At 46.0% G+C, this 71159-nt stretch overlaps 3 protein-coding genes across 4 annotated transcripts in view; 2 read left to right on the top strand and 1 right to left on the bottom strand.

Annotated features, from left to right (window-relative positions):
• Window positions 1-7843: 7843 nt before the first annotated feature.
• TNFSF10 (TNF superfamily member 10) lies at window positions 7844-32152 on the top strand. 2 transcript variants are annotated; one of them, XM_077929772.1, is made up of 6 exons: window positions 19301-19446; window positions 19705-20013; window positions 23986-24129; window positions 26005-26050; window positions 28171-28275; window positions 29786-32152. In XM_077929772.1, the coding sequence occupies exons 1-6, from the start codon at window positions 19435-19437 to the stop codon at window positions 30241-30243; spliced, it is 1074 nt and encodes a 357-aa protein (XP_077785898.1). In that variant the 5' UTR covers window positions 19301-19434; the 3' UTR covers window positions 30244-32152. The 2 variants fall into 2 exon arrangements, with proteins under 2 accessions (XP_028587414.2, XP_077785898.1); XM_028731581.2 differs by lacking the exons at window positions 19301-19446; window positions 19705-20013 and adding an exon at window positions 7844-8113.
• A 15949-nt stretch (window positions 32153-48101) lies between these two features.
• On the top strand, window positions 48102-58672 carry GHSR (growth hormone secretagogue receptor). Its single transcript, XM_028731579.2, has 2 exons — window positions 48102-48977; window positions 57143-58672. The coding sequence occupies exons 1-2, from the start codon at window positions 48212-48214 to the stop codon at window positions 57448-57450; spliced, it is 1074 nt and encodes a 357-aa protein (XP_028587412.2). The 5' UTR covers window positions 48102-48211; the 3' UTR covers window positions 57451-58672.
• A 4729-nt stretch (window positions 58673-63401) lies between these two features.
• FNDC3B (fibronectin type III domain containing 3B) overlaps window positions 63402-71159 on the bottom strand; it is a 263394-nt gene continuing 255636 nt past the window's right edge. The window contains exon 26 of the mRNA XM_028731578.2: window positions 63402-67951. Coding sequence (XP_028587411.2) covers window positions 67640-67951 — 312 coding nt within the window. The 3' untranslated portion in view covers window positions 63402-67639. The remainder of the gene's footprint in view (window positions 67952-71159) is intronic.

A 71159-nucleotide genomic window follows, 5' to 3' on the forward strand; every position in this document is an offset into this window, starting at 1 on the left:
CTCTGCCTCCAAGCTACAGGCTCAACCAGGGCCGTTTTAAGAATATCCAGTGCCATGGTGCAAAGATCCCTCCGGCGCCCCCCCCCCTCGTTTCCCAGAGTTGTCAACCTTTTCCCAAGCCTCTGTGGGCATTGCTGTTCTCCCGCAGAGGCTTGGGAAGGAAGCTGCATGCCCACCAGCAATATGGTTGACAGGGCACAGCTGGCGGGCAGGCAGGGAAAGGGGAGGCCGCCGGCAAAGCCACACAGCTCTCCCACTCGCTGGGGCGCCCCTGAGAGGCCAGGGCCCTGGCGCAACGCACCAGCAAGCCTAATAGGAAAGACGACTCTGGGCCCAGCCATGACCAAACGAAACATTATTGCAGGTGTTTTGATTTTACGAGGGGCACAGCAGCTACCTCTCTATTGCCACCCAATATCATGGGTGTTGGGGTCTTATTTCAGGGTGTTGGGGTGGAGACTTCAGTTCCAAAGAGCATGAAATGTTATCATAGAATTACAGAACTGTAGAGTTGGAAAGACTCTTAGGATCATCTAGTCCAACCCCCTGCATGCAGGAATATGCAGCTGCCCCATACAGGGATTGAACCCGCAGCCTTGGCGTTATCAGCACCACACTCTAATCAAGTTGTGCAGGTTGTTCAAAGGAGGGGCGCTGGTGATAGTGGAAAAGCCCTGGGTTTCTGTTTCTGACTCAACATCTTTGTTTCACTTTTGTTTCCAGTTATCTTGGCCACGCAAAAAGTTTCATTTTTCTAGAAATAGGCTGGGGATTCATAAAGTGGTTGGATTAAAAAAAAAACCACACGGCGATGCAAAAGATTTGGATCGTAAAAGCTGCAGGAGGAAATGATTAAGAATAGGAGCCACAAAGGAGGGAAGTCCAGGAGATTCTTTGGAATCCTGTTTCTATGTTGTGTGTTGTTTCTATGTTGTGTGTTGGATATGTGATTGTAAAACTTTGATCTGAAAACCAAATAAACACACACACACACACACAGAGAGAGAGAGAGAGAGAGAGAGAGAGAGAGAGAGAGAGATTTGTTTATTTGGTTTTCAGATCAAAGTTTTGCAATATATATACTATTATCCTCTGCAGAATTAGAAAGTGGTGCGGAACTCCAGACCAGATGGAGGGGTCTGGAGGGCCACATTCACTCTCCAGGACTGAGGTTCCTCACCGGTGCTCTGCAAACATATCAAGGAGCAAGTCCCTTTGGACTCAACAGGACCTACTTCTGAGTCAGCATGCAAAGGCCTGCTCTGAGAACAAATAAATAATATTTGGTAGTATTTTGGATTTACTATGTTCTGTGTTGAGTATTTGGTGTGTACTGAACATCCTTGCATCCAAGTTTCCTCCATTATTATTACTACTACTACTACTTTGTGATGGCAAACCTACACAATCACAAGGGCCACAGATGCTAGATCAGAATAGGCAAAATACCAAGTACAGTGGTACCTCAGGGTACAGATGCTTCAGGTTACGGATGCTTCAGGTTACAGACTCTGCTTACCCAGAAATAGTACTTCGGGTTAAGAACTTTGCTTCAGGATGAGAACAGAAATTGTGCTCTAGCGGTGCAGTGGCAGCGTGAGGCCCCATTAGCTAAAGTGGTGCTTCAGGTTAAGAACAGTTTCAGGTTAAGAATGGACCTCCAGAACAAATTAAGTTCTTAACCCGAGGTACCACTGTAGCCTTTTCTGAGCTCCACCCTTGCAAAACCTGTGTTTCTGTCTTCTTACTGACTTCAGTCCGGAATAACTTCAAGCTGAAAGTAAATGAGCAAAAAAAAAAAAAAAAAAAAAAAAAAAAATTAATTTAATTTTTAAACACCTTTTGAGTGAGTCATGTTCACTACATGAGTAGTGTTCAGTAATCAATTTAAATTTTAAAGCTAAATTTTGATCTAGGAGTTTCACAAGGCTTGCAACAGCGTAGGAGGTGGCTTCACATTTACTTTTCCTCTTGCTGCGGGGAACACTCTCTTTGGGGGATGTTCTTAGGGGTGCTGCAAGATGATAATGGTAGGACAGCTTTTGCATCTTGCTTATTCATTATGAGTGACTGGGTGTGTGTGTGAGGTGAAATCAAGAGCTTGGTGTGGGTGGGCAAAAGAGGGGAACAGAACTCCACCCCCCACAATCTATGCCATTCCACACACCAAAAAAAACCCTGTGTTATTTCAGCTATCTGCTTGTTTTCCTGAATTGAAGGTACTTCCAGTCTTGAACCTCTGCTGGGAGGAAAATGGCTTAACACAAGGGGAAGAAGGAAGCTGAAAATCTCTGTTAAGCCAGTCTGAAAGCAACACCTAAGATTACACCTATTGTGTCACAGCAATATGCCAACACCTTATCTCCCGAACTCATTGCCTGCTTCCCCCTGCTGCTAACTGCTCACCAACAGAGTTACATTAAACAGTGCGTTCCTATACATTTTAAGCAAGTCCCGGTGAGTTCCATGGACCTATTCCCAGGTAACTGTCCATAGTAGGGGCAGGGGGGACCTTGTGTTGAGGGCCGCATTCACTTGGAGTTAATCTGTTGGAGGCCGCAATCTGATGTGTGTGTGGACAGGAACAGATCCCCTTTTTCTAACCTGAAGGAATCATTTCATTTCACTTTTAATTTGTATGCAGTCATACCTCGGGATGAATACGCTTCAGGTTAAGCATTTTCGGGTTGCACTCCGCAGCGACCCGGAAGTAATGGAGCACGTTACTTCCAGGTTTCGCCGCTCATGCATGCGGAGACGCTCAAAATGATGTCACGCGCATGCGCGGAAGTGGCGAAACACGACCCGCACACGCGCAGTCATGTAGTCACGTGTTACGTTCGCTTCAGGATGCAAACGGGGCCCCGGAACGGATCCCGTTCGCATCCAGAGGTACCACTGTACTGCCTTTCTATATTACTATACACAAGGCGTTTTACAAGCTGAAGAAACAAACAAAATAGACAGCAGAGAGCACATACCTAATAACCATCTGCTCCAGTACAAAAAAAAAAGTCAGAATAAAAGCATGATGTTAAAATAAACAACATATCAAATACTTCAGAAAGAACTTTCTGGCAGTGAGAGATGTTTGGCAGTGGAACAGTCTCCCTCAGGAGGTTGCGGACTCTCCTTTCTTGGGGGTTTTTAAGCAGAGGTTGGATGGACATCTATCGTGTATGATCTAGTTAAGATCCCTGCATTTCAGGGGGTTGGACTAGGGTCCCCTTAAACTATTCAAGTCTAGGATTCTAGGGTTCTAATAAAGCAATATTTAACAATCTATTAGAACACAATAGTAAACAGTAAAATTTAGTATTACCAGCAAATAATAATTAAACAGTTTACACTTAACAATCACAATAAAGAATTGCTAAACTATAATCAATAGAAATAAAGGCAAGTCACAATGCACAAAATACTACAAAACATGCAAAACCATGTAAAAGGATCAAATTGAGAAACAAAGAGTGGTGGAATTGCAACAAAAAATTGGGAAATGATATATAATGAAATGAAGAAAAAACACACGTTTAAAATAACCTTTGTTAAAAATCCAGAAGCTTTTTTATTAGGAATTATAGGTACCGAGATTCCAAAAGACCAGAGGAAACTGTTCGTGTCTGCTACAACGGCCGCTCGGATGTTACTAGCCCAGAGATGGAAGGAAGAGACAGCCCCGACCAGAGAAGAATGGCAGATCAAGTTGATGGACTATGCTGAAATGGCAAAATTAACTGGGAAGCTCAGGAATCAAGAAGACAAGAAATTTAAAAAAGAATGGGGAATGTTTATAATGTATATATACAAAATCATTGTAAACAGGTCAAAACATTAGCAGGATTTTAAATACACTTGTAATGTAACAGAATGGATAGATAACTTAGGAAGATGAAAAATTGGGCATATATTGATATGCAGTTGAAAATATAATCAAAAGGATCAATGGAACGGATGGGGGAAAGTCAGGAGATTCAGAGCAATATCGATTTTTGGATTTTGTACTTTTTATGTCTTTTTATTTTCTTTCTTTTTCTCTTTTTGAAAATCAAATAAAAAGATTATAAAAAGCGAAACAAAGACACACAATTTACAAAAAAAATATTTAAAAATATCCCTGAACTCCTTGAATCATGCTGTCTTCCAGCCAGCTGCAAACTGCCAATTGTTGCAGAAACATCTGCTACTTTGGCCATGAAGCACTAAGCACCTCAGAGACCCTTACATTGTTGGAGGACTTAAAGCATGGGTAAGCAAACTAAGGCCCGGGCGCCTTCTAAATCTGGCCCGTGGACAGTCCAGGAATCAGCGTGTTTTTACATGAGTAGAATGCGTGCTTTTATTTAAAATGCATCTCTGGGTTATTTGTGGGGCATAGGAATTCATTCATTATCTTTTTCCAAAATATAGTCAGGCCCCCGACAAGGTCTGAGGGACAGTGAACCGGCCCCCTGCTGAAAAAGTTTGCTGACCCCTGAAAAGGTTTCCAAACTACACCCTAAGCCAGTGACGTGTCTTTATCTAACTTTTACGGACAACTCTACATCAGATCTGGAGGAACTTAGGTAGAGCCTTAGTATCCATTTCATATCTGGCAATGGGGGAAAAATATTGGCCACAGATCTTCGATTGCATTGGATACAACAAAAAACATTTCCAGGGTTTATTGGACCCCACACCTTCTTTTTAGGAAAACTTTAACTAGCATTGACAAATGTTGGTGTCACAGGAGTTGGTTCTGTGCTAGAGTCACAGTCTTTTGGTCAGAAGTCATCTGCTGGATAAATATTGTTTCTGATACCTGTTTGAGATTTACAGATGTTAATGTTCTACTGGATTATGTACCAATCCTCTGGAACCTGGCAGAGGGACCATTTAACTGGCTTCCAAGGGCACTCATGGTGGCCAAACGTCTAACACTTCAATCCTAGAAAGAGAAATCTAACCCATCTGATGGTACAATGGACATTGAGATTCATGATGGCCTCAACAGATAGGAGAATTTAGGGATAACCAACTGCACAAAGGTGAGATGGGGGACACCTGGTTAGCCGGTAGTACGTGTGGAAAGGATCTAGGGGTCTTAGTAGACCACCAGCCGAAGATGAGTCAACAGTGTGACACAGCAGCAAAAAAACACAAAAAAACCCCACACCTAATCTTATTCTAGGTTGCATCAACAGAAATCTAGTGTCCAGTTCAAAGAAAGTAAAAGTGCCGCTCTATTCTGCCTTGATCAGACCCTATCTGGAATACTGTGTCCAGTTCTGGGCATCACAATTTAAGAAGGATATTGACAAGCTGGAATGTGTGCAGAGAGGCTGACCAAGATGATCAAGGATCTGGAAAAGAAAGCCTTATGAGGAATGGTTGAAGGAGCATTGTATATTTAGCCTGGAAAAACGGACACCAAGAGGACATATGGTAAAGGTAAAGGTAAAGACTTTGACGTGCTTTCGAACTGCTAGGTTGGCAGGAGAAGGACCAAACAATGGGAGCTCACTCCATCGCGGGGATTCGAACCACCGACCTTCTGATCAGCAAGCCCTAGGCTCTGTGGTTTAACCCACAGCGCCACCCGCATCCTAGGACATATGTTAGCCATCTTCAAATATATAAAAGGCTGTCACATGGAAGAAGGAGCAAGCTTGATTCCTCCTGCACTGCAGGGTAGGACTCAAACCAATCAATTCAAGTTACAGGAAAGGAAATTCCAACTAAACACCAAGAAAAACTCTCTGACAGTAAGAGCTGTTCAGCAGCGGAATGGTCTTCCTCAGGAGGTGGTGGACTCTCCTTCTTTGGAGGTCTTTAAGCAGAGGTTGAGTGGCCATCTGTCATGGATGATCTAGTTAATATTTCAGCATTGCAGGGGGTTGGACTAGATGACCCTTATAGAGCCCCTTCCAACTCTATAATTCTACTTCTGAGTAAACAGTTTTAGGATCACACTTTGATAGTTCCTTAGCCCAGGGATGAGGAACTTTTTCCAGCCTCAGCACCACATTGCCTTGGGGCCAGCAGCCGTAGTTGGTGGAACGAGGATGGCCAGTTTTATGTGCACAGCCCTATGTTATCTTCTGTCCAGACATGCAAGAGATATTATCAGAGTTCAATAGCACATCCCAGACAGACAAAACCACTCAGGAGCCAGTGCAGAGCCAATGAAGGATGTGACCATTGTGTGGTCTGGGAAAAGTTCCTAGGGTCAGGGTCTGATGTTTCTTCTCCATAGGACAGCCCCATAGCGACCCATTTCTACTTGAAAACAACTGCAAATATTTGTGGAATTATTCCCTTTAAAACCACACCGCAAACCCACATTAAAGCACCATTTTCAAGGTTTCGTCTGCTTGCACATACAAGTCGGCCTTTTGCAAACAGCTGTATTAAGTCTGTTGGAGCGAAATCAGAAAAGATATGTTTAATGGCATGAGCTTCCTTGGGCTAGAGTCTGCTTAGTCAGATGCAGGAATCCATAAAAACGAAAATGTTTGTTATGGGACAGTGGAGGTGTCAGGGGACTAGGGGAGAGGAAATGTTTTGAAAGTTCAGATATTCAGGAACCAGTGAGATGAGTTAGAATAGATAAACCAAAGTATCCATTTTCAAACAGTTCTCTGTTTCTTCTTGAAAACGTAGCTGGGGTTCATTTTTTAAAGCTATTTTTTAATTAAAGCTTAAAAAAAAAAAGAAAAAACAATATACAGAAATCAACTTCAAATATCAAGCATTTTTCTTAACATAAAGATGAAAATAAGACTTCTGATTCTCCATCTATCAGCGTTTAAAAACTTATGCAAAACTCTTCCTCCATAAGAACATCCGACTCTTCTTTCCACAAACCAACCTTCTTTCAATCTTCAAACCCAGCTATCACAAACTCCTTTTCCTTTTTTGTGTGCAAAAAGTCCATAAGGGCTTTGCAATCATTAATAAATGTCAATCATTGATTTAGAGAAAATTAAATTAAACACTGCAATCATTAATAAATGCCAATCATTGATTTTCTCTAATTAAACACTGTTACGTTGTGGGTGAACATATCAGACGACACAGCGATTCTTCAAACAGCTCTTGTTTATTCAGAGGCCAGAAAAGAACTGAACAGCGGTTCGAATCCCTGTGACGGGGTGAGCTCCTGTTGCTCGGTCCCTGCTCCTGCCAACCTAGCAGTTCGAAAGCAAAGTGCAAGTAGATAAATAGGTACCACTCCAGCGGGAAGGTAAACGGTGTTTCCGTGCGCTGCTCTGGTCCGCCAGAAGCAGCTTAGTCATGCTGGCCACGTGACCCGGAAGCTGTATGCAAGCTCCCTCGGCCAATAAAGCGAGATGAGCGCCGCAACCCCAGAGTCGGCTGCGACTGGACCTAATGGTCAGGGGTCCCTTTACCTTTACCTAGTCCAATGCTCTAACCACTACACCTACACTACACTGGTCGCTGCCAGGAGATCACATGGGGTAGCCCCTCTTACCATGGGAACTCCCTGTCCCTGACCATGTTCCACACTGGCTAGACACCCCAAGGTGCCACAGATCTCTGTTTGGACCCCTCCTGTTTATACTTTGCACCCCTGAACTCAGTACCACGCTGACGGGGCACCCTTTGTGGGCCGAAAGCATCCCCAACTGCTTTTGCAAGGGATGATTTGCAAAGCACAAAAGAGCGCAGCAGCCCGTTCCGGAGCGTTAGCAATAAATCCGCCTTGCTGCTTGCAGATTTCTATTCCTTCCTCCTCCTCTCTCGTTTCTTTCAAAAGCCCTGAAAAGCTCCTATGGCCAGGGAGGAACAGCAGGAGGAGTAGGAGGAGACATAAAAGAGTTTCAACTGCGGGAAGTGGCTCCGCCTTCATTTAAAGAGAGGAGTAGGAGAGGCTGTTGAGCACAGCCGCCGTCCTGTCCGCCTCTGCCCCCCAGCCCGCCCCACCGAGAGAGACACGCAAGCGGATGCTCGGGGCGCCGCGCGCTCCCCTTTGTCTCCAGCGAGCATCATGCTGGCTTCCAGCGGCCCCAGCACCGGCCAGACCTGCGGCCTGGTGCTCATCTTGTCGCTGCTCCTGCAGTCCATATGCGTGGCTATTACCTTCCTTTATTTCTCCAACGAGCTGCAACAGGTCAGTGGAAAATTCGCGCGTGGGGGGGATCCGTGTTGGGGTTTTTTTTTTCCCTCGGCCGCAGGCGGGCGGATCCTTGCAGCTTCCTCGCAGTGCATGCCTATGTGTATATTTAGATAGATTGCAGAGGTCTCCTCGGGAGTAAATCCCGTTGAGTTCACTGGGGCATAGCTCCCAGGGAGTGCATGCTTTAAAAAATAAATGCATGGTTTTTCCCTTCTCCATTTTGCAGCGTTGCCTTTACGCTCCCACGCGAGTTGCAACACGTTGGGCTTGTTTCTCCGGATTAAGGGCCGGATAGCTCCCGCGCCCCAACTTGCCTGCCTTTCTTCCCCTCCCTTAGTTCTTTGTTCGTAAAGCAAAAGGAAAGTTCTGCCATTAGGCGGAGAGGCGTGGTTAATTCGAGGGATCCCAACGATCCTCACTAGGCTTACTTTTAAGTAAAACTCCTAGGAAGGGAGAGGATAATAAAAACGGGAAAATACTTCAATTGCGCGTTTGTTTTGACTTCTTCAAACTCATTTAACCGTTTGTTTTCTTTGCCGGACAAAGAAACCGGGGGAATTTTAGCATTCAACGGGTGCCATTTACTTGAAAAGAAAAGTCTGGCAGAGGTTAAGCCTATTTGCCTTAAAGTAAGTGCCACTGATTTCGGTGGGGCTTACTTGCAAGTAAAAGTGCATGGGGCGGAGTGCTCGTTTTGCAGCCCTGAGCGCGCGCGCTTATTTCCGAGGAAACGGAAATTGCACGTCTGCAACTCGATGCAACTTAACTCTCAAGTAATCCTGCATTGAGGCTATAATGCTTCCGGCAGGATCAGGATCCCAGTGCTCTGCGAGCAAGTTCCTCGCGAGCAAGTTGCATTGGTCGCACCGGGACTTGTTTCCGAGGAAACGGGGCAAGGGATTTGAATGCGAGGTACATTACAAAAACTCCAAATTAAAAAGTATGTGTGGCGCTCCAGCTCCGACTCCTTCCAACTCCACCCAGCTTGGCCAATGGCCAGGAATTTGGGCAACATCTGGAGCAGGGGTGGGTGGGGAACCTGTGGCCTTCCAGATGTTGTTTGACTCCAACCCCCAGCAACCCACCTCTATACTGGCCCATGGTCAAAGGATGCTGGGAATTGTAGTCCAGCATATTACGGATATCTCAAACCTTCCCCACTCCTGGCAGAAGGTCTGCATAATCAATAACGCTGCATCCCCATCATGCTATCATTCTGTGTCAGTAGTTTGTTGTTCTTTTCATTGTGTGGGTTTTGCGCATTCCGGACACGCAGTTCCCTCCCATAATCCTGGCCGTCGGCCACTTTGGAGCTGCAGGAAAAGTTTCTGCAGTTCGATTCTGCCTGTTGTGAAAACTCTGACAAAAATGGCAAAGGGGGGGAAAAAACACTGCTCACTTTTGGGCAAGGGGCGTCCGACAGCTGGAGTCTTTGTTCTTGCCAGAATGGATGACCCCCAGATGGCGAAGTGAAAAAGATAAAAGTGAGGCTCTTCTACCTTAAACCATCAATGGTGAACCAGATGTTTTGGCACTCCAGCCTTTATCATCCCTCACCATTGGTTATGCTGGCTGTAGCTAAAGCCCTAACCCTGTGGCACAGCACAAATGTTCCTTCCTCCCCAGGTTCTTCCTGCTGTTGAAAATGTGCTTTCAAACACTGCAAGGGGCAAATGGTTTGATGTGTAAGAGACTTAAATGGCTCCATAATCCCCTCATAAAACAGAAAGGCTTTGAAGCTCTTTCCCAAACCTAGAGTGCTTTTGTTTTCAAATAGTGGCTTAACTCAACTGGCATTCCAAGCTGTGACCAACAAGTCCCCCTGTTTTTGTTTTGCTTCCTTCTGTTAAAAAAATAAAGAAAAAAAATGGTCATAAAATTTTTGAGCTGGCATAAACAAAAGGCTACTTGGAAAAGAGAAGTCTTTGATTGCTTAATTCCTTCTGTATCTCGGTTTATCTTTCCAAAGGAGATAAAGAGTTCTGTTTGCAGGATAACATCTGCATTTGACTCTGGAAATTACAAGTTGTTTTGATGAGCGTTTTTTTCTGAGATAGTCCATGGGATGGCAGCCTGCTTTGTGCATTCCTTATCAAATAGCCCAGGTTGTAACAGTACCCACAACCAACTTTGGTGGCAAGATCCGTGGAAGTCTGCCTCCTCCCCTTTCCTTAAGGAAGCAAAAATGCCCATAACAAAAAGAGGGTTTTCGATCTGGGTGCAGGACAACAGTTGTATTTCTCTTTGTTTTGTTTTTTCTTCTAAAGTAATTTTCCAACAAACAGACAAACACAAATAACAGCAAACATTAGGCAAGAAATAACCGAGGATCTTCCCAGATTGATAGCACATTCCAAAAATAAGGCTGCACGGTTTCTTACATTCTGAACTGGACAAGATTTTGCATATATGTGTGTGTGTCTCATTTTCGTTACATAAAAAACAATGCAATAAAAATCTCTTTTAGTGGTTGTAATAAAAAGAAATAAAATTGCCAAGCATCTCTCATTTGTAAAACGTCCGAGTATTACAAGCTCGTGTTCCAGTTGTAGCAACATTGCCACCAAGTTATATTTCCATCATGGAGATACAGCGAAAGAACTTCTTGTCTGTTCATGCAAATCCAGCCCAGCTGTCAGGACTCCTGAGCAAAGGTGGATTCTGGTAATACTCACAGAAATTTAAGAGTAATCTTGTGTGCAGTTGTGTACAGTCCAGAAGAGTTGTTTAGGAATGAATAAATAAATATCTGGATTACCTGCATTGTCATGGTGCGGGAGACATAGAAGAACTTTGATTTCCACACCTGTGCTCTTCATACACAAGAGTTCTCGTATTGGTACAGAAGAAGGTAGAACAACCTCTTGTGACCCCAAAGAGGGGCATTCACACGTCCACTTGCATTTTTCTGTTCTCTCCACTTCCGTGAACCAAAGTGCCCTTCTCATTAGGAAGAGTCATTCAGATACAGTGGTGCCTCGCAAGACGAAATTAATTCGTTCCGCAAGTTTTTTCTTCTTGCGAGTTTTTCGTCTTGCGAAGCAAGGTTTTCCATAGGAATGCATTGAAAATCAATTAATGCGTTCCTATGGAAACCGCCTTCAGACCAGGTCCGGGGACAGTCTGTCCCCCGACCTCTTCTGAAGGCTGGGGGGGGGGGGACAAGGGCTTTTCTTCCCACCCCCAGCATTTTAAAAAACCCCGGGACAGCGGAGGACTTCTCCGCTGTCCGGGGCGATCTTAAAATGCTGGCGGGCGGCATTTTAAAATCGCCCCGGGACAGCGGAGGACTTCTCCGCTGTCCGGGGCGATTTAAAAGCCCCTGGGAAGGCAGGCAGGGGGGACAAAGACTTTTGCCCCCCGCCAGCCTTCAGAAGAGGTCCTGGAGTGCTCCCGTTGCTTGCGGAGAGTTGCCAGCATGCCGAAGCCTGCGTGCGCTGAGATCAGCGCGCCCAGGCTTCGCGGACCTCTCCGCAAGCAGCGGGAGCGCTCCCGCTGCTTGCGGGGAGTTGCCAGCATGCCGAAGCCTGCGCGCGCTGAGATCAGGGGGGAGCAAAGACTTTTGCCCCCCGCCGGCCTTCAGAAGAGGTCCAGGACCTCTTCTGAAGGCCGGCGGGGGGGGGGGGAGTCTTTGCTCCCCCCGCCTGCCTTCAAAAGCCGTCCGGGATAGCGGGAAGCGCTTCCCTGCTATCCCGGACTGCTTTTAAAATGCTGGCGGTGGGGAGCAAAGCCTTTCGGCCCCCGCCGGCCTTCCTGGACCTCTTCTGAAGGCCGGAGGGGGGGGAAAGGCTTTGCTCCCCACCGCTAGCATTTAAAAGAGGTCCCTGGAGGTTTCCCTATGGGCTTTCTTCTTGCGAAGCAAGCCCATAGGGAAATTCGTCTTGCGAAGCAACTCGCAAACGGAAAACCCTTTCGTCTTGCGGGTTTTCCGTCTTGCGAGGCATTCGTCTTGCGGGGCACCACTGTACATCTTTACTGAATGAATAGCTGGGTAGACTCTTGCAGAGATGATTGTGGGGCAGGGAGAAGCCTGTTTTCCTTCAACACCTGATAAACTACAACTCGCATCAACCCTGATCAATTACCCTGCTGTCTAGGGAGGGTGGAAGCCTTTGGGAGTTCCAACCTGGCCTACCTGACAGGGTGGTTGTGAAGACAAATGAGACAAACCAGGGTTTGTCAGCCCTATGCGACTAGGATGAAGTCCCAAGTTACCAATGTGATAAATATGCTCTCTGTGACTAGCGTTGGCACATAACTTCATTACGATTTCTTGTTTGGACACACAAGTGTTTTGGTCACATGGGCAACTCACGAGCTATTCCTGGAGGGCTTGCAGAGGAGGGGGGGTGCGCCTTACTGCTTTATTTATCTTTACTGTACTTGCACTTTTTATATACTGGGGCTGCATTTCCCACGCTTTCCTTCCTCTGAATGAGGATGATCATGGTCAGCGAAATTGTAGGTCTCAGAATTACCCTGTGCTCCTCTTTCTTGAGAGGACAAACATCTCTTTCTGCCATAGACTTAAGAAAGTTAGATTGACACACACTGCTCAACAAGGTGACTTGGATTGTTCCTGTCCGTGCTTTGCTAGGGGGAGCAGAACTGCATGCAAGTCAGAGGACTATCCTCTCGGCATGCAACCAATTTGAGCTGGGAAGGGAATCTCCAGCCACAATCCTGTTACATTGGGCTTCAGATGCAAACTGGGATGTATTTGGTGGTGGTGCAAACAAACCCCTGGCAGAAAGAGGCGAGAGGGTCATAAACTTGCAGAGTAGCATTATTAGGCTTTGTATAATAACCACGAGGCTTGGATTACTAATGGGTTTTCTGAAAGTGTGTCTTTGTAGGGAAATGCAGCCTTGTGGGAAAAGGGTGCAAATTATTGCATCTCTGAGGCTCTGCAGAAGGGATTATTTCCGTGGTCCAAATTTACATTTCCAGCTGCTTTTCTGCTTGGGTGGTGGGAGAATAAGGGGACTCCCAAAGGTGGGAAAGAAAGTGCAACTTTGCAGTGTCACCTACGTTTTCCTTAAGCAAGCAACAACAACAACAACAACAACAGAAAACTGGACATAACAATGGACTGCACTGAAGGGTGGTTGCCATACATCTGTCTTTGAACCCCTGCTTTGCAATACAGTCATACCTCGGGTTGTGAACGTGATCCGTGCGGGAGGCACGTTTGCAACCCGCAGCACTGCACATGCGCGTGATGTGATTTGGCGTTTCTGCGCATGCGTGTGATATCATCTTGTGTTTATGCGCATGCGTGAGACCAAAACCCGGAAGTAATCCATTCCGGTACTTGCGGGTTCGGCGCGGTCCGCAACCTGAAAACGCCAACCCGCAGCGTTCGCAACCCGAGGTATGACTGTATAGGCTCAAAAATACTGGATTGTGTTGCAGGACTGCTGTGTAAGCTCTCTCGGGCTCATGTTCACTTCTAACATACATTGGACTACACTGCAGGGGTGTTAAAAGCAATACAATCTGAGCCTGAACCCCACTCCATCCTGCAATGTGGGCATGATAGCAGCAGAAACTTTCTATTTTCACTGGAAGAAGGGTTCAAAACACAAAAAACCACAAAACTTTTTTTAAAAAATTACTTTTTCACATGAAATAAGATCCGAATTGGAAAAAAGTCTTTGGTTCTACTTTCTTTCTTGAGGGGTGGAGACACACATGGCTATGCAATCACAAATATAATCCTGGATTTTCCCATTGTATTGTTTGGGCAGCTGTCACTTAATGCTGCAAAGGAGGGGAGAATGCATTTAAAGGAACCAGGAAGTCTTCCAAACAATAGAGTTATTAGCCTAGAGAGAGTTGTTTTTTGTTTGTTTTTACCTCTTGTCTGTTTGACATCCTCCGGGAAAGGTGGGGAAGACTCCTACTCCAGGAAAGTGCATGAGAACAAACAGCTCAGAGTAAAAAAGCAGCCACTTAAAAAGAAATCACCCAGGCTCCTCCTCTAGCTCACTTTAACAAAGAGGACAGATTTATCAAACTGAAGTCACACACTCATTGCTTCAAGGAGGTCTTTGGGTAGCGTGCCTTAGTAGCATGAAACCTTGCATCTCAAGGTTCTCAAGATGCCAGGTTTCACTGTAAAACTCTCCGTATAATTTTACGGAGAGTTTTACAGTGAAACCTGGCATCTTGAGAACTTGTAGTGTTCCTTCAGTATGTTCAAAAACACAACCCTTTAAGTCTACAGCAGAGGTCAGCAACATTTTTCACCAGGGGGCTGGTCCACCGTCCCTCAGACTATGTGGTGGGTCAAACTATATTTTTTGGGGGGGAAATGAACAAATTCCCACAAATAACCCAGAGGTGCATTTTAAATAAAAGGACACATTCTACTCATGTAAAAAAACACTGATTCCCGGGCTGTCCGCAGGCTGGATTGAGAAGGTGAATGGGCCGCATCCGGCCCCCAGGCCTTAGGTTGCCTACCCCTGGTCTACAGTGTTTGTACAGAAGAGCTTTCAAAACATGTAGTGCAGTTTCAGGGTGAAACGGGCAGAAAAGTGTGCTGTTAATTGTGTCACTCAGTGGTTCCCAGTTAATTAAGTACATACTGCAGACCCCCAATTTTTCCAAGAGCCAAGAACATGGACCACCTACTTTTGAAAATTTAGCTAACTCTATGGTAGTTTCTGTTGTGTGAATGCTGCCATGGGGGGCGGCGGACCACCAGTTGGGAACCACTGGTGTAGCTCATTAAACTGGTGGTGCAGACTCCCTGCAGGTCTCTGCTGAACCTTGATTACACAATCTATTACCCATGTGGTCTTTTATACAGCTTCCTGCCAGGGCTCTTAATACAAGCCTGCAGACTCGCTTTTCTCTTACACCAGGGTTAGCCAATGCGGTGCTCTTCAGGTGTGCTGTTATACTACAACTCCCATCTCCTTTATTAGCCACGAGACCAGGGTGGATAGAAATCAATAATTTAAAAATCAAAAACAAAAAACTCGGATTTTTTAAAAAAATTAAATTGGATTTTTTTTTTTTAAAAAAATGGATTTTTAAAATAAAATGTTTTTTGGGGGAAAATCTTTCTAAAGATAGTTTTCTGTTTAAGTTATATTATAGTCCAAAGGCAATTCATAAGGAAATAAGGATTTAAGTTTTTCATGTGTGCTAAAACTCAATCTAAGGGGGTTTTTTAAAAAAATAGTTTAACCACATCAGTTAACAAACATGGATATATATGCTATATTGTTACTGTTTTAGTTAAATAAATAGTTTAAATTGTTATTAAGGAAATGATTATTTTTCTCCTTCCAATAAAGTACAGCAGAACAGTTGTTGAAATATAAACACTTAACTTCTTAAACCTCACAATAATTTCATAATTATCTGCCAATGTATTGCTAATAGTATAACCAAATCAGTAATTTTTGATATAACTGTAAAAACTACTCTGAAAATTTATTATTCCAAAAATGAAACCTTCATCTGGTTGTTAATACCAGCAAGAATGATTCTTTCTGTTAAAAAAAATAATTTAAATCAAGTCTTACTGACTAGTGATTTAAATCAAATCCAGCCTGCACAAGACTGATAGGAGTTGTGCTCCCAACATCTGGAACCTTGGGCTTTCCAGATGTTCCTGAACTACAGTTCCCATCAGCCCCAGCAAGCATGGCCAAGGATGATGGGAGTTGTAGTTTGGCATCATCTGGAGATTCTCCACAGCTGTACTAAGGGGGGGGGTAAGGGAGGAAGTGGTGGAATGTGCTTTGTGCTTGGAGGAGCAATACTAACAGCATAGTGCCAATTCCTTGTGCTTGAGTGCAACACACACAATTGGTCCAAAAGTCTTGTGCTGTTGTCCCTTTTCTAGGCCACTGCCCATTAATTTTTCAAAGCGACTTCCTTGTGCACCTATTTACCTAGACACGTTGCTAGTATTGTCTGTTTTTAGCAGAAGCTAAACCTGACTACATAATTGTTCTGGAAACTGCAACGCCCAGGTGTTTTCTCACTGTAAACTCTTGCCTGCTTCTCTGTAAATTTTCCTGCAGTTTACGGTGCAATCCTGTAATCTTGCTGTTTCACAAGAAAACAAACTCATTGTGCCGGATTGTGCAAGTAGAGGGTGGAGGAAGTCCAGGATTGGTTCCTGAACACTCATGCACTTATCATTTTCAGATGCAGCTTGGCTGGTCAGCACACCGCTTATTCTCTTGCCAGCGCCCCATAACCCTATGTCCAGTTTTATCTCCCAATTCCAATTTTGTTCAAAATCCGGATCTTGGAATTTAGAATGCGTTCTGCAGACGAGGCAACAAGTTCTAATGCAACCCAAGCCCTAGGCATGATTACTCTGAAATAAATCCCACAGAATTCAGTGGATATTACTCACAAACTTAAGTGAGCATAAGACTAATCTTAGTCTGATTTGGGTTACACTAGTGCACAACCTGTTTTTTCTTCGTTAGTTTTAAATTCCCTGTATTTATGGAAAGGGGGGAATTATCGTCTCACAAAATTCCCGCCCTCTTCTGCTTTTGGAGCAAACACCTTGGGTAAACTAAGTGATGAATAAGAGGAATTGATAGCTAAGGAGCAGATAGCCTTGAATAGAAGAAATGAAACTGTTAGCTATAGACCAAGCTGCATTTGACTTTAACTTGCTATTTCTGCTTCCCCTGACCTCATTCCCTCTATTCCCTCTTCCTTCCTCTTGTTTGTTTTCCTTTTCTATCAAGCTTTCAATTTTTTGCGGGGGGAGGGTTATTGCATTGGTCATAAATAACTTAATCTAGACCATGGGATAAAAAATTTGGATAGTTTGTTAAAAACCATTCAGGCAGAAGATCTGTTGTGGTTTTCCTGGCTAGATGCTTTTTCCTGGAGTCATCTGAATCTGCCGACTCGGCCACCCGCACAACATTAACCTTAAACAAAGCCCCGGTTGTTGCTGAGAATGAAACTCTCCCGTGCAGAGCGTTCTGGCTAATTGCAAGAGTCATCCTCGTGGGCTGAAAACCGCTCTGAAAGCGAAAATTCTGAGACACGGCATAGCTACAGAATGTTGGACTTTCAACAGCGTGTTGCTGGAGTTTCGGGGGAAAGAGAATTGCTAGGCGGGAGAACGGGGAAACTTTTTCTTCAATCTGAAGGCTGCATGATGTCATTGGCCTCTTCTCAAGTGGTGGCTGGGCAAAGGGGAAGCGGGTGAAATAATGGAAGTTTCTCTGACTTGACTGGTCACACTGCAGCTGCAAAGGAGTCCAGAGGTTTCTACACACCCACAAACCTCTTTCTCCATCTAGGCAAGGAAAGAGGCATCTCCACAGTTCCAGGGCACATTCTAGCTACGCAAAAGGAAGCTGTGGAGCAGCACTGGGGAGAAGAGGGGTCTGGAAGAGTCCTGAGGGCCACACACAGAGAGCAGTGTTCAAAATTCCCCAGGCGCATTTTGCGACCAAGTGAAGGTGTCTTGGCGCCAGGTTTGGCGACTGACATCTCCACAAAAGATGTTGCTGTGCGCCTACCAGCTGGCTGATCCGTGGAAATTTATTGTCACTGGGTTGTTTTATTCGATGTTTTAATGTGTTGTAAATCGCTTTGAGTTTTTTTCCTTTAAAATATAAAGCGGCAGAGAAATGAAATTAACAACAGTGATTTTCACCGATTAGCTTATATATATATCCAAATTTCTATAAGACTGGCGCTAGGCTTCACGGTTGATATGGAGGATCTCACAGTGGAAGCACAGGGCTGCCCATCCAAATAAACCACCGTTCAGCCTAGTCTATTGAAACACTTCCCCCTGCCTTCCTGCAACCCATTGAATTTGGCTGCTTTCTGTTGTTGTTCAAGTGCCACGTCATCTCTGGGGCCACGTCCTCTGAAGTTGGGGGGTTCTAAGAGCCTTGTTCAAAGGGGGCTTCCTGCAGGATGTGGCACCAGGAAGGGGAACCAAGAAAATGACTCTTGACCACCAGTAGCGGCTTCCTCCTTGCAGGGCTCTCAGTGAAGGCAACACATGGAAGGGAAACTCTGGTGTAACGTATGAAAATGCTTTCCGCAACTTGTTTGCTGCGCAGAAGGGTGAAAATGCAGCCGTGTGAATCTGCTGAATGGATTGGTTCTTCTGAGGTTCCTCTTTTGGGTCCCACCTCCAAGAGGAAAATCGTGGATGAGTAACCCAAGTTGGGTCCTTCTGGAGAACATGAAAACTCTGCACGCTGCTTTTTGGAACATTTTGGCTGGCTGTAGCAGCATTTTCCCCGAATGTGGATTTTGAGATTTTAAGTCTCGCTCCCAACAGGGTTGCGAAGAAAACAAACGAGCACTTAATTTTTTGGATGCTGCAAGAAAATGAAAAAGGGGAGCCCCGCCAGAATTGACTTTATTGTGTGTGTGAGTAGATCACATTCCTTGAACGAAATCACAATCTCGTAGTATTTGATACCAGTCTTGGGATTTGGAAGCCGCAGAAGCAAATGACCTTAACCCACGCAAGTTTTTGTACCTGATGGCTTGGAGGATTTGGAATGTGGAGATATCTTTATTACCTGGACCAAAGGAAAAATGCGAGGCATGCTCTTCTCATTGGAGACGTCCCATTTTCTCTGCTTTTCCTCCTTCTCCCCCTCCAGCTTCCTCTGGCTTTTACCTTAAGCTGAGGAATGCAGAGATGCCGCAGGGGTAAAATGGTTTTGATGGGTGTCCAGAGGGGCGAGCTGGCCTGTGTGCTGATTTTTCACAGCCCTGTATTTTTTCTTGCCTGGGCTTCGTGCAACTTTCTGGCTCATAGTTTGTGAGAAACTAGCCACCGGCAGAAAATGATGCTGAAAATTCCCCCACCCAGTCTGCCCTGGGGTGAAGCCAAGTCATAACAAACTGGGTTAGAAGGGAAATGGGCTTGGCTGCTATTACTGGCTTGGTTCCATGACAGAGAAAGAAGTTTGCTAAGCTTGGATAGAGCTTCAGCTGGTTGGCAGTGGGGTTTTTTGTTTGTTTGGCCACCCTGTGGTTTTTAAGGTACCTCCGAAGACCTGAGCTGTGCTTCAAAGCTTGCACAGAGTTCTTCCTGTATGTCTTCAAAACTTGTGCAGAATTCTCCATATAGAATTGTAGAGTTGGAAAAGACCACAAGGATCATTTGGTCCAACCCCCTTTTCAAGGCAGGAATCTTTCGTCCAGTGTGGGACCCATGATCCTGAGATTGAGACACACAGAGAAAGAGAGATGCAAACCGCTGCAGAGTTTTGCTGGAAAGGAATGCAAAGAAAGGTCTAACTCTCTGAAAAAGGAAAGCAGAGGGCGTCGTCGTCCACTAGATGCATGAATGGGTACGTATGTATTGGTGGGAGCCCAACAATGGCAAAGAAAAGAGCCATGATGCGGTGTGATGGCAGTATTTATAGCAGGGACGGGGGAACCTGTGGTATTCCCAGTGCCAATGGACTGCAACTCCCATCTTCCCCGTCTTACCACAGCTGATGGGAGTTGTAGTACAACAACAACAACGTATAGAAGGCCACAGGCTCCCCACTCCTGGTTTATAACCTGAAGGCGGCTTCATTTCTCTTCTCCCTGTGAACTGACAGGTCCTCAAGAGCTTCCAAATCATGCCAAAGGAGGAAGAACCCACTGCCAGCGGCTGGCACACTTCCCACATTGATTGCTTGGGTAGGTTAACTTCTAGGGGATACTTTGGCCTTTCGTTTGATGAAGAGGGAGGGAGCAGATGCGACTGGAAGAAGGGATTGCTAAATGCTCCACCTTGTTTCCCTTTTAGATGGTGGCCACCAAATGAAAGACGCAACGGCAGGTGGAATGAAGAGCGAGCTGCCTCCAGGAAGACCTCAACTTTCTTCCAACGCTGGATAAGCCCTCCATCATCCAGTCTCCCAAAGGTCCAATATTAAAGTCCATAGTACTGCTTAATACCATTTTCAGGGTGGGTGGAAGGTTTTTATTTTGTATTGTCTGGTGGTTCTCCCCTCCGATTAATAAAATGGTCATTTTATTTATTTTTAATGTGTCTGCTTTTGGTTTTCTTTGAGTTCCAGAATTTCCAGTGTTTTGCAAACATGCTTTCATTTCATTTGGGATTCCCAGGGGCATTCAGTTTAGTCACAAGCGTACGCATAATCAGGTGGATCTTCAGCCTGATCCAGTTACAAGGCCCCCTCTTCGTTTCTTCACAGTGGTGTGCGCCTGTGGTGATTTGAATCTGGGTTTCACTCCAGTTCTTCACACCACCCGAGGTCTGCCAAGAGCAACGGAGATTTTGCAGATTTGAGAATCTTCCTTTCAGTGCTGAACTTTTGCACATATCATTTTTACATCTTGCCGCTGCCCCCTAGTCCGGCGGTTCCCAAACTATGCGATTGGAAAGATAAATAAATACGTGCCTCTGGTATAAGGGCGACGAAAGAATGACTGATTTCTCTCCTGAAAAGTGCTCCACGACTCAAAAAAAGTTTGGGAGCCGCTGCCCTAGTCAATAGTTCCTGAAATCCTCCTAATAGGATTTCTTCAAAGCCCCATGTTGGCTTAAGTTTACAGAGGCAACTTGGGGAGACAATTCTTTATTTATCCATTAGCCTCTTCCACGAGACTTTATTGCTGTTTTAGTCGCCATCTAAAGTTTAGCACATACTTTCCCTTCCAACCCCAGTTGCTCCACTCACAGTCCTCCAATCCGCCTCTTCTCAGCTCCCTTACTGCCTCCAATCTTGTGGTCACATTCCTCCTAAACCTTCCTCTCTCTCTTTGCCACGCCTCTGCTTGGCTCCTCCATCGCACCCCATCGCCTGGGACCTAGTCTGCCTCTTCAGATTGCAGCCAAGCCAGGTCATCTGTGGCACAGCTGTGTTTACATCCAGCTGTGTTGTATCCGGTGAGGTGCAGCAGGCAGGGCTGTCCTTGGCTGCCTCTCAGCACAAGGATGCAAAGCTCTGAGGTGCCAGCAACTTCTGTTTACAAGTCCTTCACACCTATGAAATTCTTGACTGGGAAAAGAGAGGGGTGGGGAATCCTGTTCCTGAGGCTTTCTAATGAGCCACGTGGTAGAATCGAGCATGGATTCCTAAGGGAAACACAGTGGGGGATCCAGTCTTTAAAAAATCCAGTGACTTGCATATATTATTGAGCAAATTTGCACAATTTATTCCACACTGTTGCTGTGCATCATTGATACTGGTTTTGCTCATCAGATGCGGGTGGGGTACATTTGACCCCCACGGTGAGGATGGGGGAGAATCTTATTTGATGCAAACTGCAGTAGGTGCTCAGCAGTGCAATCTTCCACATGTCTACTCAGGAGTAAGCGTCATTGAGTTTGTTGAATTGATTGTCCTAAGAAGATTCTGTACACATCATAACAATATATGAACAGTCAGGACTGATGGTCAGTTCTACTACTGTGCTGAACTCTGTCTCTTTATTTTGAGCAATTCAAGAGTTAGGGCCAACTCACACTTTGCCTTTGCACCACACATTCTAGGCACGGGGTTCACGCTTTAAAGCTCGTTTCAAGAGTCTCCCCGCTTTTATGCAGACCTGAAGGAGTGTCTCCACCTGCATTGTTCAGCCCAGACACTGAGATCCAGCTCCGAAGGCCTTCTGGCGGTTCCCTCATTGCAAGAAGTGAGGTTACAGGGAACCAGGCAGAGGGTCTTCTCAGTAGTGGCACCCACCCTCTTCAGATACCAAGGAGATGAACAACTACACAACTTCTAGAAGACATCTGAAGACAGCCCCGTATAGCGGAAGTTTTTAATATTTGATATTTTATTATTTGTTTTTTTAAAAAAAATGTGTTGGAAGCTGCTCAGAGGGTGGGGTATAAATATTATTATTATTATTTATTTTATTTTGCCACACCACTATCCCAAAGGAAACCAGCTCTCTAAAGCTGAATCTGGACAAATGGCAATTCGGTTTCCCCACAGAATAGTTTTCAGTGAGAGTGGGGTTTTTTTTAGGGAAAGCGCTCTGACACAGAGTTTTAAAGCATGGACCTGTACACAAAAGAGTATCTGGATGAGGCCTTAGTGGAGGATGGAGAGTAACAGATTTTGCAAAGAGGCCCAGGGAGGAGAGAATATTATATTATTGGGGTGGGGGAAGAAAGGGGAAGGGAGCTGAAGGGGGCCAAAATATGTTTAAAACACCCTGCGTGATGTGGTGTTGTGCTTTTTACAAATAAAGCTCCCCCCCCCCCCAGTACTTCCGTTGACACAGACCTAGTCGTTTTTCTGGATTGTTGAGGATCACGACTTACGGCTTTGTGCTTAAAAACATCTGCCAAACTGGCTAAGTGGCCAACGACGCATTGTAGGGCTCCAGAGTTTCTGTGGAAGATTTGTGCCCCAATCCAGCAAGAAAAACTGATGTACTGAAACAGTCCTCCAGTAGCTGAAGCAGATGTGAAAAAAGATGCTTGCCAGGTCCCAGTGAAGTAGCTAGAAAGGGTCTTTCGGTGCCTTTCCATGGAGAAACTGACTGGTTGCCTTCAACAACTCCTCTGCAACTAAAGCTAGATTGAGGGTCCGTAGCATTCAGCTTGCCAACAATTTGATGTGACTTTGTGACTTACTTTCTTGGGACTTCTCTTTGTATTTTACGAGAAAGTTTCGGTGTAATTGTAAAATGCTATTTTCATTTCTACGTGAATCAATACACTTGGGTGCAAGACTCCCCCTTTATTTTTCTTCTGCTAAATCTTGGGTATATCCTGCTCCCCCCCCCCATAACAAACACAAAAATGTTTTTCAGCTCCACAAATGCTTTAGTAAGCTGCCAGAAATCCCATATTTTACAAACAACCAATAAAAAGTGGTCCATTAAATGCATTCATGCAGCACAATATGATCTGTGTTATGCCTACTCAGAAGTAAGCCTTCCATGAGGTTCCATGAGGCTTGCTAACTTAATATCCCATAGACAATTATGTGGGGGAAATCCCCATCGAACTCAATGACGTTTGCATTTGAGCAGACCAATCTAGGATCGCACTGTGAAATCAAATGCTACCCGGGAGCCATATTTCAAGGAAGAGAGTTCCGCAGAATTGTCACAGTGATGATGAATTTTCTGATGATTCTGCCGAAATCCCCTGCCTGTAATATAGGGCGAGATGTTTGCATGCAGCGTCAAATCGCTGGCATTTGCATTTGAGAGGAACAGGAGAGGGGAAGACCCTCAAAATGCTGGAGAGCTGCAGCCAGTCAGAGTCGACGGTACTAATCTGGATGGACAAATAGTGATCTAGTGTAAACCAGCTCCCTGGGATAAAAAGGTAAAGGGACCCCTGACCTTTAGGTCCAGTTGTGACCGACCCTGGGGTTGCGGCGCTCATCTTGCTTTATTGGCCGAGGGAGCTGGTGTACAGCTTCCGGGTCATGTGGCCAGCATGACTAAGCCGCTTCTGGCGAACGAGAGCAGCGCACGGAAACGCCGTTTACCTTCTCGCCGGAGCGGTACCTATTTATCTACTTGCACTGGTGTGCTTTCGAACTGCTAGGTTGGCAGGAGCAGGAACCGAGCAACGGGAGCTCACCCCGTTGTGGGGATTCAAACCGCCGACCTTCTGATTGGCAAGCCCTAGGCTCTGTGGTTTAACCCACAGCGCCACCCGCGTCCCTTGCTCCCTGGGATACATCTGCTTTAAAAATAAGACCAACCATTTAGGTCTTTTATAAATGTTTTTTTTCCCCAATGCAGCATTAAGAACAGAAAGGGCTTTGCTACCCTACCTACCTACCTATAGAAGAAATTTCTGTTGTTCACTTAACTGAAATTTTGTGCATCTCCCGATCTCTGTGGAGTTTTGCCCAATTGTCTTACACTTCCTTTTTTTCTTCTTTTTCCAAACACAGCTTCGAGATACTTACTCGAAGAACGGCTATGCTTGCCTTACCAGAGAAAACTTCTCCCTGGAAGACTTGGACGATTCCGGTTACAATGAAGAGGGCGACCCCTGCTGGCAAGTCAAGTTGCAGCTCTTACGGTTAATAAAGAAGGTACGCCTGTAATACCTGTATCAAGTGAAATCAGAACAAGAACTTTGCTACAAGAATCTTGGCCCCCTTCAGGGCTTGCAGTTTTTGTAGGTCGAGTACCTAAACACCTGGAAGGGTGTACCTAGATCTAAAGCACTCTTCCCCCAACCAGGAGCCCTCTAACTTGTCCGGACTACAAGTCCCAGCTAGCATGGCCAACAGCCACAGATGATAGAAACTGTAGTTCAAAACCTTTGGGCGGCACCAGGTTGGGGAAGTACAAGTGGAACAAATAGCGTTTGACAGGGTTGCCAACTGACCAGGAAAAGAACAGTCTGCCCTGTGTTCCTGCGCCTTCAACAACAGCTTGATGATACACAGGAATCAGCAGGGCGAATCATAGCAAGGAAATAAATACTATTACTTGCTATGTTTGCGGGCCATAAGTAATTATTAGAGGCCAAAGAGCAGGGGCTGATATAATAAATAGTAATAGTAATAAATGCAACAAAAACTGTGTGTGTTATACAGGTAAATTTTCTATGCTGCCACAATGGGCTATGTCTGTGGGGCATACTTTCTGTGGCAAAACTGGTTTTGCCTCCACTTGATGTATGAAATGGCTCTACCATTCCTATCCTATACCTGTATATGTCTACTCTGAAGCCCACACCATTGAGTTGAGATTTACTCCCAAGTAAGTGCATGTAGGATTGCAGCCTTGAGCATGATGCCAAAGCAAAGCAAGAGCAGATCCACAAGCGCCTCTCTTATGTCTAAGGCAGCGGTTCTCAACCTGTGGGTTGCCAGATGTTGATGGACTACAACTCCCATCATCCCTGAGCTCTGGCCTTGCTAGCTAGGGGTGATGGGAGTTGTAGTTCAACAACATCTGGGGACCCACAGGTTGAGAAAGGCTGGTCTAAGGCATACTGAATCTGCTAAGGTAACCCAGAACATGTAGTCTTGCTTAAAAAGGGCTCTGCTCTCTTGTAGAGCAGCCTCGAGTCCCCAGATGGTTGTCGGACTACCAATTCCCACAATACCTGCTGACTAGGGATGATGGGATTTGTAGTCCAACAGTACCTGGGGACCAAAGCTTGAGAAAAGGCTGCTGTAGAAAGAGGACTTTATGGACAGGTTCACAAAGGCATCGAAAAGACGCACAGTTGAAAGGTCATGATGACAGCACAGTTAACATCACTTATAATGTTATTTGTTGCATTTGTACGTTGTGCAAAGAGTTTTGCTCATAGCTTTGCATTCGTATCTTGGAACCTTTTGACGAAGGGCAGTTAAGAAATAATTTTAAGCAGATAATAATAATAATAAAATTTTATTTATATCCCGCCCTCCCCAGCCGAAGCTGGGCTCAGAGCGGCTAACAACAGTAAAATAATACAGCATTCTAAAATCAGTTCATTATAAAACCAGTTCAAATCAAATTAATAGCAACCATTGGGCTAGAGTTCTGTGAGGATTACTAAAGGAGGGGGTCCGGCTGTGCCTTGGGCAAAGGCCTGGTGGAACAGCTCTGTCTTGCAGGCCTGCAGGGCCCTAGTCTCTTGTGACAGAGCGTTCCACCAGATCGGGGCCACGGCCGAAAAAGCCCTGGCTCTGGTTGAGGCCAGCCTAACCTCCCTGTGTGCATTTCTTAAATGAACAATGCCCACCGTGTCCAGCATTATTGACAAGAATCCTAGTTCCCCAAAAGGTATGTAGCAGTCTTCCTTAAGCTAGTGTACCTTAAAGGGGGGGGGGCTCACTGATGACTCACAATCTGCTATCCATCCTTGCTGCGCTGCAGTCACTGCTAGGCAGCTTACAGAATGGAATTCTGCTACTCTTAATTTACCAGGGAGGGAAAAAGCTAACCGATTGTATTTGCCCTTGCAGATGATAGCCAGGAACCAAGCAGAAGTGGCAGCCTCCTCAGTCCAAGGTATTGATGCAGGCAACACATTTACTCACCGTATTGGGCTGGATACGGGGGGTGGATATGAGAAGTAAATACGCTGGTGCTGCAAATGCCCGATGGCTAAATCCACTGGAAACTTGAATGTGTAGATTGTGGTAGAAGACAAGTCGTGTGTATGGGGGGGGGGGGAGTGCATCAGTAGAAAAGGCAAAGAATGTCATTGGGGAAGCGCCATAGCTCTGTACTTCGAATGCAGAAGGTGTGTTGCAGGTTCAGTCCTCTAGTTACTACTACTATTTTTAAACATTTTCTTCTTGTTGTTTGTTGTAAACCACCACCAACAAATTATTTATACCCCGCCTATCTGGCTGGGCTTCCTCAGCCACTTTGGGCGGCTCCCAACAGAATATTAAAAACAAGATAAAACATCAAACATTAAAAACTTCCCTAAAGAGGGCTGCCTTCAGATGTCTTCTAAAAGTCAGATAGCTGTTTATTTCCTTGACATCTGAAGGGAGGGCATTCCACAGGGCTGGCGCCACTACTGAGAAGGCCCTCTGCCTGGTTCCCTGTAACTGCACTTCTCGCAGTGAGGGAACCGCCAGAAGGCCCTCAGAGCTGGACCTCAGTGTTTGGGCTGAATGATGCGGGTGGAGACGCTTCTTCAGGTATACAAAAGCACATGCCGCTTTGTTCAAGTAGTACAGCCTTTTCTACAGATCAGTTCCATTTGTTATGAGACATTAGTGTTGAATACAGTTATAAGGTCAGGAAGAAGTTTGCGGGGGGAAGAGAGGAGGGGTGGTGGCAAAATTTATATTTTTTGCAGTGTACTTGTGGGGTTTTGTGTCAGCGTCAACTAGACGGGTTCTCTTTCTATTCGCTTGTTACGTTTCCTCGGTAGCTAGAGAAGTTGGGGGCCCAGGGTGTATACACAGAGTTGTATCCAAGTCAGAGAAGACCCACTGACAATGACAGACATGACTAATTTAGATCCATCCATTTCAGTGTGTCTGCGCTTAGTTGGATACAGCCCATAATATTGGAGGGGGCCTGCACCGTCTAGTCCAGTTGCCTGTTCTAACACAAGGAAACCAGGACTAAGACACCCCCAACAGATGGCTGTCCACCTCTCTGCCTGAAAAGCCCAACTGGTCCATTGTGAAATGGCATTCGCCATTCAGCAGCCAGGATGCTTAGCTGAAAAATCTACTACCTTTCTATAACTTGAGCCTATTAGATCTAGTCCCGCCCTCTGGGATAGAAAAGACCCAGGTCTTTGACTCCTCCACTGCAACAGCCTTTAAGGTATTTGAAGAGAGCTGTCCTGTCCTCTTGACTGACATGTTCTCCAGGCCATTTACGACCAGTTCATTCATCCTTTTCCTCCTACCTGGGCTTGTTTTCCATTTGGCTGCTGATGTTTCATTGCCTTCCTCTGACCCCTTTCCGGTTTCCCTCCATCAGGCCCTAGCCGATGGGAAAGACCTGCTAAAGCTCTTGGAGAACTGCGGCCAGTCAAAAGTAGCCAGCACTGGGCTAAATGAACAAAAAGTCTGGAGTACCAATGTACCTGATATGTGAAACCGTGCCTCAGGTGGAACCACGCGAGTCACCTGTCTAGCCCAGGGGTTGTCAACCTGGTACCTACTGCCCACTAGTGGGTGTTTCAGGATTCTAGGTGGGCGGTAGGAGGTTCTATGGCACAAGCTGAATCCTCCTTCCATCGAGCACTGGTGGGTGTAAAGGAAATTTTACCATCAAGAAAGATGCATTACTGGGTGGTAGGTATAAAAAGGTTGACAAACCCTGATCTAGCCCAAGCACCATCCGGCTTTGACTGTTAGCTGTTGTCCAAGATCTGAGGCATAAGTCTTTCCCCATCGGCTGCTTTTGTCCAGAGGGTTGGGTCCAAAATGGGCCAGCTCTCCATGGGCTACCTGGGCGGGGCTGCCCACCTGCCGTTCCTCTGACACCACACGACACCAGGCATGCCGTACGAGACCAGATGTTTCAGCTGCAGGCTGCAAAGGGAGAATGAGGACCACAGTCCATATGCAAATCCTGTCTCGCCTGCAGCAATGCTGTGGTTGCGATAGTAATTCAAGATTAAAATCCTGACCTTTCTTCCTCTTTCATCCAAGGTGATGCTTCTACTGTAGATTCTACTGTGAGTCAGAGTGTCGTCCCCAGAACAGCAGCTCACTTGACTGCAAGCAGAATTGGGAAAAGTGTTTGGGCCACACAGAGTAAGTCGCTATGTTATTCCGGCAAGAGTATGTTTATATTTTTGTGACAATCCGCTTATGGACCTGCTAAATTAGGTAATAAAAGAAAAGCATTTGGATGTTGCTTTTAATGTGCGATTCTGCTGCTGTGTTAAATATTAGATGGCTATTGTTTTAAATGGTATTTTTTTATTTTGCTTAATTGTATTTCTATATTATTATCGCTGCTATTATTATTAATTAGGGACGCGGGTGGCGCTGTGGGTTAAACCACAGAGCCTAGGACTTGCCGATCAGAAGGTCAGGCGTTTTGAATCCCCGTGACGGGATGAGCTCCCGTTGCTCAGTCCCTGCTCCTGCCAACCTAGCAGTTCGAAAGCACGTCAAAGTGCAAGTAGATAAATAGGTACCACTCCGGCAGGAAGGTAAACGGTGTTTCCGTGTGCTGCTCTGGTTCGCCAGAAGCGGCTTAGTCATGCTGGCCACATGACCTGGAAGCTATACACCGGCTCCCTCGGCCAATAAAACAAGATGAGCGCCGCAACCCCAGAGTCGGTCACTACTGGACCTAATGGTCAGGGGTCCCTTTGCCTTTACTATTATTAATTAAACTTGATGGCTACACAAGAGGTCTCCAAGTGACTTGCACCGTAGCTTAAACATAATTATAAATGCACTACAATGTGACACATTTACACAGAAACACGTGCAATTCATAAAAACACTCAAAAGCAAAACATAAGCCACTCTTGAGTGTTCTCTGAGCAGAACAGATAACCTCTGTCCTGTGTGGGGAGAATCTTTGGCTCTCCAGATGTTCAGCAGCTACAGTTCCCTTCATCCGCTGTCATTGGCTATTGCTTGCCGGGGCTGATGGGATGTGTCCTTCAGGAACAGAGATTCCCCACACCAGTCCTATACGTTCTTAAGGTTGAACTCAGAATTTTCTGATTGGTTGATTGCTTTGTAGTTAAAATGGGCATTATCCATGCACAAGAAAAGGGGCATTGTTATCAAGCTTGGAGAAACTCCCCAAGATTTACAGGAGCAGATATTCAGAAAGAAAACCTAAGTGGTGGGAAAGTCTTAGGGAGAAAAAACAGCACAATGCGAAGCATGTTCAGTGCCTACCAAGTGCTGTGTGTCTTGGTGGGGGATGAAATGGAATATCCTGGGAAAGGGCTGGCTGGAACCCAGAACAGGAGCTCACTGTACATCGCAACATGTAGCTGCAGGTCCCACTTGTGTATTGCAACAGCAATCAACAACAACATACAGCATCAAAATGAATGGTGAGCTATATGTCTTTAGAAGCATTAGGGTGAGCAAAGAGACTGGATTTAAATAAAAAGCTGTCAAGAACTTGCAAAAGTACTCAACTTGCAAAAGTACACATTTGCAATTAATTCATCATCGCTATCATTATTACCGTTAGCTGTTTATTTTGTACTTGAAAGGTTTGGAATTTGCTTGGATATTTTTTTTTACACACCTAAAATACATGTTTGCTTTCTTTTCCAACCCGCTGCAGATTCCTCGAGCAGAAGTCGTTATGGAGTCAAAATCGGCACGTGGCAGACAGCCAGCTGGCCTCATTCTTTCCTCCACAATGTAGGCTTGTTGGACGGGGAGCTGATAATACTACAAGCGGGCTACTACTACATTTACTCCCAAACGTATTTCCGGTTCCGTGAAGAGGAGGGTGTCGAGCGTCGTTCCGACCCTGACTCGGACAGCGTCAGGAATCCCAGGCAGATGGTTCAGTACATTTCCAAGCGCGTTGATACTTACCCGGACCCGATTCTGCTGATGAAAAGTGCAAGAACTAGCTGCTGGGCGAAAAGGGCAGAATATGGACTTTACTCTATCTACCAAGGGGGAGTGTTCCAGTTAAAGAGGAACGATCGGATTTTTGTCTCTATCAGTGATATGACGCTCGTGGACATGGATAAAGAAGCAAGTTTCTTTGGAGCCTTCCTGGTCTCTTAAAAAAAGAACGGGAGACAGACTGAATCAGAAACGCCTTAAAAGAAAAAGACCTGGCTTTGAACTGCACAAAGACAACACTGACTCTCCAATTTTCTGCATGCAGAAATGGAGCCCATGTGCAATCCTATTGACAGATGAACTGCCAGCGAGAGCCTGAAGTTGCCAAGAAACAAAACAAACAACATCTGTCAATGTCTGTAAAGAAAGACCGGGTGCTAATGGCTGCCATGCCATGTATATGGAACTTGTAAGAAACTGTGTCCAATTTCACTTTGGAAGAGGATAGGGCTGTACTAGTCCTGTCCCCTGAGAACAATATAGCCTGCAGAAGCACTACATACAGTTAATTGCGCCTGCGTGCTGGGAAACCACATGGAGCAAGGCGTGAGGTTCTTCCTGCATGGTTGTCTCTCTTGTGTAGCAGATTGCGTTTGGTGGAGTGAGGAGGTGGTCTTTGGCAATGGGAACGTTCAGGAGCTGGGTAAACGTTTGGTTGCCTCTGGCCAGGTTATTTCCACTGCAAACCTTTCACAAGCAGGAGGAGCAGAGATTGAGAACTGTCACACGGAAGAGCCCTCCCAGGACTGGACCACTTCATACTGGGGGGGGGGGGAGAGATAACGCTGGGAGGCTAAACTACTTGACATGTGAACATTGCACATGAATGTTTGGGAGGTGAGGCATTAAAATATGGGGTCTGCTTTACGCTGTCTGAAGAGGAACAGTCCCAGAAGGGCTACACCATGTGACATATTCCATATTTGCTGTTCACCTCTTACCAATCATCTTATTGGTAAAGTCTACAAGAGAGCAGAATTTATGCATGGTGTGCAATCATTATCTGATTATACACAAGATTGGGAAAATGACCCACATCGCAGGCTGCAAACTGTTGCCCACTCGTTGAATATTTCTCTTTAAAACCAGGCTACTCTGCCTTGGTACCCTGATTTTTTTTGTTTTTAAACCTTAAGCCCACCTTAATATTTTTTTTAAAAAGTAATTACGTGAATAAATAACATACTTACAAAAACAACATAGAAGTGTTCACATGCACAGACCTTCTCAACCCAGTCAAGCCTGAACACTGGAGATAAGGTTGCCTTTAACAGCATTTGAGCTGTGCAGAAATCAGTTCCGATGTGGATGAGCATTAGGACTGATGGGGTTGATGCTAATTGCACAAAAACAGGGGCTAGTAAAAAAAAAAAGTTGGTAACTCTTAACTGGAAGGTGTATCCCGTATGTGATGCTGCTCCACAGAAGTGAGTAATCTTGTGTTTTTTTTCGCAGTGGTGGTGGTGGGGGGACGGGACAGTGACATTTTTAAAGACTTGTGGCTTAGCTTGCATATGAACCAGGGATCCACGTTTAAACCAAACAATTGGAGCAGTTTCATAGTAAGTCAACTTCAAACCATGGCTTATGAAGCCTGCTCATTGGGACTAGCCAGAGTTTGATTTGAACCACGGTTTCCTGGTTTTCACATGGCGATATGCCAGGAAATAGGGAACAGCACATAGCCTTCTTTGTGTTGTTGCACTCCCAATATGGGAGTTGGACTCGCAACAACACATTTTGGACTGCGCATTCTCTGTGCCTGCATTAAGCCAAAATTATTTTAAAAGAAAAACTCCTGGCCATTCAGGAGCAGAGAGGAGCAGAGCCTGTCTGCGTAGCACTAAACTGCAGCAGGGGGAACTCGAGGTCCTCTGGAGGCTGTCAAACCCCAACTCCCATCATCGCAGACCACTGACAGGGCTGATGGGAGTTGTGAGTCTGATATTATCCACAAGGCCACAGTTTCCCCATCAGGGCACTGTGGTTTAGCGTTACATGCACAGCAAGCCCCAGAATCTCTGTAAAAAGGTGGCAACCATCTGTGGCATTTACCATTCTCAGGGAGATACTGTTGAAAAACAACATACCATATTTTTCGCTCTATAAGACACACCAGACCACAAGATGCACATAGTTTTTGGAGGAGGAAAACAAGAAAAAAAAATATTCTGAATCTCAGAAGCCAGAATGGCAAGAGGGATCGCTGCGCAGTGAAAGCAGCAATCCCTCTTGCTGTTCTGGCTTCTGGGATAGCTGCGCAGCCTGCATTCGCTCCATAACACACACACACACATTTCCCCTTACTTTTTAGGAGGGAAAAAGTGAGACTTACAGAGCAAAAAATACGGTATATTTTGAGCCAGAGGGTGCTTTTGAGTGAGATAGAAATACAGGAGTGATGGTATGGAAGATGAGTAACACATTGCCTCAATTTTATCTTTTTCTTTTACAGTGGATGCTTGGGTTGCGAACGTGATCCGTGCGGGATGCATGTTCGCAACCCGCGTCTGCACACACGCGGGTTGCGATTTGGCACTTTGCGCATACGCAAAGCGTGATTTAGTGCTTCTGCACATGCGCAACCGCCGAAACCTGGAAGTAACCTGTTCCGGTACTTCGAGGTTTCGGCGGTCTGCAACCCAAAAAAACGCGACCTGAAGCTGCTGTAACCTGAGGTGTGACTGTACTGGCAATTGGACCTTGAAGCGAGGGCCAGAGGAACAGCCTCCTGTCTCCTCCTATCGCCACACACCTGTTCAGCTTTGGTGTTCCATCCTATGTATTGGTTTCACAGATGCAGGGAAGTAGATGCCAAAGACCTTTGCCGCAAGCTCATCTCTTGCCACACTTGACTGGCTGCAGGGGACTGTCGAGTTGGCAAGGAGTTACTGCAGGGTCTGTATTGTGTTAAAATCTGCAGTGTTTTTTCCTGAAGGCCTCTTGTACTCATTTGACTGGGCTACAGTGACCTTGCCATGCATCCCAGAAAAACAGCTGTTTGCTTTCACAATTACTGCTCCGTGTTCTCAGAGAGAACTCACGCCGGGGGTGGGTGGGTAGTATAACTAGATAGGCCAAAAGCTTTCCTCAGTTACTAAACACAAAACAGAATGCTCGATGAGTGTTTACTCCTAAGTAAGGTTGCACAGTGCTGGAGCCATATGTGAGCCTCTCTATCCCTCAGTCATATATGAGTAAAAGTAGCAAATTTTGTGCCTTGTGTCAGGGGCGTGTGGGAGCATCCAGCCTCCATATTGAAAGTGCATGTGTGGGGCCATTGGTTCACGCAGTCTCTCCTCCCCCCCCCCCCTGCACATTCAGGTGCAATCAAAAGGGGCTGTGTGCGTATCCTAATGTACGCACGTTGAACTCCATGCAAGGGGCAATCCTGATTGAGCCAGATTCTGCCCTCAGCCTGGAGGAACTTGAGGCCAGCACCTGTGTGCAAATGTACGTGAGCTCCTTCTCAAGGCAGTGGAGTGTGCTGGTGGCTGCTGGAGCGTGGCCACTGCGTGCAACAGGGTGGAGCTAAGTCTGCATGGCCCCCTCATGTATTCTTCCAACATGTTGAGGGGAGGGAGGGGTCTGTCACTGAGCCCCTCCCAAGTATGATTTTGTAATGTTTCTTTTCATTTAGAATTTTGTATAAAACTTAAATTCATTGTGCAGTTTTCTAAGATGATTTTGTAAATATTTTTTTATAAAATTTTTTTTTTTCTACAAATGAGTGTGTCTTTTCCTCATCATGCATCTGGGCCTATTATTTATCATTATAATTATAACTAATCTTTTTACCCTTACAGATACTCAAGGCAGCCTACACATAGAAATAAGAACTGCTAAAAACATAGGAAAAACCTTCATTAAACATTTTATATCTGTTTAAAAGATGCCGGGGCAGGGAAGTCCTTTAAAGAAAACCAAAACCTATGGTTGCCCTAGAAAAAAAGGAACGTATTTTGCACTTTTAAGAAAGAAAGAAGCAAGCGAAGCATTTCATGACATGGAAGTAGTAGACTCAAAGTCGCCTTGTAATGGCTGAAAATCAGATTTTGCTGTTTTGACAGCTGCAGGAACAGGTTCAAAAAGCAGCAAGATGTCTCTTAGAGAATCGCTAAAACAAGACCAATGAGGTGACTGAAAAGGCTGTTGGGAAGAGCTCCCCTTCAAATGTCCATCTGTCAGGCTTCAGGGAACCCAATTCCCCTCCCTCATGGCAGGCTGCCAGTAATGGAAATACAGTGGTACCTCGGGTTAAGTACTTAATTCGTTCCAGAGGTCCGTACTTAACCTGAAACTGTTCTTAACCTGAAGCACCACTTTAGCTAATGGGGCCTCCTGCTGCTTCCGCGCCGTCGGAGCACAATTTCTGTTCTCATCCTGAAGCAAAGTTCTTAACCTGAAGCACTATTTCTGGGTTAGCAGAGTCTGTAACCTGAAGCGTATGTAACCTGAAGCGTATGTAGCCCGAGGTACCACTGTACAGTCGTACCTTGGTTTTCGGAACAGAATCCGTTCCAGAAGTCTGTCTGACTTTCAAAGCGTGGCTTCTGATTGGCTGCAGGAAGCTCCTGCAGCCAATCGGAAGCCCCATCGGACGTTCAGCTTCCAAAAATACTTCACAAACCAGAACACTGTCTTCCGGGTTTGCGGCGTTCAGGAGCCAAAACGTTTGAGAACTAAGCTGTTCGAAAACCAAGGTATGACTGTACTACAAGAAGCTCTTGCCAAGGTATTCAATATTCTCTAGGATAATGGCGTTGTTCCGAGTAATATCTCCCCTTCTACTCTCAGTTGTCAGCAGCTCCACCCTATATATATATCCACCCCTTTTGTCTCTTCGCTTTCTGCTCTCCCACTTTCACTTCCCTCCAGGTCCTAGGAGAAGTGGGGTTTGGAATGCTTTCTAATGATAACGTGTCAGCCAGCTGTTCTGGCTCTGCTGCTACCCCCTCCTCTCAACATTATCTAGCAGCTTTGTACTTCTATCTCAGAGTCATGACCTGCAAACCACCATTGTAAATCTGTACTGTCGTCCTCCGCCATTCCAGTCTTCTGTCCAGTCCTTGACACTGTCCCAGTAAATGTTGCCCCAGAAATCCACAATGCACGACGGTCAATTTGCTGTTTCCCACACAATTTATGTAATCCGCAGCGACAAGCTATGTGGCGTGGGTCACTAGTGAATTCTCTTTTTAAAAATTATTATTATAATGTTACTTTTTACACATAGAAAGTTACATTTGTTCCTTGAACAAATTATATTCAACAAATTCAACAAAACTAGTGACTTCCCGCTCGCCTGACGTCAACTCAAATTACATACAATTGCGTTTTTAATTTTCCGTTTTAATCTAGTATCGTGCTCTCGTTTCTTAATATATTCTGCTGTTTTCAACTGCTAGTGAACACTTGATTTCTAGACATGCCAGGCTTGTTGGAATATAGCACAAAATGGCTGCCACATGTAATGGGGCATGATGACAAAAAGTGTCCTGTTAATGCTCCTCCATCAATTGGGTGGGAGTGGGGAGACAACCTGCCTTAGCTCACCACTGCACTCAGTGGGATCTTAGCCCCTCTGTTCTGCGAGGGCAGGCGAGGTGCCTGATCTTGGAACCAAGTGAAATAAGGTTCGAAAATAAGAGCTGCAAATTCAGTTTCACAATGGCCAGAACACCAGTGAGGCATGTGGTCTGAGGAGAGAATGGTGGCCTAAGGTCCCCAGAGCCAGGGAGAGAAGTCTGGAGGGCAGCATCTCCCCCCCCCCCAATCTGAAATTTCCCATCTCCTGCCTCCTAAAAGCTTAAGTTGAAATCGGCACAAGGATCTCTGAAAATACAAGAGAAACGGAGAAGTAGCGTAATGATCTTCATGCATTGCAGGGGATCAATAGACTGCCCTTGATAATCCCTTCCAACTCTGCAATTCTGTGATGTCCTTGTTAGCTTCCCAAAAGCCTGGGAAACTGAATGCCAAGCTGTAGGTTATCCCTAAACTTTTAGCAGGTATTTGAACGGATGATCTTAGCGTTTGCAATGCTAGAGCAACTAAATACCACCAGGCAGGCTGCTCAATATTGTCTACAGTTGGGACGCGGGTGGCGCTGTGGTCTAAACGACTGAGCCTCCTGGGCTTGATCGGAAGGTCTGCGGTTTGAATCCCCACGACGGAGTGAGCTCCCGCTGCTCTGTCCCAGCTCCTGCCAACCTAGCTGTTCGAAAGCACACCAGTGCAAGTAGATAAATAGGTACCACTGTGGTGTGAACGTAAATGGCATTTCTGTGCCCTCTGCTTTCCGTCACAGTGTTCCGTTGTGCCAGAAGCGGTTTAGTCATGCTGGCCACATGACCCGGAAAACTGTCTGTGGACAAACGCCGGCTCCCTCGGCCTGAAAACAAAACAAGCGCCACAACCCCATTGTCACCTTTGACTGGACTTAACCGTCCAGGGGTCCTTTACCTTTTTTTAATTGTCTGCAGTGACTGGCACAGGCTCTCCGGTTTTGCAGCTCTACATCAATATGCCAAATGTGAGCACACACTGTCCTCCCGAGTGACGAGGTTATCACAAGCCATTAAAACGTAATCTGCAGAAGCGTACATGATGCACTGTGGCTATATCAAACGTGGCGCCTTTCAACTAGGCAAAAGTGAGAAACCTGTGCCATCCAGTAATCAAATAACACTGCCGTTCCCTTCCACTTTTCCATGAGCTGATGGAAATAATGTGATTTCAAAATATAGGTAGATTCCACACACACCCCCTCTCTATCCCCCTGACACTGCCACTCACTCATTCCTGGCTATTTTCTGATGGTCATGTTTTTTCTTTCCCTCTCCTTTTATCATCCTCCAAAGGAAATTGCATTGATTACACAGAGATTGAAAATATTTCTATGGCGACAAATTGAGGAGTCATGATCTCCTCTTCAACCAGGACTGGATTAAAATGGGGAAGGGTGGAGAGGGACAGAGGGGGCGGCAGCGAGGGTGGTTTTGCCTCTGTGTGGTGTAGTGGTTAAGAGCGGAAGTCTCATAATCTGGGGAACCGGGTTCGCGTCTCCGCTCCTCCACATGCAGCTGCTGGGTGACCTTGGGCCAGTCACACTTCTTTGAAGTCTCTCAGCCCCACTCACCTCACAGAGTGTTTGTTGTGGGGGAGGAAGGGAAAGGAGATTGTTAGCCGCTTTGAGACTCCTTAAAGGGAGTGAAAGGCGGGATATCAAATCCAAACTCTTCTTCTGCTGCTGATCACCTGCTTTAGCAGGTAGGTAGTGATGACCTGAGGCAGCTCCTGGAGGAGAGGCTGAGGGGGGGTGGCTCCTCTGAAATATTGCCTCTTACTTGCACATTGGTAGTCAATTGATGGCCACTCCTATTTATTTTCCTTTTCTGCTAGGAAAGGAACCGGAGGCATTTGGGTTAACATGGTAGTACACATATAATAAATAAATAAACACCATCTCCAACTCCTCGAAAGATTCCATCAACGGTGTCTCCGGAAAATGTTACACATCACTTGGGAAGACAGGTGAACTAATGCCAGTGTACTGGAAGAAGCAAAGATTACCAGTGGGGTTTGTTTGTTTAAACTGCACAGCAACATTTATTGTTCCAGCCTGAAAAAACATCCCGTTTTAAATTTCACACAGCAAAGCAAGTTAAACTTCACTCATCGATAAGTGATAATTTAAAACAAGAACTTGCTAAAGAAACCTTGTCACAACAACTTTAGAGCCTGATCACTTTTAAGTCCATGGGGCCTTTAATGAGTATCAACCTAGTGTAAAGATCACCAATGTTGAAGCAATGATTCTTCAACATCAACTTCGTTGGACTGGTCATGTTGTGCGGATGCCTGATTATTGTCTTTCCAAAGCGACTACTCTATTCCGAACTTAAAAATGGAAAGTGTAATGCCAGTGGTCAACAAACGAGGTTTAAAGACTCTCAAGGTAGATCTAAAAAAATGTAGTATAAACTCCAACAACAGGGAGACATTGGCCTGTGAGTGCTCCAGTTGGAGAACAGCCTTTACCAAAAGTGCTGTGGGCTTTGAAGATGCTCGAACTCAGGACAAAAGGGAGAAACATGCTAAGAGGAAGGCATGCTTGACAAACCCTCACCATGATCAGCTCCTGCCTGGAAACCTATATCCCCACTGGGTAAGGATGTATGGATCCAGAATTGGCCTCCACAGTCACTTACGGACTCACTGTTAAGACCGTGTTCATGGAAGACAATCTAACTCAGCTATGAGTGATCGCCAGAGACGAAGACGACATATATAATAATCCAATGGAGAGAGGGGTGGCTAGGCCCAATCTGACTGCTACTGCTGGCAGGTTATAAGAACATAAGAGCTCTGCTGGATCAGGCCAATGGCCCATCTAGGCCAGCATCCTGCAGTCACAATGGCCACTCAGATTCCTGTGGTAAACCTTCAAAGAGGACCCAAAGCACAAGAGCACTCTCCGCTCTGGGAATCATGGCTTTGTCCAACTGTGGAGGTGGAGCTTAGCCATAAGGGCTAGTAGCCTTTGAGAACCCTCTCCAATAATAATAATAATAATAATAATAATAATAATAATAATAATAATAATAATAATTTATTATTTATACCCCGCCCATCTGGCTGAGTTTCCCCAGCCACTCTGGGCGGCTCCCAATCAGTGTTAAAAACAGTACAGCATTACATATTAAAAACTTCCCTGAACAGGGCTGCCTTAAGTTGTCTTCTGAATGTCAGGTAATTATTTGTCTCTTTGACATCTGATGGGAGGGCGTTCCACAGGGCCCTCTGTCTGGTTCCCTGTAGACTCACTTCTCGCAATGAGGGAACCGCCAGAAGGCCCTCGGCGCTGGATCTCAGTGTCCAGGCTGAACGATGGGGGTGGAGACGCTCCTTCAGGTATACAGGACCGAGGCCGTTTAGGGCTTTAAAGGTCAGCACCAACACTTTGAATCGTGCTCAGAAACGTACTGGGAGCCAATGCAGATCTCTCAGAACCGGTGTTATGTGGTCCCGGCGGCCACTCCTCATTAATTTATCTCGTCCTCTTTTAAAGGCATCCAAGTTGACGGCCATTGCTGCCTACCGCGGGAGTGAGTTCCACAGCGCAACTATGTGCCACATGAAGGATAATTTTTGTTTATCTGGCCTGAATCTTGAACATTCAGCTTCACTGAATGTCCATGAGGGCCATCTGTGGGAGTAAGGGAGGGAGGGAGGGAGAAAAAACTCTTCTTGATCCACTTTTTCAACGCCATGTATAATTTCATAAACTTCTATCACATCACCTCTCTTCGCCTTTTCTTCACGCTAAAAATTACCAAACTAAAAGGCTGGCTAGGGGTCAGCACTGAGTCCTCTTGAGCAGTTGCAGGGCTTCAGCAAATTATAGTTTCTATAATTTCAGGTGAACTGAATATGAATCAAGTACCTTCTGCAGTGGAACTTTGGGTTTAATTTTTGTTTGTTTTTTAACACAAATGAAATTTAATGCCATAATTTATGCATATAGGGATTTCATCACACTTAACCCTGTGTTAGATGGTGGCCATTGCATTTTCCATTTTTACCTCTTTGAAAAGTGATGTTCTGTTGTTGTTGTTGTTGTTGTTGTTGTTGTTGTTGTTGTTGTTGTTGTTGTTGTTGTTATCCCGCCCATCTGGCTGGGTTCCCCAGTCACTCTGGGTAGCTTTCAAAACATATAAAAACATAATAAAATGACAAACATTAAAAACTTCCTGATATAGGGCTGCCTTCAGATTGTCTTCTAAAAGTTGGGTAGTTCTTTATCTGCTTGACATCTGAAGGCGTTCCACAGGGATGTTGAAGCTTAAAGGTCATAATTGTTGGGGGGAATAACTGGAATAATTGCTCACATTACACTTAAGTCTTCTTAAGTATATTTTATAATTCTGAAGGCTGGTCTCTCCATGGACCATGTGAATTAATTGTGGGTTGAACTGGAAGAGAATCTGTTCCTATCTGGAGGGGTGAATTGGAACTAATTCCTTTTTGAAAATGAACTTTCCAAGCCCTGGCTCCACTCTTCATACATACAGCCCTTGCCTGAAATATGTTTCTTCCTCAATTTTCTGTCCTTCCTTTGCAACTTGCCCCCAGCTAAGGGGCATATTTGGAAGCACCAATACCTTTGGCAGAAAATGCAAACACTTCTGGCCTCTTAGTTGCTGCACATGCTAGCTGTGCGGGAAAACTTGGAAGGAGCAACCGGAAAGCAATTTCAAGGGCCATCAACTCCTCCTTGAACAATTTGATTGGCTGAGCGTTATGCAGCAAAAACAAGGCACCCTGCGCTCACCTTTATGTTTTTTCAGCTCTGCGCTGTCTAAACTCTATGAACGCAGCAGAATTAAACGATGCAGTCTTGAGGTGTTACAATGGGCTGTGGCTTTAACCAGGCTGGAGTTGGAATGTCACTAAAATAGCAACAACGTGCTCCTCTAGGATTCTAAATCTCCCTGCATGCAGAAAACGGCTGTCTTCATTGTTTGTTATAAAGCCTTTTGTATCTGACAAAGACGATGCAGGGCCTGGTGACCAAATCCTCTAAGGAAAGGTGGAGGAAGTTGGGTATATTTAGGCAGGAGAAGAGACAATGGAGGGGCCTTATGGCAGCTGCCTTCAGATACATGAAGGACTGTCACATAGAGGATGGAGCAAATTTCTCCTCTGTTGCTCTAGTGCAAGCTTTCTCAGCAGTGAGTCGCCAGATGTTGTTGGCTTACATCTCCAACCACCTTTGGCTAACAGGACCAATGGTCAGGGGTGATGGGAGTTGTAGTCTGACGACATCTGGGGACCCAAGAAGTGTTAGAAACTCAGATATATAAGCTAATCACCAAATGGCACCTTAAACCTCAGTTATGGTCGCCACATAATTGTGGTGCTGGAGGAAACTCTTGAGAGTCCCATGGACTGCAAGAAGATCAAACCTAGACATTTTTAAGGAAATCAGCCCTGAGTGCTCACTGGAAGGACAGATCGTGAAGCTGAGGCTCCAATACTTTGGCCACCTCATGAGAAGAGAAGACTCCCTGGAAAAGACCCTGATGTTGGGAAAGATGGAGGGCACAAGGAGAAGGGGACGACAGAGGACGAGATGGTTGGACAGTGTTCTCGAAGCTACCAGCATGAGTTTGACCAAACTGCGGGAGGCAGTGGAAGATAGGAGTGCCTGGTGTGCTCTGGTCCATGGGGTCACGAAGAGTCGGTCACGACTAAACAACAACAACATGGTCGCCACAAAGGAATGCCTAGGCACTCTAATACAGCCTTCACTCACCTGGTACTTGTTGGGCTGCAACTCTAATCACCCTGGACCATGTGGAAAGCTGGCTAAGGTAGATCATCATCATCATCATAAACTTTATTGCACTAGCCAGAGGCCATGGCATCATTCACAAAGGGAACAAAAAGAAAAGCGACAATAACCATAAAAACATCAGGCACTGCAGATTCAATAAACCACGATCACATCTCCTAAAAATTATTTGTTGCATACGATAGACTAGCGAGGGATTCTCAGGTAGCGTGTGCCAGCTTAAATATCCGAATCACCTTTGCAATTTACTGCTATTTTATCTAGTTCTTTTCTGCTGATCTTCTTAGCGCTAAGGCAGATGGGAGTTGTAGTTCAAAGCACATGGAAGGTACCAGATGGAGAAGGCTGCACTAGATCATGTTGGTTGATCTGTTTGCTCTAAGACCAGCCCTTCTCATCTGCTGCCCGAGGCAGCTGCTCCGCACGCTGCTTAATGGTAAGGCTGGCTCTGTTGGAGAAATAAAGGAATTAATGAACAGGGGGTCCAAATGGCCAGGGAAAGCAGGGAATCACAGCTTGTGATATTTCTAGCTGAGCCCTGCACAGAGATGTCACAAAGTGTACCTAGAGCATTCTGTACCCTTTTGACCCCGTTGTTTATGCATGTTCGTCTCTGCACTCATGTGCATCTGTAAAACTGCTAAATTAGGACAACACGCTGCGCATCTCTGCGCCATGAGAAAACTGCTTTGTCTTTCATTTAAGGTGTCACGAGACACCTTTGCTTGTTTCTGCTGGAAGAAACATAACACAGTGACCTTTCTCAAGCGACGCGGTGTGTGAATCAGGTAATCAGGTGCAGGGAATCGAGTGAAATTATCTTTCTCAGGTTGCTTCAAAGGTGACATGGCAGAAGTTTATAAATTCAGGCTTGGCAAGGAGAAAGCAGATAGAGGGAAGAAGTTGCTCTTCCTCCCTCATAACACGAGAACTTGGGGGCAGCCAAGGAAGCCGAGTGTTGGAAGATTCAGGACAGATTAAATAAAGCACTGCTTTAGGGTTGCAAAGGGATGCGGGTGGCGCTGTGGGTTAAACCACAGAGCCTAGGGCTTGCCGATCAGAAGGTCGGCGGTTCGAATCCCCGCGATGGGATGAGCTCCCATTGCTTGGTCCCAGCTCCTGCCAACCTAGCAGTTCGAAAGCACATCAAAGTGCAAGTAGATAAATAGGTACCACTCCAGCGGAAAGGTAAACGGCATTTCCGTCTGCTGCTCTGGTTCGCCAGAAGCGGCTTAGTCATGCTGGCCACATGACCCGGAAGCTGTACGCCGGCTCCCTCGGCCAATAAAGCAAGATGAGTGCCGCAACCCCAGAGTCGGCTACGACTGGACCTAATGGTCAGGGGTCCCTTTACCTTTAGGGTTGCAAGGAACAGTGTGTTGTAGTCACTATAGCAGGCTGTTGTGTGTGTCCATGAGAAATAATTTGATAGCTCAGTCCAGTAGAGCTATCTCAGGGTCATGGGTTCGAGCCCCATGCTGGTTGGAAAATGCCCGCACTGCAGGGGGTTGGACAAGACAATTCTTGTGGCCCCTTCTACAAGTCTGTTGATTTTGAACACAGAACATAGGCTGAGTCAGACTGCTGGTCCATCTAGCTCAGTGTAGCCTACCTGACTGGCAGTGGCTCTCCGAGATTTCAGACAAGGATTCTTTGGAGATGCCAGGAATCGAACCTGTGACCTTCTGCATTCCAAGCAGCTCCACCACCACAGAGCTACAGGGCTTCCCCAGATCTGGTGATTTCCAGGGTGATGTACAAGGATACAGACACGTGATAGATGGTAAATGATAGATAGATATAACTGAAAAATTGTCTTGTTGTTGTTTAGTCGTTTAGTTGTGTCCGACTCTTCGTGACCCCCTGGACCAGAGCATGCCAGGCACTCCTGTCTTCCTCTGCCTCCCGCAGTTTGGTGAAACTCATGCTGGTAGCTTCGAGAACACTGTCCAACCATCTCGTCCTCTGTCGTCCCCTTCTCCTTGTGCCCTCCATCTTTCCCAACATCAGGGTCTTTTCCAGGGAGTCTTCTCTTCTCATGAGGTGGCCAAAGTATTGGAGCCTCAGTTTCAGGATCTGTCCTTCCAGTGAACACTCAGGGCTGATTTCCTTAAGAATGGATAGGTTTGATCCTCTTGCAGTCCATGGGACTCTCAAGAGTCTCCTCCAGCACCATAATTCAAAAGCATCAATTCTTCGGCGTTCAGCCTTCTTTATGGTCCAGCTCTCACTTCCATACATCACTACTGGGAAAACCATAGCTTTTACTATACAGACCTTTGTTGGCAAGGTGATGGCTCTGCTTTCTGCAGAGAAAATTGTCTTACCCTGGTACCAAAAAATAAAATAAATGTAGCTTCAGCAGGAGTCAAGCCTCCCTGGGGAGGACATTTTAGAGCTATGGCTCCTCCTCCCTCATACCAACACAATGTGCTTCAGCAGCTGGTGGGACTTGGAGAAATACCTCTCGTTTGAAGATCTTAACAGCGCAGGCGGGAGGGGGCAGCCCCATATGTAATGGGTTACAGTAATCCAGCTCCAAGGTTATTAGAGCATCACTTCTTTGTCACAGCTGGCCGGCCAGGCGAAGTTGGTATAGGCATGTGACAAAAGAGGGCAGGTGCTAATTGTGGGCACACATTTATTAAGATGCAGCCCTGGAATCATCCCATTCCCTGCTGCTTTAGTAATTCACAAGTACATGGGTACACGAATGACGTAAAATAGCAGTGCTGTGTCTCACCCTGCGCCGCTGCAAGCCGCTTCTGCGAATGTCTCTGTCTCCCGGTGCTCTGTCTTTCCCCCCAACACTCCCCTCTTTTCTGTTTCGAAATCCCCAGAGCACGCAGTTGCCAAATGGCAACTTCTCTGCTCTTGACAACATCTCCATTAGTCTTTTTCGAGTCACAAATACAGTTTAGCACTTGATACAAACACCTATACTTTCCTTTCTCATTGGCACACACAACAACACAATTTATTTCTCCTTATGCACGTTATCACACAAACCATTTTCTTTCAGAAAGGGCTCAGGGCTGCTGAAGGCGCCCCCTCTCTTTTAACTGCGTTGCATTGTGCGCGAGTGCTTTTTTAAATGCTAGTTTTGACGCGCACTGCGTTTCATTGAATGCTATCTCTCTGTCGCTGGGTTGCAGCCTAAGATGAGCCGTGCTGGATCAGACCAGAAGACCCATCTAGTCCTGCATCCTTTTCCCACGGTGGCCAGTCTGGTATGGATTTGTCTAATACCTCTCCCCCCCCCCCCTAATCTACTTTTGCTACCCGCATTGGCTCCTCTGGAGTAAAGACAGAGCGGAAACAGAATAAATGAATGAATGAACGAACATTGGCGGACACTCAGAACACGGACGGACGACAGGGCACATTCAGAGCACACACGCCCCCTTTAGGACCAGAATCGCCGTTCACACGTTACGTTCAACGGCAGCGGCGACGCGCGTCCACAAACAAACGCTCGCCCCGCGCGAATGGCCGAGAGCGCGCGCCCACCTCTCGCCCCGACACGGGCGCGGCGGCGGCGTGTTCCGCGTGACGTGTGAACGCGCTTCTCCGCCAATACCCCACGCCCCCTTTCCTTCATCCATTCATTCATTTCTTCCCGCGCCTCATTCCCCTACCGGCTCGTCGTCTCGGCGCGCAGCACGCGGCACCCGCCGCTTCCTTCGCCAGAGCCGTCGGGGCGGAGGCCGGGGATCCGGAGATCCTTTCGCCGGGGCAGGAGCGGGTTGGCGGGCAGAGTCGCCGGCTCCGGCGAGGGCGGAGAGGGGTTCGCTTCGCGCTGCTTCTCCTCGGAGTGGAGACGCGTCGAGGGCGCGCCGGGCGCCGTCGCTCATCGCCGCTCGGAGGCTTGGGAACAGGAGGGATCGATTCCGCCCTCGATCCTGCCGCCGGGAGCTGCCTGGACCTCGCCTGTCTTGCAAGCCCGACCCTTCTTCCCCAGCTTGGAGGCGCTCTGCACATGCTCAGAGGGAGACTCGCCTGCCCAAGGGTTTTTCTGCAGGGAGGTGCAAGGAGCACGCCGGAAGAAGCGGCTGGGATAAAGAAGGAAGGGGCTGCGTAGTTCAGGGGTTTGCATGCACAAGAAGGTCCCGAGTTCGAGTCCTGACATCTCCAGGTAGGGTTGTTTTGCGTGGAGAACTGCTGCCGGTCAGTGTAGACAGCACTGGCCTAGGGAGACCAAATGGGCTGACTCTGTGTGTTCCTAATAAGAGAACTAGAGCGGTTAAAAGGGGGAGGGAGCTTCCTTAAAAAAAATAAAAATCAGGCTAGTGGTCATTTCGGTAACTTGCACGCTAGGATTCATGGTGAGGAGGGGGCATTCTTTAGCCTGTAATGTGCGCTGCTATTTCGAGTGATCTCACAGTGTCTGATGACAAGGCTGCATTACCTTGCTTCAAAATGAGGTGCACCTGCTGCGCTGGGGGGCAACCTCCTTCAGCTTTGGGATTCCCAAGCCATTGCCCATTGGGAGGCTGTTGCTTGGAGAGGGAGTAGAAAGGATCCTGAAAGGATCGATTTGCCTACTGCTTCTTAACTGGCGCTGCTGATTTGGCTGGGGTGGGGGCTTAAAAAGTGGCAAAAAGGTGGTCCTGTGATTCCCCACATCAACGCATGCTTAGAAGTTGCCATGGGGTTTTTAAGCCACTTGATTCCCGCGTTGGACTAGAATAAGGATCCCTTCCGACTATGCTTCTTTGCAGGACATGTAATCTAACTGTACCTGTTGCTCAAATGGTTTTGTACATGTGGCTCGACTGTGCCCAGGTGGCAAAGGAGTGGCAGAGTCATGGCTTTTCGGTGCATGACCGGTGCATGATTTACACCCTGCCTTTCTTCCTTCAAGGAAACCAGGTTGGCAGACAACAAGGCTAAACTCTGCAACAAGGGTAGGATAGGGCGAGAGAGAAGAACGATGCAACCAAAGCCAGCCAGGGATTTGAACTCTCTCGTATCTGTGCTTTTGACCCAGTGCTCTAGCCACTACACACCCTGGCTCTTGAAAGCCCATGGAAAACCAGCAATTAGATTTCTTCTGCTGGCAGTGGCTTGCCTTCTCCTGCAGCAGGTAGAGAGGCCTGAATGCCAGAGCTGTGCTCTGGGTTGCATCAATGGATGGTCCCATTAGGACAGGACTTTGGGGCAGTTGCCAGGGACTCCACTCAGCAGAATGAGCCGGAGGGTCTCTAAACGCAGCTGGGCTAGCTGACCGCATTTCGAATTAAGTCAAATAATACATGCTGCTATCAAAAGTCCATTAGTCTAAAACTTCCGTAGCCCATACTCTAAAAGAGACAGAGATTCCCTAAATGGATGGATGGCATTGCCTGCTGGGAAAAAGATGAACTTCGGTTTCCCCAGAGCTTCGATTCTGCAGCCCAGTTCACACACGCACCTTGTTGTTGTTTTTATGAAAGTGCAGTTTCTACATACAGTCATACCTCGGGTTACAGATGGTTCAGGTTGTGTTTGTTTTGGGTTACGGACACGTCGAAACCCGGAAGTACCGGAACGGGTTACTTCCGGGTTTCGGCGGTCACGCATGCGCAGAAGCATTAAATCGCACTTTGCGCATGTGCAGAGGCGCCGAATCACAACCCGTGTGTGCGCAGACGCGGCACTGTGGGTTGTGAACACTGCGGGTTGCGAACGTGCCTCCTGCACGGATCACGTTCACAACCTGAGCATCCACTGTATTTAGATAAAGGCATAGAAACAAGGTGTACACTTATCGCTTGATTACTGCAGCATCCATCCTGTGATGGCTTTTGCATGTGAATGGACCACCTCAGGCAGAAAGGTTGTGCCGGTCCTGTCTTGTCCTTATTATGACCACCAATGCTTTCCAAAGGAGTCCATTCTCCCTTTCACACAATAGCCATCGCCAGGTGTAGAGCAATCAAGTGAATTAAGGCACATGTGAGTCTGACTCTGCCTACCCATCAGGAATCGGGGGCGACTGCTATTCCACATGAGTTGGTTTATCAGTTGTGTGGGCTCAATGGAAGGTCACCTGAAGTTTGGAATTTAGCTTTTATCTGAGATTCAGGCTCTCTTCTGATTCCCACACCCCTCCTCCCACACGCCTTGCTCATCTGGTTTGGGTTGTTATAGAGGTCTTTGTAGGTCATCTAGTCTAACGCTCTGTTAAGTGTAGGGAAACCAGAGCTCAGAGCATCACGGATGGACGGCTGTCCAGCCTCTGCTCAAAGATCTCAAGCAAGGAAAAGCCCAACCAGCACACCTGGCGATGACTTCCTTTGCTGAACTCCATCACAAAGCTCCAACCAACACCTTTCCTCCTGGGACTTAAGCCCTTAGATCAGGGGTGAGCAAACTTTTTCAGCGGGGGGCCGGTCCACTGTCCCTCAGACCTTGTGGGGGACGGACGGACTATATTTTGAAAAATAATAATGAATCAATTCCTATGCCCCACAAATAACCCAGAGATGCATTTTAAGTAAAAGGACACATTCTACTCATGTAAAAACACGCTGATTCCCAGACTGTCCGCGGGCCGGATTTAGAAGGCAATTGGGCCAGATCTGGCCCCCGGGCCTTAGTTTGCCTACCCATGCCTTAGATCCAGGCCTCCTCCTAACCAGTTTATTGGTTTGTTTCCATACAGCACCTCCCGCATTTGTCGCTGTCGCCACCACGATTCCCTTGTCTCGCTTTTGGCATGAGCAGCAGCTGACGTAGCCTTTTCAGACCGCCCCAGCCCAGCCTGTGCCCCGGCGAGAGCCCCTGGGGATGTACAACGAGAGCAGCCTGCAGGTTGCGATGGATTACGTCGGCGACAACGACACGTTGCCCGAGTACCCTCTGCACCTCTTCCCCGCGCCTCTCCTCACCGGCGTCACCATCACCTGCATGCTCCTCTTTGTGGTCGGGATCCTGGGCAACGTGATGACGATGCTGGTGGTCTCCAGGTTCCGGGACATGCGGACCACCACCAACCTGTACCTGTCGAGCATGGCTTTCTCGGACCTCCTGATCTTTCTCTGCATGCCCCTGGACCTCTTCCGCCTCTGGCAGTACCGGCCCTGGAACCTCGGCGACCTCCTGTGCAAGCTCTTCCAGTTTGTCAGCGAGAGCTGCACGTACTCCACCATCCTCAACATCACGGCCCTGAGCGTGGAGAGGTATTTGGCCGTCTGCTTCCCGCTCTGGGCCAAGGTGGTCGTCACCAAGGGCAAAGTCAAGCTGGTCATCCTGGTGCTGTGGGCCGTATCCTTCGCCAGCGCCGGGCCCATCTTCGTCTTGGTCGGGGTCGAGCACGAGAACGGGACCAACCCGTCGGACACCAACGAGTGCCGGGCCACGGAGTACGCCATCCAGTCGGGGCTGCTGACCATCATGGTGTGGACGTCGAGCATCTTCTTCTTCCTGCCCGTATTCTGCCTGACCGTCCTCTACAGCCTCATCGTGAGGAAGCTCTGGAGGAGGAAGAAGAAGGACATCGGGCCCAAGACATCCATCCGGGACAAGTACAACCGTCAGACGGTGAAAATGCTAGGTAAGGGTATCTTGGTTCCGTTTCTGACATGGTGTGTCCCTGTAGACCAGTGTGTCCCTGTAGACTTGAGTCTCCAGCTGGGACTACGATTCCCATCACCCCTGGTCCTGCTAGATAGGGATGATGGGAGTTGTAGTCCTAGCTGGAGGCCCAAGTTTGGGAAACCCTGCTGCTGTAGACCCGAGATGTGAAATTTTGGACCAGCTACAAGGGGTGATATCTAGCGTCAGTCACACTCGCGGTAACTTAAGTCCATTGATTTCACTGGGGCCACATTCATGCTGCGCATTTAAAGCACGGTGATCCCACTTTACACAGTCAAATGGGGGGGCGGGGGGTGTAGTTTGTTCAGGGTGCTGAGAACTCTGGGAACTGTAGCTCTGCAAGGGGAATAGGGGGGTTTCCTAACAACTCTCAGCACCCTTAGCAAACTACAGCTCCCAGAATTCTTTGTGGGATAGCCATGACTTTTTAAAGTGGTATCATAGCACTTTGAACAGATGGTGCGAATGTAGCTTCTGTCTACTCTGAATATGACTTCGTTGGAATTATTGTGTTTATATTTTAATTGCCTTCCACACGCATCTCGAGGCAATGTTTAGAATGCAGCTAAAGCAGCTAAAACACTTTAAGACAATGTAGAAAATAGTGACAGATTTTTGTTTTTTTAATGAAAAATCCATTAGACACCCATGGCAGAGACTCGCTCATCCAGCTGGGCAGGCTTGTCAGAACAAAAAACATCTTCAATGGTTTCTGGAAAGTGCAAATAGCAGGCATCTGTCGTGTTGCAAAAGGAACAAGGGTCTGCAGAACAGGGGCAGCAACACTAAAAGCCCTGCTCTGGGTCGCATGAACACTTGTAAAAGGGCTGATTGGGAAGATATCTTTGGCACCTCTTTCATGCTTTCAAGGGGTAGAGTTTGCACAGAACCAGCACATGCGTAACTGAGCACACATAGGCTCCTGTGTGCATGGTCTGGTCCCTTTGAAAATGGAGCCTTGCAGATTCCACATGCAGGAGCCTTCATGTGCACACATGTTCAGGTGTGTGCTTGCAGGCTCGGTGCAAATGGCATAGAATGCATGGATCAGCTCCTCCTGTACGTCGATTTGTACTCAAATGGAGGAGCAAAACTAGGACTGAAGCTCCTGAGTGTATGGAAATGCTATTATTAATTATGATAATAGCCTCTGAGCCTCTGCAGTGTATATTTCTCTCACTACTCCCAGGCATAACAAGTATGTGAAAGGATCCCTGCTGGATTCTGATCAAAGGTCTATCAGTTTCACAACTGGATGCTTCAGGGAAGTCCAGAAGCGGCACATGTGGGCAATACCAGTGGCGTCGTGGTGAAATTCAAAGCGCATGGCATCCCACAGCATGTAAAGCAAGCAGAAGTCGCCAGTGTGGAATCCAGATATTTGCTGGACTCCAACTCCCATTAGCCCCAGCAGCCATGGCCAACGGTGAGAGAATATGGGAGTTGCAGTCCAACAATATCTGGAGGATACCATGCTGGGCACCTCAGTTGTATTGGCTAGATGGTTGGACTTAAAGAACAAAGGAAGCTACAATATACCAAGTCAGACCATTGGGCCGTCTACACTGACTGACACCAGCTCTCTGAGGGTTTAGACAGGAAGTCCCTCCCATCTCTACCTGGAGATGCTGAGTCTTGAACCTTGGACCTTCCATTGCAAAGCAGATGCCCCAGCACTGGGCTGCAGCACCAACATCTACTTTAGTAGTGAAGACCTGGGTGTGCATCCCTGATCAGTCACGGCGTTCTCTGGGTGCTGTGAGCCTGTCACTGTGTGAGCTGAGCCTCCCTCGGATCACGTGCCAGGACAGGCGCAAGCTTACACTGCAGGCACATACTGCTCCAACAGATTAGAGATTCCTCCTCCGTCGCAACACTGGCAATGGCCTGTCCATGCTATGCTTCTCCCTCAACTGGTATTCAGTGGGATCAATGTGTCTTCAGGAGACGGCAGAGTGCCAATACTGATGGGACCTCTTGGGACCAAGTAAGAAGGTCCATATGATTTCCTTTCCTGAAAATCTTTCCTTCCTTCCTTCCTTCCTTCCTTCCTTCCTTCCTTCCTTCCTTCCTTTCCCCCTTCCTTCCATAGTTAACCACTGGACAGTTCTTGTTCAGGGTTATTCTCGGAACCATTTTTATCATTGGAGGCCCAGGTGGCCTCTGTGGCAAGGACTGACAACAACAACAACAACATTTATACCCCGCCCAGCTGGCTGGACTTCCCCAGCCACTCTGGGCGGCTCCCAACAGAATATTAAAAACACGATAAAACATCAAACATTACAAACTTCCCTAAACAGGGCTGCCTTCAATTGTTTATTTCCTTGACATCTGATGGGAGGGTGTTCTACAGGGCGGGTGCCACTACCGAGAAGGCCCTCTGCCTGGTTCCCTGTAATCTCACTTTTCGCAGTGAGGGAACCGCCAGAAGGCCCTCGGAGCTGGACCTCAGTGTCCAGGGTGAACAGTGGGGGTAGAGATGCTCCTTCAGGTATACTGGGCCGAGGCCGTTTAGGGCACCAACCCTTTGAACTGTGCTCGGAAATGTACTGGGAGCCAATGTAGGTCTTTCAAGAATGGTCTTTCAAGTCTTGGTGGCCACTCCCAGTCACCTATCATCAGCTTCTACTGGTTAAGTCGACTACACCTTTTATTTTTTAGTTATTGCATTCATATCCCAATTTTCTCCAAGGAGCTCAAGGTGGTGGTCATGGTCTCCCCCCCCCACAACAACCCTGTGAGGTAGGTTAGGTAGAGAAGCAGTGACTGGTCCAAGGTCACTTAGTGCATTTCATGGCCAAGTGGGAATATGAACCCTGGTCTGGTCCAGAAGGCTCTTCCTGTGTCCTTTGGCTCTCTTAGGTTATTGTAATGCTTGCATTATCAATTAAATGCCCGGCATGTGGCCCCTTTATGAGAAATGTTCATGACCCTGGAGGCCATGTCCTAGAGAGAGCTGTCTCTCAGTTGGGTCCTAGCTGGCGAAGTTTATTTCGACTCTGCTCGGGCTCCCAGGCTTCATCAAGAATCGAGTCTGTTAAACCATTAACTCGGTTTGTAGTGAATTTCTACTTCAACAGCTGAGGACAGAACAGTTATGAGGACAGAGAGATCTGACTCAGCTTCACATGCCCGATGCACTTATGCATAGAAATTCACTAATGAATGCACACAGAGATCCTCTGAAAGGCCACATATAAATATTTTAAATAAACGTAATACAAAGAATTCTGGATCCAGGTACCCGTAACCAACACAGAAACTACTTATACTAGACTTTATCAATAAGTGCTTAAGTTATGGATATATTTGTGTGGGACTTCTCGTAATAAAATGCACCCTCTCCAAGTTTGTCTCCTTTTTTTTCTTTCTTGCCGTTCTAAACAAAAACACCCTAAACGTGTAAAGTTACTATTAAAAGTGCTAAATATACATGGCCCTTGCCGAATTCGGTCACCTCAGGCAACTGTCATTACAGAATTCATTCCACAAACTGTTGTTTTTAAACTGCGTAATCCTAGGCATATCTAATCAGATCTAACCAGTGTTAGAATCTGAGATATGAAAGCTAGGAGCCGAATGGTGCCTTAAACCTAGATTATGGGCGCAACAATGGAATGTCTGGGCACACTTTTTTTTAAAATAACAAGAATGCAAAGCTGAGAATGAATGAACTGCAGGTTCAAAAATATTACGTTCATTTTTCACCTGGTCTAGTCCTTCCCCTGCCCACCCCCTAATATTCTTAAGAGGGTCTCTTCTCCAGTCTTCAGAGAGTAGCTGGAAATTGGGTCCTCCTTTCCTTCCAGTCTGCCAACCTGCCAACCTAGCAGTTCGAAAGCACCTTCGGGTGCAAGTAGATAAATAGGGACCGCTTACCAGCGGGAAGGTAAACGGCGTTCCGTGTGCTGCGCTGGCTCGCCAGATGCAGCTTGTCACGCTGGCCACGTGACCCGGAAGTGTCTGCGGACAGCGCTGGCTCCCGGCCTCTAGAGTGAGATGAGCGCACAACCCTAGAGTCTGGCAAGACTGGCCCGTACGGGCAGGGGTACCTTTACCTTTTACCTTCCTTCCAGTCTGCAGTTTTAATCTGAAATCTTAGGTGCAGTACTGTGCCCAGAGCTCAGAAACTGATGAAATCCCCTGTCGCAAAATGCGCCTAGAACAATGGGAGTTTTGAACACCATTGAGTTCACTGAGACTTTACTCCCAGGGAAGAGTTAGAGGCTGGCAGTCTAGAAAAAAAGCCTAATAATCACTGCAGTCGTGCCTGCACACTTGGCAGAGTTATTTGATTTCTGCGTAGAAGAAATTAAACTGACACTGGCGATGCAAAGGAAGATTTCTTTTAAAATTTCATTTTTATTAATGTCTGCTACTTGCCATAAATTACTACAGAGTGGCCTATGTTTGTTCTGTTAAATTAAATCTGGGCAAGTAGGGCTGTAACCCTAGACACACTTCTCTGGAACTGTGAGTAAGCCCCACTGAGCTGCATGGGATTTACTTTTGAGTAGACATGCAGAGGTTTGCACTGTGGAAAAACTGCTTGATTTATCATCATAAGAACTGGGCAGAGGGGTCTTCAGGATTGCAAGGAGATTACCGCACGTTTCCGTGTATAAGACTAGCTTTTTTTTTTTAAAAAAAAGAATGTTAAAAAGGGAGGGGGTAGTCTTATAAATGGGGGCAATCTCCCCCATTTTCTTAATTTTGAGTCCCCCAAAACATGTTCCAAAAAATTTTGAGTCTTATACACAAAAATACAGTAAATACCTTTGATGGAGGAGAGGTTTGTGTGTTATGTTTTGACTCTGGGGCTTAAAAGAAAATCTGGACGGAACCCATTTCTCTAGGGACAACAATCCCACTGTCCAAGATCTTAGTGCTGTTCCTAGTCATTTCTTAGCTATAAAGAATTGAACATTGAAGAGAGAAATGAATATATGGCAGAATATTTGGCATGCAGTTTAGGTAACATTTCCTAATCCAGAGCTCCTAGGCAAATGCAAGTCTCCATGAATTTTGGCTCCAATTAACAGCATGTGGACTCAGGCGTTCGTCTGGCTGTGTTTAGTGGGTCTTATTTGCGGAGAAGTGTGCATCGGATTGCAGCCCAAACCTTATTTTATGGCAGGGAACCTGTGGCTTCCCAGATGTTGTGGGACTAGAACAGCCATCCACCCCTAGCCAGGAGAGCCTGTAGCTGCAGTCCTGAAATCTGGACCGCCATAGCTTCCTCACCCCTGTGTAGGGTTTATTTCTATACTACTAAGTCATGTAAAGGTAAAGGGACCCCTGACCATTCAGTCCTGACGCGGACGACTGTGGGGTTGCGGCGCTCATCTCGCTATACTGGCCGAGGGAGCCGGCGTACTACTTCCGGGTCATGTGGCCAGCATGACTAAGCTGCTTCTGGCGAACCAGAGCAGCGCACGGAAACACCGTTTACCTTCCCGCTGGAGTGGTACCTATTTCTCTACTTGCACTTTGATGTGCTTTCGAACTGCTAGGTTGGCAGGAGCAGGGACGGAGCAACGGGAGCTCACCCCGTCGCGGGGATTCTATCTGCCGACCTTCTGATCAGCAAGTCCTAGGCTCTGTGGTTTAGACCACAGCGCCACCTGCGTCCCTTACTAAGTCATATAGATACCATCTATGTTGTGTAAAGCAAATATAAGACGCAAGGAAAATACAGAAACAGGGAACCACATCATAAAGAGCAGGTCAAACACATAGCGTTAATTCAAACAAAAGGGCCTTTTGGCGCAAGAAAACCTTCAAAATGGGGATGGGGCAAAGTTTTCCCAGCACAAAGCTCCTTGATACAGGATTTCATTCTGAAAAACGCTGCACAGCTTTCACGCGAGCCCTGAGAGCCGAACTCCCCGTGATGTTAAGTGCATCTTTGCATCTAGCAAGCAGAGGAACTGAGCTGCAGATTGCAAAAAACAGCTGTGGGAGGAGGATCGGGGATCAAGGTAGAGCAGGTGTGGAGAAAAATTGTGTGGGGGGGGTTAACCCTCGCCTCTCCTGTTGTGGTTGTGAGGAAACTCCCACTGCAGACGCCAGCACTGGTTGAGAGGAAATCCTTCATGGGTGCTAATGAGAGATTCCCTTCTAAAGCTTCACTTCAGCTTACCGAGGGATTTTTCTCAGCAGGACAGGGTGTGCATGCAGTAAACTTTCCCCCTTCACTCCTGTTCAGCTCTCATGATTTTCAGCCCCCTCCAGGTGATGATTATAAAATATACAGTACTTCTATAACTATAGTTATCGCAATTAATAATAACTTATTGTTATTATTTTGTTTTTCTGGGTTTTTAATATTTATATTTTTATTAAAGTGCTTTCAAGTAAAAGAAATAAAGTGATACATGGAGGAAAAGAAGGAAAAGTGAGAGGGAGAAAAACAACAACAAAGGTACATGTAAAAGAGGGGGAAAAGCAAAAAAAGAGAGGCAATATAGGAGAATCCCATACATTTTTGTATAAACTGGCATAGTATTATTGTCCTAGTGCTTATGTAAATGTTAATAGCCTACCACATTTTGTATAAACTCATTCATCCCAAATGTTATTGTATTTATCCATACAGACTCTGCACCTGTAAAGCAGTCCATTCATAAATTACAAGGGATGTCATATATCGTCCGTCCACTGATACCATACTTTTATTTTCCAAATTCCTCAATATCAATCTTTAGGGCACCATTACGGCACATAAAATCCATTAATAATAACTTTACATGTTTGGGGTCTTTTTCTTAGGACAGCAAAAAAAGGCAAAATTGGAGGGGGTGTGCATTTTATACAAGGCGTCCTCCTCCTGCCCTGCCCCCTTTTCTGGTGGGAAATGGGGTGGAGCGAACTTATGCACGCTTAGCCAATGCTCACTGGGCCAGGAACGTAACCCAGGAACGTAACAAATCTGCCGTCACCTGTATTATGAGCAGTAGTAATAGTGGTATGGCCACATCTTTAGGGTCGCTACTTGCTTTTCGAGTTTTATTTTGTTGGCCTGTTGTAGCTGTTGTTTTGAGCTAGGCTCCTCCGCCACTATGTGGAGTAAGTGCTGAATATTTATTATGTGCTGGTAGAGAGAGAATTCGCCTTGGCTTACGCTCCAGGGTGGGGGATCCTGTTGTTATGGGTCGTGCCCCCTTGGGTGCAGTTCTGCAGAAAGGGTATTTGTGGTGTTGCAGGGAAAAGTAGCAGGCGAAGATGGATGCCCACGAAAGTGTGGAAGGGTCAAGCAGCCCCTCCCAGCTGCTACTTTTCTAAGGCAAACTACGCCTCCTCTTCCTGCTTCCCAGCAGATTTCCAACACCAGCTTTCCAACACCAGATTTCTAGCTGGGCCTTTCACTATTATCTTATGCCAGTGAAGCCAGTGTGGTGTAGTGGTTAGGAGCAATGGACTCGTAATCTGGTGAACTGGGTTCGCTTCCCTGCTCCTCCACATGCAGCTGTTGGGTGACCTTGGGCTAGTCACTCTTCTCTGAAGTCTCTCAGCCTCACTCACCTCACAGAGTGTTTGTTGTGAGGGAGGGAGGAAGGGAAAGGAGATTGTTAGCCACTTTGAGACTCCTTAGGTAAAGGGACCCCTGACCATTAGGTCCAGTTGTGACTGACTCTGGGGTTGCGGCACTCATCTCGCTTTATTGGCCGAGGGAGTTGGCGTAGAGCTTCCGGGTCATGTGGCCAGCATGACTAAGCTGCTTCTGGCGAACCAGAGCAGTGTACGGAAACGGTGTTTACCTTCCCGCTGGAGTGGTACCTATTTATCTACTTGCACTTTGATGTGCTTTCAAACTGCTAGGCTGGCAGGAGCAGGGACCAAGCAATGGGAGCTCACCTCGTCGCGGGGATTCGAACCGCCAACCTTCTGATCGGCAAGTCCTAGGCTCTGTGGTTTAACCCACAGTGCCACCTGCGTCCCAGTTTGAGACTCCTTAGGGTTGTGATAAAGCGGGATATCATATCCAAACTACTACTACTACTTCTTCTACGCCGCCTCTGTAAATCAGCAGGGTGAAAGGAGAACGGCTAGCGATTAGTATGGTATCTCCATTTCTCCCTAACGTCTTCTCTCTTTTTCTCCTTCCTCCTCTTCCAGCGGTGGTGGTCTTTGCTTTCATCCTTTGCTGGTTGCCTTTCCACCTCGGACGTTACCTGTTTTCCAAATCCTTTGAGGACGGATCCTTGGAAATAGCCGTCATCAGCCAATATTGCAACTTGGTGTCTTTTGTCCTTTTCTACCTAAGTGCCGCCATCAACCCAATCCTGTACAATATCATGTCCAAGAAATACCGGAAGGCGGCTTACAGGCTCTTCGGCATCAAGACACACAGGAAGAAAAGGCTGTCGGGGTTGAAGGAGGGAGGGTCTCGAGTGTGGGCAGAGTCCAGTGTCAGACAAACATGACGCCGCCGACCGGACCTAGCCGTCACCTAAAGCCACAATAGAAGGGGAAATATATTCAGGTTAAAGGAGCTCCCTGGTAGACCATCTGCTTTGCATGGAGAAGGTCCCAAATTCAACCCCCTTTATCTCCAGGTAGGGTTGGGAATGTTTCTAGTCTGGAACCCTGGAGAGCTGCTGCCAGTCAGTGTAGACTATATGGAGCTACATGGAACCAATGACCTGGCTCAGTAGAAGGCAGCTTCCAATGCCCTTATCTGCAGAGCTTTCTGTGGAGTGGAGAGTGCATTATGAAATAAGTTTTGTGCATAATAAACATCAGCAGAGAGAGAGACAAAATCCCTACCTTTTCTGTCATTTTCGGTGATTCTCTGTCACTGGGAAGAAAGGTGGTTTGCCATCCAGAAGATGCAGGACATGAGCTAATAGGGCTGTGTTTTACTGGTAAACAGCTCAGGGTGGGGTAAGCGGCAGGAGCTGGCCAGAGCCAGGATGGGGTGTGGTGCTACAGAGAGTCCAGGAAGGGCAACGAAGGAAATTCTAGAGTGATGATGCACAGAGCTCATTTCCTGTGCCCATTTCAAAGATCCCACGAAGATGTCAGGACCATGCCCAAGGTAGAGGGACTCTCTTATCCTGCATCTCTTTCAAACGAAACCTATTGATCATCACTCCACCGATCTGCCAAACGGCAGCGGATGCACACATGTAAACCGGCCAAAGAACAGGGAACATGAACGCAGAATCCAGTGTCTCTGGGGCACCTCCAGAGCTTGGGATGAGTTCGTTTGGATTCACCGAATTTGTTCAAGAATCTCCGAACTGCACCTGAAAGCAATCTCCCATAATTGCTGAGTGAACCAACCATGAATTAAGAACTTTGAACAATTTCTAGCTGATCTTCAAGCCCAGCCTCTTACATGTGTTGTTGTTTTTTACTCTTTAAATTCCCTGGGCGCTTAAAGATCACAATTGTTGTGGGGACTTGATTAAATCATTCGCATTCTACTTTGTGTTCTGATGCTTTTGCAGCCGCCTTAAGTATGTTTTATGCATCATCACAGTAGCTTGTAACATTCTGAATGCTGAAAGTTTTTTGTTTTTTTTGCTGAGGATCATTTGGGTGAACATCAACCGAGCTGTGAACTAAGCTAGTTCATTTTGTAAATGGACGATCCTGAACTGGAATCCCTTTTTGGACATGTTGAAGAAGCTGAGCCAGAACTCATTTCTTTTTGAAGTTTGCTTTCCAGGCTCTGGAAACATCTGTATACAAGGGGGAGGGATGTGTGGACCTAGACGTTCGCTGAGTGTTGTGGATTGAGGGGGATGCAATATGGACTCTTACAGGTGAGTGGGGCACCTGTGAGAGTGGGTGAGTGAATGCGATCTTGTCAAGAGTTGATAAGCATAGGATATCCACAATTCCTCGAAGCTACAAAACGAGTCTGACCAAACTGCGGGAGGCAGTGGAAGACAGGAGTGCCTGGCGTGCTCTGGTCCATGGGGTCACGAAGAGTCGGACACAACTAAATGACTAAACAACAACAATCCACGATTCAGCAGTAGGGGGAAGGAGAGGAAGTAAACATTAAAGTCTCAGGACAGCCCTAAGGTCACTGACAGATCCAAAAAGTGTATCCATTCATTTCTGTCTCTCTCACTCACACGCACACATCAAAACGATGCAGCTCCTTTCTATACAATAGCTGACACACTCTACTCTAGAGGGCTGCTGCCTTTCAATATGAGTGAACAGAATGTCAGCAATGAATGTTTGAAAATGGCCAGTGAGAACCTTCGCTCCCTACCCTTTTTTTGTTTACTATAGAAGTGCCAGGTTTGCAATATTCATCCTAATCATAGCCAAATGTTGGTGCTCAGGAAAAATAAAATAAAAATTACACGGAAATGTTGGTGATCTCCGCTTAGGGGTGACTCACACAAACAAGTATGTCACCTGACAGTTTGTCACAGGATGCTTGCTGGAAAGATGTCAGCGGATGGTCTCAAACCTCGTGTTGTTGAGGCACAACAAGTGCCAGGGACCAGGGGCTGTCCTGAGGTGGGGGGTCAGCCCCAAGTTATTTTGAGCTGGACAGTATCCCTCACACCTCGCCTCCTTTTATTTATTTATATTACCTGTTCAATTCATAGAGTCCTTTCACGCAGACAAGACCATCCCCATTCTTCCCGCAGATTTACCCAGAGGCACAGGGAGCAAGGAAAGTCACCTGCAGTTCTTTTTCGATCTTATGGAGATATTGGTACTTAATCCAATTAAGAGGCCTCTCTCCCTACGTGCCTCATAATTACAGCTGTTCTGTCAACTCGCAGTCCTCCAGAGTTCTCGAATCTCAAATCATGCAACTGGAATAACATCTAAGCAAGCTTTTACATTTATTTCAGGTTTGCCCTCAGCATCTTTCTTAGTCCCAAGTGCCTATAACCTCAACACTTCTTTTCGACATAACCAACTGGCCGTGTAAATGAGATGGTTCAAGTGTAATGGATGGCAGAATCTGGTTTCTTCTCATCATGGTTTGTGGCCTGCATGATGCGTTTTGATGCCTAAGGCCTTGCTATCTATAAAGCATCGAATCCCTCACAGTAGCCATGGGGAAAAACCTTTACAAATGTCAAAAACAGCTTAATATGAACATATGTGCCTTTAACTTGCTAAAAACTTGCCTTCACCTGTTGCTTCAAAACATTGCTTTTCAAGTATCTCCAAAGGGGAAACAAAATCAAAGCCCTCAGACATTTGAAACTGTTTGTGTGGGGATGACGACTCTGCTTTAATCCTGCCACTAATTCTGCTATTTCAACTTCTTTGTTGCTTGTCCTAACCTTTCCGGTAAATGGTATTGAGGAACCTCAATAAACAAGATGAAAGAAAGAAAACCATTGTGCAAACTTTTATGTTTTTCCGGAGAAGGACCGTAGCTTAGCAATATGGCATCTGTTGGGCCGGCTGAAGGTCCCAGGTCCGACACATGGCATCTCCAGGTCAGATTGGGACTGTCCGTTATTGAAAGCCCAGGAAAGCTTCTGCCACTCAGTGTGAACAATATTGAGTTAGATAGACCAGAGCTGACTCAGTAGACAGCAGCTCCCTGTATTCTTATGGCAGCTAACAACTTGGCCATCTCATGGAATAGCCCCCTTCCTCTGAAAACGATGCAACTTTCGTACCTCCCCTCACCCAAGCGATGCATATTCTTTCCCCTTCTCCCGTCCTTCAGAGAAGATGAAGGGATCAAATCACTCTCAGTAAACTGGCTGCAGAAAATCCTGAAAGGGGGGAATTGATTTGGAATGGGCTTGGTGTGTTTGTGTGTAAATTAACAGAAGAGGAACTTATTTGGGATGTGGTGCAAATTAACCAAATACCTGGCTGGGTGGTTAATGGGAAGTGCATTCATTGAAGGGGGATTTGGATGGGAAATTCATTGACTTGCCTTGAAGAAATGGGTGTTCTGCCGCTGTAGCAAAATGTAGGACCACAGAAGATTTGCGAAGCTGGGGTCGAGGGGCACGTGGCTGTTGTGCCCTCCTCATGCCGCCCTCCCTGAGCCACTTTGCAAGGCTGGTTGGCGCAGCGGTCTCCGTTCCCCCGGCAAAACATTAGCCACCATCCGTAATGATCCCATGAATAATGTCACCGTCATTTTCACTTGACAAACTGTTTTTCATATGGCTCGTCCCTGCAACCCCCGAGTCCTTTGTCTCTTCCCTACGACCGACCGTATTTTTCACTCCATAAGACACACTTTTTTCCTCCAAAGAGAGGAAATGTCTGTGCGTCTTATGGAGCGAATGCGTGGTCCCTGGAGTTGAATTGCTTAGGGGCGAAAAGCAGATTGTGCCTTTTTTTTTTTTTTTAGAAAGAGGGAAGGGGGTGTTGAAACAAAGCCGCTGAGCAGCTGATCGGCAAGCGATGGGGAGGGAGATAAGGGATGCTAGCGATGATAAAGGAGGCTGCCTGGGAGGGGTGGTGGTAAAAGCCCATGGATCCTCAGGATTTTTGCATTGGGTCACCCCAAATTCACCATCAGATCACATAGCATGTCCATGGCTACAGCCTGCCCCCAAAAATCCACTGTTTCATGGGGCCGCAATGGCGCAAAAATGTGGTTACAAAGCATGGATCCACAAGGATTCTCAGGATTTTTGCACTGGGCTACCCCAAACTCACTGTCAAATCACGTATCATGTCTGTAGCCACAGCATGAACCACAAAAATCATACATCCACTGTTTCGTTCAGAATATTTTTTTCCTTGTTTTCCTCCTCTAAAAACTAGGTGCGTCTTATGGAGCGAAAAATATGGGTATTTATTACACATTCATCCCGATTTGCTTATGGGGAGGTTAGACCATGTCTGGTCTTTACTGAGTTCTGGTGTGTTTGAAGGGCAGTTATATGACAAGGAGCATTCATCCCAATTTGCTTATGGTCTGTTTATACATCTTTCTGTTAACCATCCATTCACCCCACACTTTCCCCCATCTATTTCCTAACTACAAGTAAAAACAAAAAAACAAAAAAAGTGGATTTGTTGTACCAGGGCGACAAGAGTTCTTTAATTGCGCAAACCTAAATTTCTGGTCTGCACCTGAATTCCCTCCCACAAAACAAGGACAGTCTGGAGGCAACCTTGTAATTGCAGTGCACAGCATCCGAGACGACACTTTGGCTGCCTCCACATTTTGCAGCTGAAGTTCCTACCTTTACAATCGTTCTCCTTGCTGCCAATTTCAGCAAGGTTGCAGGGCTTAATGAGCCAGAAAGAACTTCCCATCACACTGTGGAGGCTTCCATTACTCACTGCAAAGCCTATCAGCCAGGCTGAGGCTGCCCGTGCCTCTTCAGCACAATGCGGGAGCCTGGACTAAATCAGACCACTCTGGGGGAACAACCCTAGGCACAAGAAGCTGGCATAAAGCAAGCTGGGGTCTCTAGAGTCAGAATAATATCCGGGCTCCCTTGTGGTCTTGGCAAGGAGCTACATTGGGGCCACCTCCATCCTTTCAACAGGGGAGCAGCAGCCCTGGGAGCACGTGGATAGCTCCTAGCCCATTCTGAGCTAGAGTGGAGAGGCACAATTTTTGTGACCCGCTCCCAGGCCTGTACCCTTGGTGGAGGCGAGTGGTGTAGCATGGATTGCAAGGACCCGGGGCCGCACAGAGAGGTGGGAGGGAAACAGATGGAGTATGCATGTACATTCAACTGCTTAGCAGTGTCTGCGTCACCCAGGAGACTGCAGCAAAGCAACAGAAGAGCTGTGTTGAGGCAGCACCGGGTGTTGAAATTTTGTGCCCACTAACCATTTCCTGCCTGGGGCAACCGCCCTGGTGGCCCCCCATGCTACGCCACTGAACCTAGTCAACCTCTAGGTACGCCCCTGCATAGAGTTACACCAGATACGACACTAAATGGTACCAGGTCACCCAAACGCAGCCCTGAGAATGGAGTGTGTTCTCAGAACCTACTTCTTGAAGGCGACAGTGATGTTCAAAGTGCTAAATTTGATCCTGAAAACAGACATTTGTTTAGACGGCCTTGATTGCTCATAAGCATTCACCCCCCCTGTTGTTTCCTTGTGAAAGCTACCTCCCAGGGAGCCAGGCATGAGTCCGACATAAAGGATGCAACGTAGGGTCTACAGCAGCCCCCTACTGTCTTTCGCTACACATGGGAGGAGATTGGAATCAACACACTGTTGAATCTGTAGAAGATGAGCTCGTTGACAAGTTTTTAACACCTTGAGACTTACGCAATGGAAGGGAAGGAGATGGATCAAGTTCTCCACTTAGCAAGACGAGCAGGACTGGCCTCAAAGGCTGCCACTGACCACAGCCCAATAGACTTGGCCCTTTTCATTGCCACTGCAACCTACTCAAAAGGCTATCGGTGGCTACCAGCCACAGAAAAAGGAATCTTGCTATCAATAAAGAATTAAAACATTTATTGGGCATAAATATATTACATATACACTACAGATACAGATACATACATAGCGTAATATTTGCAAAAATCTATACATTAAAATCGATATGGCAGTTTTAATACAATGCGTATGAAATAGTTAAATTTACAATACAAGAAAACTTATGATTATTTCTCTCAAGAGTTGAAAAGCTTGGAATGTATATGTCCTATTAGTGAGGTAAAAAAACAAACAAACAAACAAACAAAACCCCCAAAGAAAAACCAACCCTTTTATTATTATCATTTATTTATTTTTCAATTTAAAGAATTGTGCAAGGATAATGTTCGGAAACATTCAATTTAGGGCACTTTTCCCATGATAACAGTGAATACTGATTTACTGTCGCTGACGAAAACAGGATTAGAAAACTACAACATTTCAAGTTCATAAAGGACAAAGGCAGATAATATAAAAATGTTTCTTTTCCTCTTAAATAGTTTCTTAAAATACTTTCCCCACTTTGCATTTTTTTATTTTTACAATTTCCTTTAAAGTCTACAGGATTGGGAATGGGGAGCTTGCCTGTACACAGCTGAGACTGATTTTGGGCCGGGACAGACGTACAGTATAAGGAAATATAACAAAGCCGTCAGCAGAATCAAGTCTGCTGTCTACGGAGGCAGAATCAGGAATGATTTGGATTTGCAACACTTTTATTCTACACCTGCATCAGAGAGGTTAGTTCTAGTCAATCCCTATGGCATAAATGGCAGTGTTTGCAAAGAGAACCATACATGTCACCCCACGATATTTCATGGATCATGGCAGTGTGTGTGAAAGGGGGGAGAGGGCTAAGGAAGAGACATTTGATTTTCAAAACTACAATAAAAATATGTAACAAATTATTTTAAATACTTTCTCGATAATAAAGTATTACAGACTTCCCTCCTCGTCACATTTATTCAACCTTATGTAAAACTACAATTCCATATCTTTTATTTTTAAACACTCAAAATGTATAAATCTCAATTTCTAGAGCGCCTTTACAAAGTTTACAGTAGTTTGTTTCCCACTCAGTTTTAAAGGTGTTAGGAGATTTTTGCTGTAGTGAACCAGATTTTTTTTTGTGGGGGTGGTGGAGGAGGAGGAAGAGTGGAGGAGGGAAAAGGGACCTCTACAAAATTGGGGCTTTCCCAATCATCAGATTTCAAAACCAGCTGGCCCCACTCCAGATAAAAGTTAGCTACAGCGAAGACCAAGGGTGATACATTGCTTAGACATTACAAGCCATGGGAGCCCAACATCCCAGGATTCGCTTCTCCTGTTAAGTTCAATGAAATTTATGCACAACTAACTTTTTCTAGAAGGGGCACTTCCCCCTCCCCTTAAACAGACAAAATTTCACCAAAACAACATGTCTGGAACTTATATTTGTGGTCACCCAAATTTCATACAAGAAATAAATTTAAATTAAAACACACACATATAAACACCACTAGGAACATTTGACAAGCCATTGACTTTGGCCAAAGGAAGTGGGGAAGAGAAAGAGGCAAGTTAAGCTCAATACCATTAGTTTTCTAGGCAAATTTATAAACTAACGATAGTCAATAACAAGATACAGAACCTTTGTACTAGTTTGCTACATCTAGAGAGGCACAAAGAATAATTCGTCAAACCTTAGAATGTCCTTCCAAGAGATGGTCATGTTTTTCGTTTCACTTTAGTTTTGGCTACATGTAAACTTTTCGGTCGTTGATCAAGCGTATAATTCGACAAGCTCTGATACTAGACAAAACCCCACAGATAATTCAGTTTCAAAGCCATTACACAGCAAGATGCTTGGCTTACCAGGCCCCATATCAGAGGGGAGGGGTTCGTTCTTTTTGGCAATTAATATACTAAGACACTCCCATTATTTTTTCCAAAAAAAAAAAAATGCACAAGTAAAAGTGTAAGAAGGTTAATAATCCTAGGAATGCTGATGTCGGTAAACCTACACTTATATAAAACAAAAACTGACAATAAAATAAAATAAAATTGAAAATATAACATGCTACAAAGGAAGGGGGCGGGGGAAATTTAGTACATAAGTACACTTTTTATTTATTTTATTTTTTTACAATAAATAATAAGATTGCACTGTAATTGGCATTTAAAGTACTGTATGCAGTATATAGTATAAATAAACCTAGATCAAAAATAATGTTGGTTCCCCCATTACTTTGGTTATGGGAATATATGCTACTACAGGGACACTGCGTCGTAGCTAACATAGAAGACAGAAGAGCCAAGCCAAACCAAAGACAGCAAAAATATACAAAATGATTATTTCTGTTTGTTTTCTCCTTTTAAAAAGCAGGGATATACAAAGTGTTGGAGCTTCTCCGACAGCTGCCCTGCCCGGCCAGGAGTCGCGAGGCAGGTGTCTGCCCTGTGCAAGCGCTGCAGAAACACAACTCGAGTCCGTTGCGACTTGGGGCTGCGTTTACAAGGGGGAAGTTCCTGGCCCTGTGTCTGCCGCGCCCTTTTGGAATCCACTCGCCCCTCCTGCCTATCAATATCCCTGAGGCACTTGGACAACATTGATATTGTGTAAATAAGCCAATGATTCATATATCAAGGATTTTGATGGACTGGATAAACACGGCCATCAGGGCCAGCGATGTAAAGACAATGTTCCGAAAGGAAGAAAAGAAAAGAAAACAACACAACCCTGACGTTGGCTCTCGCAATGGGTCACATTTCCTGTGGGAAGAGCACAAGCTTAAGGCTGGACTGAGATATTATGGGATGCACACTGAAGCTAGCGGCCGCCCTGCCTTCTCTTCTTCCGTTTCTCCCTACTTACTGCAACATGGGTGGTGCAATGTGTGTGCCCCGGAACATCGCCCAGGAAGCAGCAGCCTCGAGAAGTTGAGTGGGGCTAGAGGACATCTTGCAATGCGCCAATGTCGCATCCCGCGTTTCGTCGCGGCAGGCGCTTCCTGGGAGAGGAGCAGGGCGTGGCGCTCTGCAATGCCTCACATTCAAATTATGCGTCCGAGGAGGCCTCATTCCCAGGTTTCCCCAACACAGATGGGCGCCTCTTTCCTCCCCTCTTAAGTGGCTGACTGAACAATTACTTAACGTCAAAAAGGTAATAATACTTAATATAAATAGCAAAGGCAGCAAGCTCTCTCTCTCGCCAGTTCTAAACATATAAATCAAGGTGAATATATCTAGTGATTGGATTAAGAGTATATACAAAGGCAAACAAGTTAAAAGCAGCTTTATTTTTTCTTTTTCTTTTTTTTTAAAAAAAGACCAGCTGGACATGGGAGTAACTATTGCACAATGCCCTCTTAAAATTACCGCTATAAAATAAAATAAAGAAATGGTAGGGACTGTAATGCTTTGTCACTTATAAAGCTATCTGGTTATCGGATCTGTTATGCAGGCAGCTCATAGTGCGCAAACAACTGGAATAAAGAGATTATTATTATTTTTTTAAATGAACTTCATGTTGCAGGATAAATTATTTGGATTGAAATGTGCTAAATATATAGTTGATAATGTAGCGGAGTTTAAAATTTTTTTTTTTAACAATGTAGAAAGAAGGGGGGGAGAGAGGAAGGGGTGAGGGAAGGAGGAGGAAAATGTAGTGGATATCATTGTATGCAAAGTTGATTAATTACTGTTTTTGTCCAACACTGTGTATCGCCGAACGCCACTTTCTAACCGCAATGCTATACTTGGTGATTAAGGCTTGTAGATGCGGAAGAGCGGAAAGCAGTTATTCTAATGTAATAAAACTTGCAACTTAAAAGACTGCAATGATGTTAGCAAAAAACAAAAACGAAAAATGAAAACAACCCCAAGAAAGTGAAGGCAAATTGGTTACATTTCTGAATCCATTGAAAGCAAAGTAACAAATACAGAATAGATTATTTAAAAAAAATAAAAATAAAAAAGGCAAAAAACAAACCAGGCTACTTGCTTTTGGTATCTGCCCTGGATATTTCTGACCACTTCCTAGTCTTCTGAGTTTCGAAAAGGAACACCCGAACTCCCAGTATTTCCTAAATAGGGCTTTATCCCTATGCCCACCCCATCCCACGTTAATCCAGGAAAAATGTATAAAATGTATTGGAAAACACCACTGGGGGGGGGGGGAAGAGAGAAGGAGAAAATAAAATAAAATAAAATAAGAGGAATATCTGATAATGTGGATAATGCGTAGCATTAGTTAATATGATACCTTTGTAATGGGACTCTTTACTTCATAAACAAATACTGTAGTATAAAGGCAAATAAGATGGAGACGCTGGCAAAGCCGAGGACTAGGAGGGCGGCAAACTGTTCATCCGAAGGCATCATACTTTTCGTCTTTGCGTCATCTATCCTCCCCATTTCCCCCGTGAGCATCAGCTCCCTCCGCTGGAGCAGAAAGGCAACAGATGGGCTGAAAGGTCCGTTAAGTTCTTGTGAGGTATCCAAGCACCGGCGGCAAACACACACGCGGAATCGGTAGTCTGTGTTCGTCTGAAGGCCTGAGATTTGGAACGTCGTCTCGTCTCCCTTGTACACCTTTGGGGAACAAACAACAACAAAAAAAGATTGCTCAGGGATCAGGTCCAGACACACACACACAATGGCTGGTAGCTAGGTATCTCGGAAACTTTCGATTCCCAAATACTGGGGGTGGGGGTGGTAAATGCTGTGAAACAGGAGACAAGGAAGGATGACCGGTTTCTGCTGAAATTTGGAAATAACACTTTATAGAAAGCCACACAACTTATTCATCTACTATTTATTTATAAAATGTCTGCTTTACTTCCTCGCAGAGGCTCGGCGGCAGAAACCCACGTGCATGCCAAAAACATGTGTGCGCACAGGAATTATACTTAAAAAACCACAAAATAACTGAAAGGGCAGTAGCTTATCATTTAATTTTAACGTTTTTTCATTATGACGGTATGTTGCCCAGACAACTTTGCTGTTGTGAGGCATACGAACAAGCAAACTGTATAAAGTCGCACCCTGCATTTTATAAAACTGGGCACAGGGTGGTTGTATCATGGAGCATCATGCCAGGGCTTGTACGCATTTCATCTTGGGCATGTACAAGATATATGCAGTCATACCTCGGGTTACAGCCACTTCAGGTTGCATTTTTTCGGTTTGCGGACTGCCGAAACCCGCAAGTACTGGAACGGGTTACTTCCGGGTTTCAGTGGTTGCGCATGTGCAGAAGTGCTAAATCACACTTTGCACATGCACAGAATCGCAACCTGTGCATGCGCAGACGCAGGTTGTGAACCCAGCAGGTTGCGAACGTGCATCCCGCACGGATCACGTTCGCAACCTGAGTGTCCACTGTATGTCCCAAAAGGCTTCTAGCAGTAAAAGCAATGTTTGGGGCAATCCCTCGTTATCAATACAAGTTGCTTTTCAGTCATTTATCTTACACGCAGCAACCAACAATCAGACCTGACTTTCTGCAGGGACAGTGGAAAACCCCTTATACAAAAGACAGGGCATTCATTACAGTGATTCAATAGATGGGATGTGAGTTGTCAAAAGCTGACTCAGGGTTTTCCTGTCAGATGGAAGGGTGACTGTTGTCCTGTGATGGAACAAAATCTCTGTCCGTTCATGTGCAATGCTGCAATGAGAGCCAGCCACAAGTTATACCAGACAGCATGACCTATGGGGGACTCAAAGCAAGGAAGGTTAAATAATTCCCCCAACCCCTGGTCCCATTCACTGCAGTGTTTATTTGTCAGATAATGTTGCAATGAAATGATCAGTAATCTGCATGTGCAATCCACACATAATTGCCATAATTACAGAGAGTAAATGTGCACTTGACACACACAATACATGTATCATAGCAGGCATTATTCATTTTTAAGATAGCAATTGATGAATTACTCCTTCCATCCAAAGAGTTGCAAAGTGAGTAGAGTTGCCCTCCTACGTACACAAGACAGGTAGGAAAACAATGTAAAAAAGTTTCTCTTGGGTGCACTTACTGATATCATTATTAAGATTGCTACTGAGATCTCACCAATTCAGGCTAATAAAACACAGGGAAGCTATGACTCAGTGAATATGAATCACTAAGTGGAAGAAAATATGAATCTGCATAAATGCCTGGCACAGGGTACTCAGATTTAGGTGGAAGAAAAAGCCAATAGGGATTTTGCAACAACCTTTGTAAATAACAAACCACTTTTCAACAATTTAGGGAGCAAGTAGTCAATATTTTAAATTTTAACGGTGAAGTGCTATGACGTGTCACCTGTTGCTTAAGCCCTGGATTTAAAAGCTACAGTCTCTTTGGTGGGGATGACCATCTTCTCTTTACAGCTTCCTTATTTCAACACCGCAGAGATTCAGATTTGCTTTGGTGTAAAGAACTCTCTCTGCTGAACAGGAGATGCAACAGAATGTTGTGGTTCCAAGCTGCTAGGTGCATGTCAATATTGTTAAGTATATTGAATCTGGCTTGGTAGCAAACAGGCAGCCAGCGATGTTTTTTGAACAAAGGTGTTCCTGGCAGGCTGTACCACACAGCAGCTGTGCCACTGCATTCTGCACCAGCCACAACTTCCACAACAGTCCCAGCTTTGAGGTCATCTGTGAATGGATTACTGTGGCCAGACTCTCCGAGCCCTGGGAGAGAAGATTGTAGCCACCGCTCTTTCCCAGTTGTTCTGCTGTTGTGCTAAACCATGGTTTGGCTTAGCCCATCGTTTGAGCATGGGCTTGTGGTTTCTGGGCTCTCTCAGACAAACCTTTATAACTCATGGTTAGTCTAGAGAAAGTTAAACCACGAGTCCAGCTTTGGAAAACCAGTGAAACCAGTGCAGCTCAGAACAATCAGGGAAGAGCAAAGAGACCGCCTCTTTGGGGGTCATTGCTCCTCAGGGCAACACTGACTCGGGGTGTTCATTTCATATTGCCCCTGCTTTGATATTCAGCCAGCCCTGATCTGTGCTCCACCATGGATAAATCGTGTGGGATTTCTGTCGTGCTGACCAGCACAATCGCCATATTACTCGTTATGCTAGACCATTTCGCAACATTCCTCATGACCTCCACTGCTGTTTTGTTGGAGCTTTGGTAACAGAAATGGTCACCTGTTGTAACGCATTACTCTCTTGCTTGGTTTTCGACTTCCATGTCGGCTGATGGGGGAAAAGGCATAGCTGAGAATGGCTACTAGGCTCAGGAAAAGTACAGCACCAAGTTTGTCTTCTTCGTTTGGTTTGTTTACGTCTGAAATCGCGCCTGCCAATTGCACCGCCGCACGCCCCTCACTGTCGCACGCTAAAAGCATGATCATCAGGCAATTACGGCAACAAAACAAACCTTGCAGTGCCATCTGCATGCATGGGAAAGTGCCAAAAGCCCATTCACTTCTACGCAAATTTGCCAACAGAGCTCCCCACCCCTCTACAACCACCCGGCGGGGGGGGGGGGGGGCTTGTTTCTTTTAAAGCTAGTCCTCTTTGTTTTTGTGCTGCAGGTAAGTGCAAAGTGAGAAAGAGGCAGGTTATCGCCCTTACTCCCCTCACCCATGTTCTATTGCTTTGTGTCATCTCAGGACAACTGCTTTGCAAGTAGCTTGCAATCATTTGGAAAAGCAAACAGGGACAATTTGCTTTGCTCACTCTCTCTCCCCCTTCAACGCACCCTATGTCTGTATTATGCAACAACTTTGCAATGATTGTGCCTGAAATTATATAAAATCGAATCCCTATGGAATCCAGGACCAGCGCAACTATAG

Source organism: Podarcis muralis, chromosome 6 (genome assembly GCF_964188315.1).
Source record: "Podarcis muralis chromosome 6, rPodMur119.hap1.1, whole genome shotgun sequence".
In the NCBI taxonomy this organism is placed as follows: domain Eukaryota; kingdom Metazoa; phylum Chordata; class Lepidosauria; order Squamata; family Lacertidae; genus Podarcis; species Podarcis muralis.

Bases quoted from the DNA above. Each gene is read 5' to 3' on its own strand.
- TNFSF10 (XM_077929772.1), top strand. The intron at 26,051-28,170 runs GTATTGATGCAG...CTTTCATCCAAG, and splicing joins GGCAGCCTCCTCAGTCCAAG to GTGATGCTTCTACTGTAGAT. The intron at 28,276-29,785 runs GTAAGTCGCTAT...AACCCGCTGCAG, and splicing joins AAGTGTTTGGGCCACACAGA to ATTCCTCGAGCAGAAGTCGT.
- GHSR (XM_028731579.2), top strand. From the start codon at position 48,212: ATGTACAACGAGAGCAGCCTGCAGGTTGCGATGGATTACGTCGGCGAC. The intron at 48,978-57,142 runs GTAAGGGTATCT...CTCCTCTTCCAG, and splicing joins TCAGACGGTGAAAATGCTAG to CGGTGGTGGTCTTTGCTTTC.